Genomic DNA, 72089 nt, shown 5'->3' with positions numbered 1-72089 from the left:
ATCATTTCTCGAGCGTCTGTAATCTGTGTTGCAGGGATGATGTTTCATATCACGCCCGCCCTCGTCGCGTCTCTTATCATACCGGTCACGTGAATTCCATCTACGTTTTCGGTTACGCCGCTGATAGTAATTTTCAAAGTACTGATTGTTATTGTTTCTGTGTGTGTGATCATTATTGTCAAATTCAAGTTCTTGCAAAGGACCTTGAGAAACTTTCAAGGCATCCTTACAAAGTCCTGCCAAAATTATGTGGCGTAATCTGACAGGTAATTTAGCCAAACAACAAAAAAAAAAAAAATTCCAGTGAACTGTATGAATTAGTTAAATATCTGTTCATGCACATCATGTTTCCATGGTACTGCATAGGAGTTGAGAAATTGGATTGTTAATAATTCTGCATCGTTATACTGTTACGTTTCAGGCGATCTTGAGTTGCTTCAGACCAGTAAGAGGATAAGAAAGCCAGACAAAAATCACTGTACGTGTGGCATTCACGTGCTATCGATCTCATTCTTGTCGTAGGTTCTTCTTCGAGATCGCTGAAAATGAATTCAAGTTTGTGGCCAATTGACCATGTCGGTGACCAAGAATAGCCAGATTGTTGTAACCACTCCCTTGGGTGAATTTCAATGGTGACTACGAAAATTTTTGAATTTCCTAACTGTGAGAAATTGTTTACAATCAAAACCATGGTTTTTCTGAACTGAGTTTTCTCTCATACCATAACTCGTATTCCAGTCATTGTGTCCTGCAAACATATCGCGTTCACAAGAGAAGTGATGAGCATTTCCAAAATTAGTGCGTACATTGTGATTTCCAACGCAATATTTCTTGAACCTATTGGTATCGTTGTCGCGACAGATCTTTTCTTCGATACTAGCCAGCTGTTCCTGTATCTTTCTCACCTCACGTTTATTTTGCTGGTTGATCGCCGCCTGTCCTTCTTTAAAACATTACAGAGACTGAAATTCTTCGGTATCAAAGAGCGGAACCGGCTGAATATCGTCTGACCTTTCATCTGAATCATTGTTCGTTTGCATCAGTCTGTCGGATAACTGTTGGACTCGTTTTGCAACAGGCAACAACTGATTTTGCATCTTTGGATCTTCAGTGTCAGTCTGTAACTGCAATGATTGGAACTTTTGTGCTAATTCCCCTACTTGCAATTCTTGTTGCGACGTTTTTTGTCTCAACGATGTCGACAGACTATACATGGTCAAGTCTGGACTCAAGATTATTAATATCAGACTTGAGCTTCCCGCGTACTGAGTTTTCAACTGTTCTGACATTTCCTCGAATTTACGGTTTTAATTGTCATAAATGTCATCCGTAGATTCTTTTATCTCTCCACGAAGTTCGCAATTGGATTTTTTAGTCTCGTTATTAAATACTGTAATTTCATTATTTAATTTTATGATTCCATCAAGTTGAGATAGTATTAATTGTGTAACATAATTACCATAAGAGGGGAAGAGAAAATTACTTTTCTCTGTGGAGGTGTAAGTAATATCTGAACCTCTCATATCAAAATCGGATTGTGTCACAGTATTTTGATCTCCTGAATTGCTTGCAGTTCTTGCGATTCATCACGCATGACTGGCATATAATAGCCTATACTCTGATTATATCACCGTATTGCTCAAAAGTTCCCTGACTTCATCAACCTGAGAACAATTTTCTAAACTACATCTCAGATTTTCCTAAACTTCGTTTGGAGCTACTTTTGCAGTCTTTTCCATTCCAGCCTGCGCTCTAGTTTTCATTGTCGTTGTAGACACAAAAATGCAAAACAAATTTCCTAACACAAAACTGTTAACTTCACTGTTACAAAATACATAACCAAATTTAGAAACAGAAAACTGCTGAAATAAAAATTTTGAATTAATGTGGAGCAGCGCGCAAGCAACAATAATGCTGTGTAACGGCTACTGACCAACTACTATTACACAAAGTTTTGCAAATGCATTTGGAAGACGAAGCAGCTATAACTGCGAAATCATCCAACGAAACGAAACCCTATCATTGAGGTAGACAGGTGAAAGTTGTTAGTTTAAAGTGAAATAATTATTATTAGCCTGGTGAAAGAAGTGCAGAAATGTGTAACGCTCCATCTCTGACAATATTCTCGTTATCTGTGCCTTTCTCTAAATTTAAATATGAACATGAACAGTTGCAACCGCAAGAAATTTTTTTTTATGAGGTTACTTGTTTCGGTCTGTTTCAGACCATCTTCAGACCTACCAGTATGATGGTAGACGGTGGCAGTGAAGGGAGCAGGCGCTACGACTCCACGAAAGCTAACACCGTTTGCCATCAAGTTGATAGGTCTGAAAATGGTGTAACACAGACCGAAACCGGTAACCACTAAAAAATAATTGTTACGGTTGTGACTGTTCACGTTCAATTTTAACTAATAAAAAGACGCTGTTCTGAAAGAGAAATGTTCTCAAAATTAATTTTCTCTAAATATTGCAAGGCAATTTACTGAAACTTTACTATCGTTATCATAGAATCTGATATGTAGCCGTACAACTTGAGTTATGGAAACCCTTTTTGCGACATATCTACTATTCAAACATTTTCTGCAACCTCCTACTATCGGACTTGTCACTATTCTGATAAAAAAACAAAAACAGAAATTAATCATGAAAAAGTCAATTCTCCAGTATCTGACGGAATTTTAAAATACTCTAACTGTCCCCTAGCAATTAAACTGCAGTGCTCCTGTACGCAACAGACAACTTTATTCGTCTTTCCGCTGCAACTGCGTGACCAGCAACAACCTAAAATAAGTCAAAAGAAATTATGTGATCCATGCTCATATGTTTTTATATAGGAATTGAATGATTAGGAAAGGGTTTGGTCAACAAGCCTTAAGCGGCGTAAAAAATGAAAGGAACCAATAAAAACTTATTTACAACCTGCTCAAAATGAATCTTCGTACATTAACAAACTTTACTCAGACCTTTCTTTTTCTTGAACAGTTTCAAAACTTTAATTATTCCACAATGTATATAATCAGTAGTGACGTATCTGGTCACAACACAGACACGAATATTACTGTCAATGTAGGCGTGCACAAACCTGACAAAATCCCTACAGTGCGCAAACAATCAACAACTACGTGCAGAAAAAAAGATAAATTACCAAAATAATAATCTGTCAGACTCAGAGTTTGTGTATGCGTGCAATAGCTGAATCAGTAGCCAACTTTCCCAACAAATGTGTACGTCCAACTTCCAGACCTATCGCTCTTGGTGCTTTTTTACTGGCGTTGCGAAATTTTACATTTAGAAAGAAACTGTTTTGCTCTTGGAAAAGCTATACCGTGTTGATCATCGGTAACAAGTTAGAACCGTGTGTCGGACTGCGACTCGATCCAGTTAGCCAGCGTTACTCGATCAGAGCGCTCCCAACTGAGTCACTGAAACCTTAAACTTGCTGCTGTAATAGAGGGTAGCCAGTAGCAAGAGGGTTATTTATCCGAGTCCAAAATACAGATCGACGAAATATAACATTTAAAATAACATCTATGACTAAATTTAGTCCGTTGATATAAGTTCGGCTACCTGAAAGTCCTTCTCGCTTTCTGACAAACTGCTGCATACCAAGGGGAGTTCACTATCATCCATTTTAGTAAAGACACATATTTGGGTGTAGCCATATTACCTCTTTTCAGTTTGGCACTGCGTCACTCCCGTTCTCAGCCACAGATAAAAGCTTGTAACCACCCCTGTGGATTCCATGCGCGTCGCATAGTTCTCGCCATACTGTGCCACTCTGCTGTGCGACATGACGGGCTTCAGCTGAAAGCAAAGCTGGAACTGCCGTCACTGCTTTGTCTGCAGTAAACTCACCCAATGTATCAACCTGGACGGGTGGAGGGTAATTCGAAACAACAGGTGTCATTCTCTCTTGCCTTTTCTTTCCATTTCTGTTCTCAGAAGAACAGTAGGAGCACTAATGGTGGTGCCGTGGCCCTGAAAGGAAATGTCTTATTGACAGGCGTTTGTATTAAGCATCTCCTTACTTGCCAAAAATCAAGTTGAGCCATCATCAGCAGCTATGAACGTCTTTATTATTGCTACCAGTTTTGATTCTTAGTAATCAGCGCAAGATGTTTTTCAGTTTTAGTAACTGTATCGATAGCTCACCAATCCGAAAACTTTCGAGACTGGATTAATAAAAAAATACAGTCTCCTTCCTCTTGAATACAACGCACTGAACGTTCATACAACTACACTCCTGGAAATGGAAAAAAGAACACATTGACACCGGTGTGTCAGACCCACCATACTTGCTCCGGACACTGCGAGAGGGCTGTACAAGCAATGATCACACGCACGGCACAGCGCACACACCAGGAACCGCCGTGTTGGCCGTCGAATGGCGCTAGCTGCGCAGCATTTGTGCACCGCCGCCGTCAGTGTCAGCCAGTTTGCCGTGGCATACGGAGCTCCATCGCAGTCTTTAACACTGGTAGCATGCCGCGACAGCGTGGACGTGAACCGTATGTGCAGTTGACGGACTTTGAGCGAGGGCGTATAGTGGGCATGCGGGAGGCCGGGTGGACGTACCGCCGAATTGCTCAACACGTGGGGCGTGAGGTCTCCACAGTACATCGATGTTGTCGCCAGTGGTCGGCGGAAGGTGCACGTGCCCGTCGACCTGGGACCGGGCCGCAGCGACGCACGGATGCACGCCAAGACCGTAGGATCCTACGCAGTGCCGTAGGAGACCGCACCGCCACTTCCCAGCAAATTAGGGACACTGTTGCTCCTGGGGTATCGGCAAGGACCATTCGCAACCGTCTCCATGAAGCTGGGCTACGGTCCCGCACACCGTTAGGCCGTCTTCCGCTCACGCCCCAACATCGTGCAGCTCGCCTCCAGTGGTGTCGCGACAGGCGTGAATGGAGGGACGAATGGAGACGTGTCGTCTTCAGCGATGAGAGTCGCTTCTCCCTTGGTGCCAATGATGGTCGTATGCGTGTTTGGCGCCGTGCAGGTGAGCGCCACAATCAGGACTGCATACGACCGTGGCACACAGGGCCAACACCCGGCATCATGGTGTGGGGAGCGATCTCCTACACTGGCCGTACACCACTGGTGATCGTCGAGGGGACACTGAATAGTGCACGGTACATCCAAACCGTCATCGAACCCATCGTTCTACCATTCCTAGACCGGCAAGGGAACTTGCTGTTCCAACAGGACAATGCACGTCCGCATGTATCCCGTGCCACCCAACGTGCTCTAGAAGGTGTAAGTCAACTACCCTGGCCAGCAAGATCTCCGGATCTGTCCCCCATTGAGCATGTTTGGGACTGGATGAAGCGTCGTCTGACGCGGTCTGCACGTCCAGCACGAACGCTGGTCCAACTGAGGCGCCAGGTGGAAATGGCATGGCAAGCCGTTCCACAGGACTACATCCAGCATCTCTACGATCGTCTCCATGGGAGAATAGCAGCCTGCATTGCTGCGAAAGGTGGATATACACTGTACTAGTGCCGACATTGTGCATGCTCTGTTGCCTGTGTCTATGTGCCTGTGGTTCTGTCAGTGTGATCATGTGATGTATCTGACCCCAGGAATGTGTCAATAAAGTTTCCCCTTCCTGGGACAATGAATTCACGGTGTTCTTATTTCAATTTCCAGGAGTGTATTTTAAACTGTGAAAAAAGGCTTCCTTTCGAATGTTGTTCAACTCGCGCGTGACATTGGAATGAATGTCGACAATGTTGTCAACGCACTGACCCTTCGTATAAATTTCTAGTCTTTGTCGTTTGGTGATAGGTCCATATTGATACCACCAAGTGTCGTCCGTCACCCGTGATGATTTTCTCCAAATGAGAACTGTCCATATTTTGCATTTCAATCAAATCGCAAAAGGAGTCCACGCGCCGCTGTTTTTGTTCGGAAGTCAACGACCGCGCGACAAACTTTGCTCACACTTTTCTCAACGTAACAGCATTTGGAGGCTGATCTAGGGAAGTTGGTCCATTTTGATTTGTGACACAACGTTGACGCACAGCTGCCGCACGCCCACTACTTAGCCCTGTGTAGTCGTTTTTATTTTTCATCTGTACTGGTAATAACTTCTACAAGGCTAACTAAAAACTAAACGGTAAAACAAATTACACATACATTATAGCTGTGAACATGTGAATTTTTCTCTTTCATTTCATGTTTTTCATGACTTATGCTCTATATTTCTTTAAGATTTAATACTTTCCGAATCATTCACCCGGATGAACCCTTGGTCCTCGAACATGTGCTCTAGTTTTAAACAGTTTCCGTTCTACCACCTTTTACCTTCAAGTTACTGCAAACAACGTAATCCTTACTGTCACTCTTTTCATTGGAGTAAATGAAGTGTGGCTGGTTTGACAGTATCTCCTCACTATCGAAAGTAGCTGGTCTACCTCTCTTGTCACAGGCATAGTTTCAGTCTTCTGCAAGCACTTAGATGACAACGTGGCGTTTGTCTTCCCACGTCAGTGCCTTTACTTCGACATCTTTCCTGCAGTCACCAGTTTCAAGCTATTTCCATTTCTTCTAGACCAATTCAACTAATAGTCCTTTCCTGTTCTGTTGAATCGTATCAGTTTATGTTATAGCCTATGTCCGGCAGCTGCCTAGTGAGATCAAACCCAGTGTAGAATCTGTCCACATAGAGATGGTAACCACTGGCATTACCAGTAGCATTTGTTAGTTTGTCACACAAATGCGTAACTACCCTACTTGTAAATGGTGTTGCTGATCTCGGAAATGTCTGTATGACAGTCGCTGGTAAGTATGGTTCAAATCCCCCGACGTAAGCCGTTCGACCGTCAGTCAAATCATAAACCTCATGCTCGTTCGGATCGTAACACTTGAAAATGACACTCCCCTTGAACCACATCCTGCTCTCATCAGTGCTTGTGTGCCTCTCTGGAATGTAAAATTCGCTGAACTTGCCAAGGTACTGCATTATGCTTTTCATTGTAGATCGCTTTATGACAATTCCAGCTGGAGGTCGTCTTGCAATTGGTCTAGCATGGAAGGGTATGCGTTTGTCAAATATAGCGATTGCCGTCTGATGTCAGAAAACTTCAGTAGAATTTTCTTTCCAGTAGGCCTGCAGCTTGTATAAGGTCGAAGATCGATATATTTTATTTCAAGTACAAGTTTTTTGCTCCACTATTTATTTATTTACTCGTAGTGATACGAGTTACACGAGGAGCTCGTTTCGGCGATTTGCTATTATCAAATGTTTTGTAAACCCTCGTCGCCAGTTTTGTAAAGGCCTCGTCGCTACTTCTGCGGAGGCCGAGTTGCCACTGTTGTTACGGTAGGCCGAGTTTGTGAGTTCGTCTAATGGCTTCTGGTGCAGTACACCACTAAGACAATTTCTCGCTGCCACTATTACACAGCTATGTCTCAGGGTCAGGTAATGGAATAGGAGAACGAAGGTTCTACAACACTCCAAGAAATTAGTAACGCACAAATGAGTTAAAAAAGTTTACTTATCTTTGTGACTTGTCGAATAATGAAGTCTGCAACACTGCATGAATGTAACACAATAAGGCCCTCAATGGCTCAGTGCAAATAACCGTAGGAGAACTTCACAGTACGTAGCATATGCAATTTACAACAACTGTCTGTTCAGTAAACGATGTTCCCTGTCTGAGTCAGCCATGGACGATGATCTGTAACCAAGTGGGCGGGAGCTGCTTTTCTGTCTTCCGAGTAGGCTTCTGTCGGTTGTCGTCCGGTCACTGGCCGGATTGTAGTAGTCCGGCAACTGGCGGGTTGTCTCTGCTGGCAACTGGACGAGGCGAAGTCGATGTCTTCATCCTCAGCGTTGTCCCCGCTGGTGGAACTCGCGGAAGTGGCGAGTATCTGTGGTATCGGCACCAGCTGGCGCCTTTGCGCCTGTGGTGCTATTGCCCTGGCTGTGTCTTGTTCGGACGATACAGCAAAGTGTACCTGTGAAAATGGTACAACGGTTATAATATTCTTCCTTACCTGCGGCAGTAACTTCAGCTGTCTGAATTTCAATTTCTTCTTGGTCAGTTCAATTGGTAATCCTTTTCTGTTATGTTAAATCGTGCAAGATATGTAATTCTATTGACATTATCAAAGAAATAGGGTACATAATTGCGATAAACACAAAGCAAAGGAACGGTTATCATTTACGCAAAAACCACAATAATAGTACCTCTGAAAAATCAAACGTAGTCACTGACTTTCTGCGAAATTAAAATTCCATTGTAAACATATAGTATCGCTGGAGCCGTTGAGATGTCAGGAAAACTGACAAAAAATAACTTCACAAGATCAGGCAAACGAAAAGTCAACAGAAAAATGACGTTATCGTATCATTATAAAAAGACAGCCGACATTTAAGCTCTAAGATGTCATATGGACCATGTCATACTAGCTAAGACGTAAAAATAAGGTGCCACATGTAGGCATAGACTAATAGTGACATAAGGAACAATATTATACCGATTAAACCATCTTCATACATGTACTTGATAACGACAAATCACCGAAACGAGCTGCTCCTGTAACTTGTATCACTATGAGTAGATTACTAAATACTGCAGCAAAAAACTTGTACTTAAAATATGTCTTCGTACATCCATATTTAAACTGGATGAAGGTGGGACATAGCTGGTATAATTTTTATTAAAAATGAAATTCCTCCAGCTGTACTTAATATTTTTTATTTACTTCGCTACTATTTCGACGTTGCGTCAACGCCATCTTCAGGCCCGTGCACTTTGATGAAATCAGTTGTGTGTGGCTCAGTATAGAAGTATGCGGTGAGACCAACCCATGCTCTACGTGGACGGCGGGCAGTAACGAGTTGGTCGCACCGCGGACTTTTAGACTGAGCCACACACAACTGATTTCATCAAAGTGTACGGGCCTAAAGATGGCGTTAACGCACCGTCGAAACTAATAGCGAAGTAAATAAAAAATCTTAAGAACACCTGGAGGAATTCATTTTTAATAAAAATTAAAATATGTCGTACTTCAGTAGAAAATATACGGCGGTGAGCGTCCCGACATACGAGTTATAGCGAATGGAAATTTGGTCGGGCGACGCTCAACATGCAGATCTATTGCAATATTTACTCGGTCGAGGCTACCACGCCCCTCGAGCGGTAAGGGATAATATTGCCCGCTCACAACGGATTTTTCGAATGCACGAGTGTTGTTTACAATTATATAGCTCAAGGCGCCATCTTTGTTTGTGCACTGGCGTAGTTCGTACGAAAGGAACGAAATCAGTCTCGTAAGTTTCTGAACCGACGGTGTATAACACCAATAAGCCTAAATAATATGTCTATTTCCTGCCGTATGACTGATCCGGCTTGGTGACGCTGCTAGCACGTGACGAGATAGAGAAATTAATAATGGGAGTAGAAACGAATGAGGAATCATTTTAGCGGCCATACGGGCAGCGAATGGAGAAATCCACAGAAGGCAGATTTTTACAGTGGGTGCTATTTCTGCTACATCGAGCACATCGATTTGTTGACTGATCGTTTGGAATTACAGCATACAAATTTTGGATATTCCGTAGACATTGGGTAGTTGAGAATCAAATTAACTGAAGGTTGCTGCTTCCTGCACAATTACACTCGAGAAAGACACAGATACGAATTTCAAGAAATACTTTATACACTGAGGTGACAAAGGATAGCGATATGTACATATACAGATGGCGGTAGTATCGCGTACACAAGGCATACATAATAGGGCAGTGCATTGGCGAAGCTGTCATTTGTACTCAGATGATTCATGCGAAAAGGTTTCCAACGTGTTTATAGCTGCACAACGGGGATTAACAGATTTTGAATGCGGAATGGTAACTGGAGGTAGAAGCATGGGACATTACGTCTCGGAAATCATTAGTAAATTTAACATTCCGAGAGCCACAGTGTCAAGAGCGTGCCGGGAATACTAAATCTCAGGCGTCGCCTCTCACCGCGGGCAACGCAGTGGCCGAGGGCCTTCACTTACCGATTCAGAGCAGTGGCATTCGCATGGAACTGTCACTGCTAACACAGAAGCAACACCGAAATAATCGCAGAAACCAATATGGGACGTACGACGAACATATCTGTTACGATAGTGCGGTGAAATTTCGTATTAATGGGCTATGGAAGAAGAGGACGGACGCGAGTTTCTTTGCTAACAGCGCGACATCCCCTGCAGCGCCTCTCCTGGCCCCCTGACCAAATCGGTTGGGTCCAACACGAGTGGAAAACCTGGCCTAGCCACATGAGTCCCGATTTTAGTTAATAAGAGCTGACGTTGGGGTTCGAGTGTGACGCAGACTTTGTCAACAAGTCACTCTGCGAGCTGGTGGGTCTCCATAGTGTGGGGTGTGTTTTCGTGGAATGGACCGGGTCTTTTAGTCCATCTGAAGCGCTCATTAAGTGGAAATTGTTACATTCGGCTACCTGGAGACCATTTGCAGACAAACAACGATGGAATTTTTTATGGGTGACAATGCGCCATGTCACTGAGCCACAGTTGTTTGCGACTGGTTTGACGAATATTCTGGACGATTCTACCGAATGACTGGGCCAACCAGATCGTTCGCCATGAATCCCATCGAACATTTATCTTACAAGATCGACAGATCAATTCGTGCCCAAGATCCTGCACCGGTAACACTTTCGTAATTATAGACCGCTTGTAAGACGTGTATATTTCTATTGTCTATTGTCAAACCACAATTTATGAAAAATGTTTATATTTTATTAATAGGATTAAGCAGAACTGATTAATATTTGTCATGTTGGAAATATTTGTGGTAGCAGGGAATGTCTACACCAAAGTATTGTTGATATAACTTTAAAAAGGGCGGGAGAAACCGCGTACGGATACATTTTAAGAAAAGAGGGGGAAAGACCGCGCATTGATACATTTTGTAATGGTAGCAGGGATTGTCTGCACCAGAAAGCATTGTTGGCGGGAGAGACCGCACTTTAGCGTTCGTAGGAAGTCAGTAGTAAGCGAGATGTGAAGCGAGTTGGTAGCAGGTCTGAAGCCAGAGGTTGAGAGGAGCAGTGTGCCTGCCAGCCACCAGCTATGATTTATAAGAGATTATAAACGGATGTACGGAGACATCAGCTAACTATTATAGTAAGAGAAACTAATATTACTGAATTTTTTTCTTTTTTTTCGTGAAACTCAAGACTACTAAAGGTATGTTTGCGCAATGCTAGTTGTAAGATTATTGTAAAAAGTAAGTCCCATTTGAACGTTTGTAAAATCATTTCATTACGAGCAGTAAATATTTGAAGAAACGTTTTCGGAATATAATTAATTTTTGCCAGCAATGTTGCATTACTGATTATAATCCATCCCAAAAACCATCAACTTCAGTCAAATTAATTAAAGAATAACGTCAACTTTGCTATTAAAGAATAACGTCAGCTTTCGTAATAAATACAGCCACTTATTACGACAGCCCACCAGCAGTTAATAGAGTATAGTAAACCAGAGTAAGTATATTCATATCGCAGTTCGATGTAGCAGTCAGATGGCGATCCAGTAACAGTAAAAAAGGTAAGGAACAGTTTTGGGATATTGCAGATATCGACTGAGGGCCACGACGACACATTCTATGTTTCGTCGAAATAATCAGAAAATCACTTTTAATAAGCAGCAATTAAATTTGTGTGCGAAGACTGAGAAAGAGAATACATTTCAATTTTTGTTATTATTAAGCAAGAGATAGAAATCCTAAGGAAAGGTTTCATAGATTTTGTAGAAGGGAATGTTGCGTAACAAACAAAAAAAAGTTGAGTCCATGCCACGTCGACCATCTGTATCACGCCGGCAAAAGGAGTTCCGACACGGTATTAGGAGATATCCCATGACATCTGTCACCTCAGTGCATACCTGGAGTGAGTAACAGTACAGTAATAAGTAACAATGAGACGCATAGGTCTATCCTTAATTTAGTTGTAGAATACACTGCCGTCCGTGTGAGACATACTGTGGTGGCGTTAGCGGGAGTATCACGGAGCGATCTGGACAGGTGAAAGCACGGCCCGAACCGCATCTTCCGAGTGTAGCGATGAAACGAGAGAACAGGCGGCTTAATGAGGAGTTTGGAGTGCGCCGGTACTCGTCGCTTTCGATAGGACGTGCCTGAGCGCCGCGGCGGAGGGTTTTACAGGGCGCGTGACGTAGATGGCAGACAGCATGTGGCGCTAATCTGATAAAACACGGCTGGTGCGGGTGCGCCACGTGCTGACGGGACGCTGCCGGTGCTCAAACGATTTTACACGTGGCCACACCTGTTAAATCTCACGCACGCGGACCAACGATTCCCAGGTTCAAATCGAATCCTTTCCGAATGCACATTCACATCTGTACGAACACGTTACTGCAACTGAAGTGTTGCGTACGAAGGTTTTTGTACAAACTGCTTTGGAAATATTACGATCTTGAGTTCAGATTATATAGAAACCGACCCGCTTCTCAGTTTTGTGTGTCCCTGTGTTGATGTCCTGTTTTGCGTACTTCCGTTGTTCCCCGATTTATATAAACCACGGAAAAATCACAAAAATAGCCATACTTCATAACGTTACTTATTGAATGTTTCACTTTGCCAACCCAGTTACGACCCCCAAGAAAAATTGTATTCCATTCATTTATAGTCTCATACATTTTCAGAAAGTGACCATAGCCGGTAGTGGTTTTTTGAGTGTTGCCAAAACCTAATTGGTAATGGAGGAGCCCCTAGCCAGAGCAACATCGCTGAGCACGGTACAACTCACGTTGTCGTGGCCGGCCGGAGTGGCCGAGCGGTTCTAGGCGCTACAGTTTGGAACCGCGCAACCACTACGGTCACAGGTTCGAATCCTGCCTCGGGTATGGATTTGTGTGATGTCCTTAGGCTAGTTAGGTTTAAGTAGTTCTAAGTTCTAGGGGACTGATGACCTCAGCACTTAAGTCCCATAGTGCTCAGAGCCATTTGAACCATTTTTGAAAGTTGTAGTGTCGAGTTGCGTTAAAGATGTCGGTAAGAAAGCCCGCCCCAAGTGCAAGCCACGTGCTGTGTCCCGCTTTCTACTAAAAGAAGCAATAACACCTACCGATTTTTTTTCTCCAATGAAAACGGTTTGCGGTGAAGGTACCATGAACATAACTAGCGTGGTTAAGTGGTCTAGAGAGTTTAATGGAGGCAGAAAACAGTGTTCATGCGAACAGGGGAGTGGAACACCTTCCATTTTGGCTGATCAGTTGAAAAAAAAACGAGGAAACTCCCCGTGAAAACCGCCATGTGCAGTGGATGTGTCTGCGATGTTTCCACAACTCTTCAGAACTCTCTTATATGAGACACTCACAGAAAAGATGGGATGCTAGAATAAGACAGCTGACAAGGCAGAAAAATCGGGTCAATAGTGCCCACGACCCTCTTGAACGACTTGAATTGTAAGGTGACTGGAGATGAAACGTGGGGGATCATTAAACGCTTGAGACAAAAAAGACAGGGGCCACAGGTGGCATCACGACCAATTCCTCATCCGCCAAAAATTCAAAATAACCATTTTCGACAAAAAAAAAGGATCATGGTCTTAGTGTTTAGGGACCGAAAGTGCATAATTTTTGTCGAATTTCTGTCCCAGAGGAAGACTATCAATGCACAACGAAGAGTGAAACTAACAAAACTCAAAAGGAGCATGTAGAACAAAAGGAGAATGCTGACACGAGGAGTGTGCTCGCACAGCGTTAGCCACCAAGGCAGTGTTAATTTTGTTGGTTGGTATGTTTTGCACCACCGCCCATATCCCCTTGATTTAGCGCCTTCAGATGATCGCCTTGTCACAGCCCTGAAGGCGCCCATTAGAGTAATTAAATGTTCAGCAGTCAGAAGAAGGTTCTGAAGTGGGCAAAGGAGCTGGCGGGAAAGTTCTGCGGCACACCACCCTCAGCGCACCACACGCGTTAATGGGATGGTGATGGTGTGGAAAAATAGTCATCAAGTTTATCAACAACATCCTGTAATTTTTTTACATACACCTGACATTTTAACGTCAGTCTTAACATCAAAATTGAGGACTATGTACTAGATGAAATGGAGGAAATCTGTTACCTTGGAGCCAATATAAGGAACAACGGTCAAAGTAAGAATGGCATAAGAAGTAGAATAGCACACTCAGAAAGACCGTTCCTCACCAAAAGAATTGTGTTTCTTTAATTATTTGGTGGAGTACAGCATTCCCCGCTCAGTTTCCTCTTTAATATTTCTGACTGAAGGTAGCACTTCATTATCGGAGATAATCGTTGGACAGATAGAGACATATTCAGTAGTAGGTCTAAAGTTGTTTGAAGTTGTTGAGTTTTTCACCAGCTGCATTATTGTGATACCAATTACCCCAGTGTAGTGCTACTGTATTTATTTCCACGCTTCCATTTTTATTAAGGCGAGAATCGAAATGCCTGAGATCTGGTGTTAAAGAATGATGCTGAAAATCAAAATGACTGACAAGGTACGATACGGAATACGTGGAGGTTATCTGCAGAATCGACGAGGAAAGGATTATGTGGAAAACATTGACTACAAAATGGCTCTGAGCACTATGGGTCTTAACAGCTGTGGTCATCAGTCCCCTAGAACTTAGAACTACTTAAACCTAAGTAACCTAAGGACATCACACACACATCCATGCCATGCGCGCCTAGAACCGCTAGACCACCGCGGCCGGCATTGACTACAAGATGACAGCACATGTGGCAAGACATGAGGCCATAACTTTCACGATTCTACATGGCAAAAGCTACAGGGGAAGACAAAGATTGGAAGACACGGAAAAGGACTTGAGAACATTGGGCCCGAGTATCGCTATGAGATAAATGAGCTGGCACAGGAGAGGAAGTCATGCCTTACCTCGTAGAACTAGTCTTAAGACCGATGACGCAAATAAATGTTCCTCTTACTTCTCCCCTCCCCCCTCCCTAACGCATACCTCTCTTCCATTTGCCATCGTACGACCTAACGACCTACACCCATCCAACGACCTGTCGAACACTCAGTGCAATATCAGTAAGTCTTAATTACGTATCGCTTCATGTTGATTCTGTTTTTTTCTTATCTCTTTCTTTACTCGTTCTATCATACGAGAATACTGCTGTTGACACGTGCTATTTCTATGTGGATACGTGTATGTTTATCCGATGCTTGTAAGGCACTCCTGTGCGGTGGCTCTCGAGTCGCAGATAGTCGGACCGCCAGTATTTATTTGGCCCGAAATGAGAGGAGAGGCGGTGATGTAAGGTTGCTGAACACCAAGCTTCGCACAAACGTCCTGTACTATGTTCCAAACCTCTCCGCAGCGTCTCCCGTAGTGATACGGCAGTACGTGACACAAGTGATGGTAATGCGTCCATCGGATGAGAATGTTATAGTCTCGGCGGCTCTCTTGGTACTATCCGGCAAAAGTAGTTTATGCCCCAGCACCAACCCTCTCCCTGCTCTCCTCATCGAACAACAGTAACTTAGCCGCCCAAACCGTCCGTCGTGTCCGAGCGGTTCTAGGCGCTTCAGTTCAGAACCGCACTGCTGCCACGGTTGCAGGTTCGATTCCTGCCTTGGGCATGGATGTGTGTGATGTCCTTAGGTTAGTTAGGTTTAAGTAATTCTAAGTTCTAGGGAACTGATGACCTCAGATGTTAAGTCCCATAGTGCTCAGAGCCATTTGAACCATTAGCCGCCCACTATAGGCGTATCCATGACACTTACACTTACTCAGCAGATACGCTTGAGACATAATTCGCACACAGCGAGCCTCTGTGAGTGGAGAATACAGTCCTTTTCGATTGGGCAGATGAACCTATCTCTCGGGATCTACTAGCCGACAGTGCCTCTCGACCTTTCTTTATATATTCTTTCTATACGGTTACCAGCATAATTCATTGAACTCAAGCAAAACAATCTTTCTTCAAATATGGCGTAAGTGATCTATCTCGAGCTACCCTAAAACTTGTCAGAGATATCTAGTCGCTTACGGAATGTGAGCTATCATATTTTGCACGCGCTGCGCGACCGGTGGTTTCTTTCCGAATCGCCCTCGTAATCCCAGTATTGAAAGGAGAATAAACGGTTTGTTGGAAGAGCGCAGTATGACGACACACGCGGATATTCTAGGATGCAACGCGACATTTTTGGGTCACGCATGGCTGAAGAGAAATGACAAAGAGGGTCCAATACCAGCTTGCAAACATTTACTAGCAACGGGGCGTTTGTAAGGCACGATAGCTGATACATTTTTTAATCGTCTGGAAACAAGAAAATTTTGAGCGCTGTACTGAAAATAGAGAGGCTAAATCGTCATAACGCTACATGATGGTACTTTATTGCATAAAATGCTGACAGCGTATAAATTTTGGTTTTGCGTTTCAGATAACATAATATGCGGACGGAGACGTCTTACTATGCCTCCGTGCTGCCCAACCAATGTGTAATAATTATTACTAAATAATATGTGACTATCATAGGAAATTTACGAGTTTTCTTGACAACGACATCTTCCTTTAGTCAAAGAGAACTACTTCTGAGTGATATAGTTATTTCATGTAGTACCAGTCTTTATTTAGAAACAAAATAGATTGGTGTGCTACTTCTACAAAGTTCTCTTTGCTGTATTACTAATAGTATTTACCAATTCCTGATTTTAATCGAAATATTTTCATTTGGTCTTTCTGCTCTTATGGTCACCAAATTCGATATCAAGAGTTTTTTTTTCTTTTTTTCAATTCTGAATTCTCTACACAGTTAAAACTTTATAACAATTTGTCCACCAAAAAAGCACAACAGCACAAGTAATACATTCAAATTAACGTCAACCTGTAAATGCACATTTATTAAGAGAAAAATACGAGCTTTAGTGGGACGGTAATGTATCCTACGACAACAATATCTAGTAACCGTACATCCCAATGTCTCTGAAAAACCGCGAAACCATTTCGGAAGGGAGTAACTTGATCGTTATTAGAAGTTGCCTTTACCTTCTGATGATTCAATTCATGGACTGAGGCGAAAGACTAATATCATCGTGTGTTTGATGCAAGCGCAAATAATTTCAACGAGCAACTTGAGCAATTAATTCCTATCCTTTCTTCTGCAACAGTGTCCAATAGTGGCATCGCTGCTATTCGGATGTTGAGGTATTCGCCGATTACTCTAATCGGCTTCCTTGAACCCAACTACGCGTCTTCTCTCAAATGCTGACATATGCGTAACAAAAAAACGAAGCACCGGGAAAGGATTACCCCAACGCGACGGAAATCGGTGGATGTGATGTACATCTGGAGACAAACAAATGTTTACAATTTCTGAAAAATTGGATGATTTATTCAAGAAAAAGAGCTTCACAAATTGAGAAAGTCAGTAACGCTTTGTCCATCTCTGGCTCTTATGCCAGTAGTTATTCCGCTTAGGATTAGTCGATAGATTTGTTACATGTCCTCCTGAGGTGTATCGTGCGAAATTCTGTCCAATTGGCGCGTTAGATGCTCAAAATTCCTAGCTGGTTGGAGGGCCCTGCCTATGATATTCCAAATGCTCTCAATTGGAGAGAGATCCGGTGAAGTAGCTGGCCGAGGCAGAGATCGGCGAGAACGAAGACAAGCAGTAGAAACTGTTGTGTGCGGGTGAACATTATTTTGCTTAAATGTTAAGCCTAGGATGGCTTGTTTTGAAGGGCAACAAAACGGGGCGATATTCGTCGACGTACCGTTGTGCTGTAAGGGTGCTGCGGATGACAATCAAAGAGGTCCCGCTGCAAAAAGAAATGGCAACCCAGACCATCACTCCCGGTTGGCGGGCAGCATGGTGAGCGACAGTCATGTTGGTATCCCGCCACTGTCTGAGTCGTCTCCAAACACGTCTTCGCTGGTCATCGGGACTCAATTCGCAGAGGGTCTCATCGCTGAAGATTACTCCAGTCAATGAGATTCCAAGCCGAAAATGGCCGATACCACTGCAAACGGGCTTGTTGGTGTACAAAGGCCAATGTCATGCGGCGCAAAGGGCGCTATGAGCTCAGCCCCTTTTTGCGAGCCGCCTATTAATAGTCCTCGTGGTCACTGAGGCACCAATGGCACGTCGGATCGATGATACTGAGGAACCCAAGTGCGTGTCGGACACTCGTCTCTCTAGGTTGACCGCTTCCTTCGTGACGCTGTGTTTCGTCAATGGTCCACCCATACCTGGTAGCATCGTCGAATAGTGGCATCGCTGCTATTCAGATGTCGAGGAATTCGCCGATTTCTCTAATCGGCTACTTTGAGCCCAACTAAACGTCCTCTCTCAGACGCTGACACCTGCATGTATTCTTTACCTGCCAGTCTGCGAGTCACAAGGTAAGTAGGCTGTTTAGGTTTTTATGATGGTAACGCTACGTAGAACTCTGCATGAAAATCACTGACTGTGCTGTGTGCAGTCTGTGGCTGGTTGGCATTGTTGGAATATTCGCCAGTGTAGTGTTGGGCAGTTGGATGCGAACAGCGCATAGCGTTGGACAGTTGGAGGTGAGAGAGATGGCAGAGGTTTGAGAGCGGACGATCTGGACGTGTGTCCGTCAGAAAAAGGAAATTTGTAAGACTGGATGTCTAGAACAGATATATATATATATATATATATATATATATACATATATATATATATATAATGACTTTTGAATAATAATAAGGTAAATACATTGTTTGTTCTCCAACAAAATGTTTCATTTGCTAACTATGCCTATTAGTAGTTAGTGCCTTCAGTTGTTAGAATCTTTTATTTAGGTGGCAGTATTGGCGCTCGCTGTATTGCAGTAGTTCGAGTAACGAAGATTTTTGTGAGGTAAGTGATTCATGAAAGGTATAGGGATTATTGAAAGTCAGATTGCGTTGCGCTAAAAATATTGTGTGTCAGTTTAGTGTTCACCAGAATAAGTAAAGCGAGAAATGACTGAGGACGTTCAGTTTTTCTCAGCTGTTTGAAAATCAAATAACGTAGAGGTTTTCCAGCACTGTCATTAATAAATTTTTTCTAAGGGGATGCTTCATAACAGTTATTGTCCACCTGAGCGTGTACGCAGAATAAAATTCGTAAAAACCTTATGCCCTGGTGTCGACATGTCCCCTGTTGCTATCCTTCTCAGTTGCGTGGTGAAACTGCGATGTAGCGTCACGCATTCTTCCATCGGCCGCCAAAGTTAATAGTTGTGCATTTTCTGTCCGTTCCAGTATGACTTTCAGTTTGTGAACAATTTTCATAACTTCAATAAAATTTTCTCGGTTTACAATCAGCGTCATATCAAATAAAACACTCGAGATTTTGATAGCTGTCTGCGCCATCGTCATCAGGAATTGGAAGCACTCACTACATGACTTGCACAGTGATTTCAACTCCTGATGATGATGGTGGAGACAGCTATCGAAAGGTCGAGTGTTTTATTCGAAATGACACGGCTTGTAAATCGAGAAGGATTTATTGAAGTACACTATCGACAACTCCTTCGTGTTGCCTCTTTTTTCCTTTTTTTAGAGTGTACTCCCTTGTGCTGTGCCACATTTTAAAAAAAACATGCAGTATGCTTTTTATGCGTCCCGATGTGCGGTAGCTTCGAGAAAATGCAGTCACAGCCTTTCTATTGTCTCTTTAATAATCTATAAACTGTACAAACTCATGTACTGCAAAGACGGAACTGCGGATGTCAGGTCAAGCAAAAAGAGATGACTTCCGGTACGCTCCTCATTCGCACGGGCGTGCCGTTGGCCGTAATTCAAGCTGTCACTTTGTCAACCGCTTCCTGCGGCCCTGCCCGCATTGTCTGCTCGCAGTAATGAGACGCTTCTCGCAGAACCAAGCCCAGCGCTCTTCCATAGTACATTATCTTTCATCTTTATAAAAGAAAAACGAGGCATCTGTTTACAGCAGTCTTAACGAGGTATGAAACACGAACTTTCGCAGCATCTGGCCGTAATCTTAATAAGACAAGCGGTTGGTAAAAAGTTGATGGCTCTCGAAGTTCTTTTTCCGAGAGAGACAAATAAAACTGAGGCATAAATGAAGTTTTAAAATATTGCAACGCTCTGTCTACATCTCCAAGAACAGTACACCAAACTATAGAAACGCGTTTCACAAACCTGCAGAAAGAAAAAAGTAATCTGTCCTAACATTTCAGTACAACTGCTGCAAAGACACATTCCAACTTCCTCATTAAGATAAAAGTGAAAATATTATAATTTTGTATCATTCTAAAATCACCCATAAATACCGGGCATTGGAACCACGACACCATGATTCCGTTTTTTAAAGTATGACAAAAGACTTCTTTTATTCTCCACTTCCCGAAAATCTTCCAAAAATACGTCGTTCTAAGGACTACACTTTCAAAAGATCTAGTCCACTGCTGACTTATTTCATCATCTACGAGTAGAACATCTTAATAGTTTGCATATATAGCTGCTGATACTGAATGGGTTTCGTTCTCGCTGAGTTATATATCAGACATACCGGTAATCACCCTGGTATACTAACAGGTTTGAGTCGTCAGCCGCACAAGTAATCTTAGGCGACCGGTCTCCAGACGTGGGTGAATGGTTAAGCGCCGTACTTGATCATTTACGTTCATCCTCTGGGGTTTCATTAATTTCACATCGCCGTACAAACAGAATTGAATGGTTGCAAGTATCGCTCTCAAAACTGATTTATATAGTTTGTTCAGTTGTTTCCTTTTGATCATAAAACCAGTAACATTTATACAAAATCGTTTTTTTTGTATAAAAATGGTCCAAATGGCTCTGAGCACGATGGGACTTAACATCTGTGGTCATCAGTCCCCTAGAACTTAGAACTACTTAAACCTAACTAACCTATGGACATCACACACATCCATGCCCGAGGCAGGATTCGAACCTGCGACCGTAGCAGTCGGACAGAGCGCCTAGAACCGCTAGATCACCGCGGCCGGCTTTTTTTTATGTATTAATATTCAATAAGTATGGTGCGATCAGAGCCACACACAGAAAGAGAGGGAGAGATCTATGTCCATGATTACTCTTAATTAAGTTATGTGATTCATGTCAAATCAAGATACGTGCTTCACGCCATTTTTGTGGAGTTACGTTTCCGGTGGGCTCCAATTCTTCAGGGCGGAAGAACACGTGGTCCGCCTCCAAGTTTTGTGCTTAGCTTAGACCAAACGATGAGATGGACTTACGGCAATAAGCAGAATGATCATCACCGCCGTTACTGGGTATTAACATAAACATCTCGTGGCTTGGGAGACGTTGAAAGCTAACTGTCGTCTTCATTACTTAACAATTTAAATCAAAACCTGAACTATTTTCAAGAGCTGATCACAGCTGTTTTACAAGGAAGTGGAGTTCGGATTACTATTTATGTGGCAACAGTAGTTAATTTTACAAAGCGTAACGGGAAACAGCCTCTTGAGTATCATAAGGACACGGTTGTTCATAATAATGAATGCCAAGTTTTCAACAACAAAAAGTAAGCCAAGAAGAGTAGAAATTGCAATCTTTCAGTGTAATGGTGACGACCTATGTACATGTTTGTGAATTCTGGATAATTAATCTCTTACACTTCGGAAAATTAGTTAAGTACAATCACTGACATATGAACACAATTAGAGTTTTTATATGAGCACTTAGTGAGAGTAGATTTGTATCGAATTCTGGCTGTAATTACCTTCATTCTTATGCACGATTACCTAAAATTGCTGAAAGTTACGTGATAAATATATTTCATAAATGTAAGTGTACAAAGTGCGTTCCGCTGAAACTCAGTCCCGGTACTTCAAAGGAGGTATATGGTGTGGTATCCCTCTAACGCTGTCCACGAAGGTGCCCGTTTTTACCTGAAGGGTGTGCTTTTGAAGATACAAGAACTGGCAAGTTTCTCCCTTTAGAAATTTCTAGAACGTTCTAGAGTTTTCGACAAAATTCCAGAACATTCGAGGTATTCGAGAGCATTCCACAACATTCCAGAACCTTGGTATGTTCTGAAATTCGCGACTTGCTGGGGTAGGCAACACAACACCCGCCGTAGGTTCGAACGTCGGTTTCTTATCAGTGACAAAGGGAGAAATCGGAAAAGATTTGCAGTGATTGAATAAAAAAAATAGTGAAGTGTGAGTAGTCAAAGCGATATAGTGACTGAATCTAAACCGAAAATAAAGTGTGAAAAGTGTCTGAAGTGTACTTAGTGTATTCGTTAGTTTGATTTATGCCTTAGACAATACCCAAACCTAAAAGAAGAGAAGATTTTGCCAGTTCTGAAACAAAACGGCGAAAACAAAAACAACAGCAAAGAAACCGAAACAGACGAAGAGCGCGAAGCACGTTTAAGTTCCCAACGAACGACAGTGAATACCGAGATAAGTAGAGAAAGCGAAGAAAAAGAAAATGAACGGATTGAAGAATCAAGAATTGCGACACAATCTTATAGTAAAAAGCTGCGAACCCAAGCCAGCAATGAAAATATCACCCTACGAGAAGCGTGGAGAGGGCAAGTAAATAGTACAACCCAACAAATTAAGCATTCCACTTCGTCCCATCGAAAGAACATAACAAGCACAAATACGTAGTAATCGGAAAAATGGACAAAATTTGCGAATTTTGCAACTCGAAAAAACCCATTAGAGAAACACCAGGACTCTGTTGCCTGAATGGAAAAATTCCATTACTACCACTGGAAGCACTTCCACAGGAATTTGTACATTACATGACGGGAGAAACTCCAGAATCAAAACACTTTGTCCAAAATATAAAAGCGTACAACGCTTGCTTCCAAATGACTTCTTTCGGTATCACCTCGATCAACACTCACAATGATGAAATCGATTATGTCTTTTCCATCCAAGAACAAGTCTGTCACAACATGGGATCATTACTACAACTACCGAACGAAGAACATAAATTTCTACAAGTATGTTTCATCGAAAATGAAAAAAAAAACTGATCAACGAAGCACAAATATCAGTGGACTGAGACAAGAAGTAGTCGGAGATGGGGGGGATCTTACGTGAATACAATCAAATGATTCACATATTCGAAACAGCACTAGACCGAATGATTTCCGATGACTATAAAGTTATAATTCGAGCCTACAAAAGACCACTTGGAGAACACCAACGTCGATTTAATGCACCTCAGATAGATGAAGTTGCCATCGTATTTGTGGACAATGAAAACACAAGCCGTAACACAAGTGTACAACGAGAAGTGTTACAACACGCTACAGAGACACACTACATGATGCCCTCCAGTACCGATTATTATTTCTGCACCGAGAAGACGGATATAATTTTAATGTGAAACAAATCCAGATTCTCAGTAGGATCGGTGAGGAAAGCATTATATGGAAAACACTGACAGCAAGAATCGACTGAACGGTGGAACGTGTGTTAACACATTAGGGACTAATTTCCATGGTACTTGAAGGATCTGTAAAGGGTGAAGACTGTAGAGGAAAATAGAGACTGGAATACATCCAGCAAATAGCTCAGGACGTATAAGCTCCCGGTGTGCATGTAACGTAAATTTTGCAACTAGTTTGTATTGCCGTTCTTGACGTAATATAGTGATACATGGTCTTATAATGCCGGAACCATTCACAAATTAAAATATCTGTTTAGTCATCCAAAGGTACTCCATGTAATTTTGACTCTTCTATTTATTTATTTTGCTGCCTATTGATTCGTTATCTTCAATTGTTCCAAACATAACACTTAATCAAGTTATTATATGACATTATTTTTAATTTGTACCATTTATTTCCCCTTGAATCTACATCTGCATACACAGTCCGCAGGCTACTTCGAAGTGCATAGCAGGGGGTAGTTACCATTGTATCAGATGTCTGGAATTCTTCCTGTCCCAATCCAGTCCAACACAAAAGACAATGACTTTTTAACTATCGACGCAGAGCGAGCTGTAATTAGCCTTATCATAGAGCCCGTGAGGGAGCGGCATGTTGGAGAATTGCAGAACATCTCTGGATTCTTCACTTAGCACTGGTTCCACGCGAAACGCCTAATGTCTTAGAACATTTCCTATTTCAGGTTTTCCGGCGCTTCCGTGACATTCTCCTGTGAATCAAAAAACCTATAACCTGCCTCCCTTCTTTGTATACGTTCGGTATTCTCTTTTAGCCTTGTACTGATTACAGATTATCTTAGTGTAAAAGGTTTTCAGTTTTCTTTCAAACTTGCTCTACTGTCTTCTTCGATCACTTGTTTTTCGCATTTTAGACTAGAAATAAACCATTCAGCGTCATCACCAGAATGAAAAGGATTCAAGTATGTTGTTGTCATGTGTTTCTCTTCTTTTTCATAAATCCGGGCTCTAAAATCTTCCTCCACGGAATACTGAGGCAAGACATAAGCGCTGCTCAGTGCCAAGACAGTCATGTGAAAGATTACATATCCGCAGATGTCTGATTCATCCTCAGTTCGTCGTACGTTTGTTTCTCACAGTTAACATTGCTGGAACATCTAGGAATGTTCTGTATAGACGGTGATTCAGCTTCCCCTACCGATGTCGTCTTATGAAACTCTCAAGTCTACATCTGGACTTCAAAAACCAAGCGCACGATTTTCGTATTCCCTCACACGCTAAGCGCAAACTATTAGTGCTACAGAAAAAATGAACAGAACCTCTTTGTACGACATCTAATGTTACTAAGTTTTGTACTTGGATACGGTACCCCGCGGTTCCCCTAGACCACGGCGCCACTACCAGCAGCAAATAACTGTACAGATTTCACATAGTAAAAATACGAAAAGAAGTTATTTACAAAACTTCCAGGTTCAAAGGACGTCACGTACACAAAAAGTTACGTTGCAGTATTAACAGTCCTGAAAAGAGTCAATAAAAAAATATGTTTCTCCAGGTATCGTTCACTGGATTATACTTGAACGTAAACCAAACTAGTTTCTTAGTTGATTGTGTCAGAAATATTTGATGACTCCTTAACTAACAAATTCTACCACGATAAACGTGACTTCTTTCATGGTCCAAGATTGAAATATAATTTTAATTCCTTCTCTGTCAGATTTAAATATCACCGTGTTTGCAGGTACTTCAGTATTTCAATTTGTCGTTGATTCACTGATTACGACGATCTTAGCGTTATCGGCTGACATCCGTTTTCGTCTATCGTTCACACCTTACGTTGATGGAAAACTAACACTGTACAGGGAACTGCAGACTGCATAGGTGGATGTAGCTGTAGAGATTTTTTGGAACAATCGCTCTAGGCAGTCACTGATACCACCAGAAGTCATAAATACAAAAAAATGGTTCAAATGGCTCTGAACACAATGGGACTTAACTTCTGAGGTCATCAGTCCCCTAGAACTTAGAACTACTTAAACCTAACTAACCTAAGGACATCACAAACATTCATGCCAGAGACAGGATTTGAACCTGCGACCGTAGCGGTCGCGCGGTTCCAGACTGTAGCGCCTAGAACCGCTCGGCCACCACGGCCGGCTCAGAAATACATTCTGATAACAAATCAAATGTGTGAAGAAGATTAGTGTGCCTAGGCAAAGCTCCAGAAGCACTAGAAACTGTAATAATATTTCTCATTTAAATTAACCTTAGTTCACTTTCAGTTCACTTTCAAATATTTTCTTTAATGTTATAGGTTTGTAAGTGTTACGTATGGACAAAAGTATAAAATTTATTTATTTGGGGTCAAAACTGACATTATCTGTCAATAAAATTTGTTCTGATGTCAAACCTCGATGTTTCATTAATGAACTTATATCTTTAAAATTTTAGTTCAGTTTTGTAGATTATTACACAACATTTCTATCGCCCAAAGTACAACGAAATTCCAAAACCAGACCGTAAACAGATGTCCATTCTAACAGAATAGCAACTTTGGAGAGATAAAACACTGAACAGTAACACAAGAATACAGCCAGAGTTGTTATGCTAGATCTACAGATCAAAGGAGTTACACCGTGGACAGGACACTACACGTCTCTGCCGCTTCGCCACGCTACGCGATATCTTAATGAGTCTAGGAGACTGTCGGGTTCGTTAATGTGACCACTCTCCTCAGAGACGTCGCGTCGCGCTTTTTGCCACGCATGGTATAGCAGAACATAGGATGTTATGGGTTGACATAAGTGCAGACATTGTGATCACGGTACCTTAATACGTGCATCCTTCATTGTGTTAGTTGTTTTTCCTCAACCTCTAACTGTGTTCCCACAAGCAGGTCATGTGGTTTACTACCTGTTGTTTTCTGCATGGTTGTAACTGTGTCATTAAGTGGACTACAACTGCATCCACTTCAACACCTGACCTGCTGCCAAGGGAAAACAAGCATTAATGGACTGCTGTGGGCACATGTTCTCTTAGGTACTAACCAACCTAAACACACACTACTCCTAACAGCTACAATTGTTAGTGTGTAATTGAAGTAAATACTAATGTAATGTTGTTCAATACACTGTGCCCAGTCACCAATAAAACTATCTAAGCTTATAGTCCTAACAAGGAGGAGACTGGGGACCAGTGCAGCATGCGTCTAAACAAGCAGGAGGGTTGAAATTGTAGACTAATCAGAGATAAAATGCATAGAACTAAAGGCTATCTCTACCTTGCACGAAAGCCAGACTGCAGTTATAAGAATGGATGGACATGAATGGGAGTCAGTAATCAAGAAAGGACTGAGGCAGGGTTGCAGTCCATCACGTTTGTTATTCGATCAGTGCACTGAACAAGTAGTAGAGGACACCAAGCAGAAATTTGGAAGGGGAATTAAAGTTTAAAGAAAAGAAATTCAAAGTTTAAAGTTTGCCAATGACAATTTAATTCTGTCAAAGGCGTCTAAGGACTTGGAGAAGGAATGGATAGCGTCTTGAAAATAGGTTATAAGATGAATATCAACAAAATTAAAGCAAAATTAATGGAATCAAATCAGGCAATATGGATGGAGTTACATTGGAAAATGGAACACTAAAAGTAATAGATGAGTTTTGCTACTTGGATAGCGGAATTACTGGCGACAGCAAAAGAAAGACGATATAAAATATAGATTAGGAATAGCAATAAAAGCTTTCTGAGAAAGAGAAATTAATAACCAATGAATTTAAATTTAAGTGTTAGGAAGTCTGTGCTGGAGATATTTGGCTGGACTGCAGCCCTTTACAGAAGTGACATATCCCCGATAATAATCACAGAGGAAAATAGAAGCTTTAATGTGGTGCTTGGAATGAATATTGAGAGATTAGATTGTTAGATCAGGTCACCAATGAATCGAGTTCGTGAGAAATGATCTTTATTGCACAATGTTATGAAAAGAAGAGAAGAATTGGTAGCACATGTTCTAAGCCATCTGGGAATACTGAATTTGTTTGTAGAAGACAGTGTAATAGGGGAGGGACGTTTAAATAGTAGTGAGACACTAGGGCTTGGCAACAGATTCAAATAAATGGAAACTGCAACAGTTACTACGAAGATGTAGAGACCTGCAAAAGAATGACATCTTCCTTTCTTATAGACTCATCAACGATGGTTTGTTATGTTATTAATAACTTAGTACTTCCTCAGTTTCTGCTAGAAACATTTACATTCCGCTTAAAAGAGTTATTCGCAAACATTTCGAAGTATCTGATAACGAATACTAGTTCCAACATTTCTGAGAGGATATTCTGTCATGTAAGATGGAAAGATACCGTATTTGCACACAGAACACTGCGTTCTCATAAAGTGTCGGGAAAGGGTGATATGTAAGTCCGCCGACTTAGGTCTGGAACCCTTCAGTTAACAGAGAAAGGAGAACCATTATGTCGGCAGACTTTCAAATGACAGCTCCACCGCTCGCTTATTACTCACGTAAATGACGCTGTTACGCCAGTACGTTAGGCAGTCTTTTGACGAGTAAATGCCGTTTTCAGACATATGCTACAAAGACCATTAATGGTGACGGCCGCGATTGTGAAAGCGGGTAAAGAGACTAGTCCATTTCCGCTTCAAGGAGAAGACTGACAGACAAAACTACGGACAATTACGTCAGAGTGAAAAATGGCATATGATATAGTTCACTTAAACAGCGCACAAAGTTTTATGTTTACCATTTAATTGATGGACTTCCACCGCTGTGCTGTCAGTGTAGTGCTGTGCCTGCTGTAAAGCAGTAGCTCTTGGGAGTGCCTCACTCACTGAACTTAAACTGTTTTGAGGACACCACGGAGTACGATACCGTGCAGCCAAATATAGTCCACAAATACATCAGTGCCTTATATTCCACATTGTGCACACTATGGAACTGCAATTCCACAACATCAAGCTCCTGACGACAGCTGTTACACTATGGGAATCGTATCGTTACCTGGAGCAGATAGAAAAGGTGAGTAACGTTGTAAGTAACACCCCTTTTATTTCGCGGTCAGGTATAGATATCGAAACGAGGTTTTCGGCATACGATTTTACGCTAAGGGGCACAAGCTTTAATACGAAACAAAGAATCTTAGCTCTTTCATTTGTCGAGACACTGGAGCAATTATGAGAGTGATATCCTCTTTTAATAGCATCCGAAAACGTTTTAAAAGACGAGTACTGTGATATAATACTTCTTAATTCTGAGGATGAAACTCTCTACATATGAATCGGAGAAATATTCTAAATCTGATAAGCAGACCGACCGAGATCGGCCATTGCGTTGTAAGCACGCTCATACCAGGCTCTAACTAAACCACGATATTACTGTACTTGATTTTTGTCGGAAACATTCAGTAACGTTACGGCACGTAAGTACAGTGGTGACCAAGGAAAACACGTTGCACACTCAGCCATTTCAGGTCAGCTGTGCTTATACTGTCAACCTCATTATGCTCTGACCCACTGTGGGCCGACCGAAGCACTCACACTCCGAAGTGGAATAACTTTGTGGTCGGCTAATACTCGTACGTCGTTGTATTAAGCCTGTCGACTGTTTACTTGTCTGCACTGCAGGACTAGCAAGAACTGCATTATCTATCGAAAGGGCAATTCTGCTTCAACATTTCTTGCATGCAAACATGTACACCAATAAGATGAAGTTGGACGTCCTGCTTTTACACGGCAAAAGTCAAACAAATGTTGTCGAAATGGTAATGGAAACAGCCTGATGAAGTTGTAGCTGTTTCTACAAAGCCCAGAAACCCTACGAACATTTGAAATAGTTTTCTAAGCCGTATAGGGTGCACCAGAAGCTAATATATGCCGTACTTCCGTCTACTAAAACCACAGCTGACACTGTATCTACGTCGTATAAGAAACGAGGTTTCATCTTACAAGGGAAACTCCAAATCGCACCCCCCCCTCCCCCCCCCCTTTAGATTTAGTAGTAAGATGGATCAGTGGATAGCCGACAAAAACTAAACGCAGATCAAACATGAAACAGGAAAATGGTGTACTGAACTGTTGAAAAATAAAAGCAAAATGTAAACATCGAACGGTCCGAGGTCAACAAGTGCAATATTTAGCGTAATAATTCAGTTGTGGCGGCGTGGTTAAGCGGTTTCTGTGTTGGTCCTTCGAAACTTCCTCGAACCATTTATTTTTATTTATTTATTTACTTTTTTCACATTATGAACAGTCAATTCGATCATTGAAATGTTTATTTTTTTTTTTTAGCCTGGACAGTTGTCATACTATATATTGTTCAGATGTGTGTGAAATCTTATGGGACTTAGCTGCTAAGGTCATCAGTCCCTAAGCTTACACACTACTTAACCTAAATTAACCTAGGGACAAACACACCCACCCATGCCCGAGGGAGGACTCGAGCCTCCGCCGGGACCAGCCACATAGTCCATGACTGCAGCGCCTTAGACCGCTCGGCTTACTATATATTGGTTATAGACTATGAGTCATGTGGTAAGAAACCGTTACTGCTGCAAGTAAACGTAATGGGTAGTGAGAGCAGGCAAGATACCACGTAGACGTCTCACAGAAATGAAAACAAGAAATTAAGGGGTGTGAACTGTGTTACGACAAGGAAATTCAAGAGTCAAAACTTCCAAAACGGAACGCAACATCAAAAACGTTCAAAATTCGTTTCAACCGAGCACAGAGGAAACTGTGTGATTATGAAACTGTTACGTTCATTTGAAGCAGCTTATGTGACAAACTATTATGTTTTCGACGTTTCACTGGAAGTGATCACATTCACATTCACACGAACGCCTAAATCGGGCAAGGAGGCATATCTCACTCATTTACCATGCGTACAAATTAGATGCGTCCGTAAGAGATTCCTGTCATATGACACACGTACTGTCAGTAATGCAGTGCATAACACACCAGAAGTGTTTTCCTGTGGAGGATTCGGTTGATTGTCATCAAACGTCTGCGGTTCCCATTCGAAAGCCGCTTCCTTTCGGCTGCTAATTTAGAGTAGTCGTTCAGAGTTAACTGTCATTATAGGTTCGTTCCTTAGACCTCGCTGTTGCAAACGGACGTGGCATCATATATATATATATATATATATATATATATATATATATATATATATATATATATCGTATAGGATAAAGAGTCTTCTAAGGAAAAAATATAACTGTAACGTCTCCTTCTCTACAGACAATAGTTTAAAAAGAAATCTTGTACATTCTATAGAGATTGCCGGCGATTGGTTTTCCAATTCAGGTGTTTACAAACTAAACTGTAATAACTGTCCTTCATATTATATTGGTCAAACAGGCAGAGCTGTGAAAACAAGTTATAAAGAACACCTATTAGGCAAAAAAAGAGCGAATATACACAGCTCTACTTTTGCTGAACACCTCTTGATAGCCGGTCTAAACAGTTAGAAGACACTGTTATCCTACACAGAGAAATCAAAGGGCGTAGATTAGATCTGTCGGAAGAGTTACAAATTTTCAAACATCTAGAGCTCAAGGACGGTAATATACTGAACGACCAGTTGAACTTGCCTGTAGACAATTTTTCGAAGGCTTTAAACCTGTACTGTTTATGGTATAACATTAATGCTGGTGACCTTAGTGGTCTATTTCCTCAGGAAGCTACGATGTACCTTCAATGCTTTATGCTCACTACCCTTTATGTAATGTGGTTTTCTCACGATGTATGGTTGCCGCTACATCGGCTCTTATGTGATTTTGTCTGGCACTAAAACTTTGGTTCCCTGCGAATGTGTATTAACTGGATTGTGTACCAGGGTTCGTAATTCTGTCTTAAGAGCCATTATTGTCAATTTTAAAGTTCTGACTTATATACTGTTTGTGGGCTTCACTAATATAATAATGTAATTTTTATAATTCGGCTGTATATGCCACTGGGCGTAATTCTCTTCCTTTTTGATGTATAACTACATTAATTGTACCAATGCTCCCATACTGTTATAACGGGAGTGTTAAACGCCTTCCTTCTTTTTATTGATACTTTATCTTAGGACGTTATTAATACTGATAACTTACACGTTGTCTTTGTACGGCAATTGGCACATGGTTCGCGCCATGAGCACCACCTGCCCTGGTCTCAGAGTAACTACGCTCGCCGATTACACTCAGTCGGTTGTGAGCTCTGCAAGATCCATGTACTAATTTATATTTACGTGACAAATCCTAATTCTAGGGCTATATTTCATTTTTGACAAATGGATTTATGCTGACATTTGTAAAAACGGCGATGGTACATTAGTCCTTACTAATGTAAAATTGTAAGAACCAGTCGTCGTTCTCATATTTCTGTAATGCAAGAGCTCTCTAATTTGTGTTAAAATCTATTCTTGACTTATGTTTCATACTTTTCTAATATAAGCTTTGATGTTCATTGTCCTTAGGCCACCTTCTGAGGAAGACAAATTTATATTTCTCGAAACCTAGGTAAAGAATTCTTTATCCATTGCAACTGGTGGGCTGTTTATAATTTTATTATTTGATTTTTAGCATTTTACACCGATCGCTACTTTGCTCCAATTGCAGAATGTTTTAAAAACTTTTAGCACATACACACACACACACACACACACACACACACACACACACACACGCACATATATATACTTTTAGCACATACACACACACATATATATATATATAACACCGTATGCTTCATACATAGGCCACAATGGTATATAAACCCTTTACACATGCAGATATGTAGAGTATACTACAGCTTTCAGTCCACTATAGAAATAAGAACAGAAGAAATAATTCACTACTATGACATGAGAATCACAAAATCCACTAAAGCACGCAGCTTCAACATTTTCAGAAAAGAAACAGTTACAGCCAAGATAATACACAATAAATCAAACCACTTACATGCTCAAAAAAAAAAAAATAGTTGGCATCAGACACATGGCAAACAATCAATGCAGAACCACTACAAGCATAATAACTATTAGTCAGAGGTAAACATTATCATCAACATACCACAAAAGAATGGATACAACATCAAGATAACACACAAGGTACACAACAGCTTTAAAACAAGATACAAACAGAAGACAGCAAAAATAAGAACAGTCCAGCTAGATCTACTTACATCTATCAGTGCTCTGTCAAATTCTTCTCCCAGTATCAAATGACACATTTCTCCTTCAAGAAATTCCTCTGCTATTTCTATTATAGTGTCCCCAAATTTACTTTCCTTATACAGACCCACCATATATTACTTTCACATTTCAGCCATCCTTCTTTGCATAGTACTGGCTTGCCATCTGAGCTCTTGATATTCAGAAACCTGCTTTTCTTTTCTCCGAGGCCCTCTAATTTCCCTGTAGGTAGCATCTTCCTGTCCCCTAGGTACGCATGCTTCTACAACTTCGCATTTACTCTATATACATTACTGCTTGGCCATTTTGCACCTTTTGTCTACCTCATTTTTAAAACCTATGTATTTCCTTTCGCCTGCTCAGTAGGGGTATTTTCGTATCTTTTCTCTTCCTCAGTTAAATTTCTTATCTCCTGCGTTATCAAGGTTTTGTACCCTGTCTTCTAATCTACATGATCCTCTGCTGCCTGTACTATTTCAGCTCTGTTACCCATTCACCTTCTACTGTATTCCCTTAACCGGTTTCAGGTAACGTTGCATAATGGTCCCTCTGAAACCCTAATCAGTCTCTGGATTCTTCAATTTACCTATGTCTCATTCCCTGAAGTTTCAGTATTTTCTGCAGTTTGTTCAGTTTTAATCTGCTGTTCATAAACAACAGATTACGGTTAGAGTCCACATTTGCTCTTGGAAATGTCTTACAGTTTAAAATCTGGTGTCAAAATCTGTCTTACCATGAAATCAATCTGAAATCTTCCAAAACCCCCAGGTCTCACCACCCACATAAACATTTTTGCTATTCTTAAAGCGGTGATTAACTTATACTTTTCGCAAAATTTTACCAGGCAGCTTCCTCTTTCATTCCTTTCCCCCAGTGCACGTTCTGCTAATATTTTTCCCTTTCTTCCTTTTGCTGTTGCCAAATTCGAGTCATCCATCACAATTAATAATTCATTTTAGCTCATCACATATTTTTTCATCACCTGCGGAACTAGTTGGTATGTAAATTGGAAACTGGGGTAAAAAGAAACAGTAACAACCGTTAATGTCTACGAGTGTACGACGAGAGTGCAAGCACATAAACATAGTTATATCGAGGCATGTGCCGCGTTGGGATTACATGAACAAATCGCAAGGACACTCGTCAGTCTAAAATCCTTACCAGTTATGGTTAACAGAGGAAACGGAATACCCAAGAAAGAGGAAGTGTGTCTCACGCTTAGTAAGCGTAAGAGTGGCAGACGCTAAAAGAGAGATTGTTCCAGTTTTGGTTCACAGATCCTAAGGAATGTTTAGTAACATATAACCTCGTCCCTGCTCCGCAAACACACGCACACACACACACACACACACACACACACACACACACTTACTTTCCAAAATAACCACAGTGGTGCAATCAGATAAATTCGATCTTGTATAGCGGCTAGTCTTCTCTCTCTTTTCCTCGTATTTTCGTGAATGGAGCAGGAAATGGTGGGACCCGACGTCGCACATCAATAAAACTCCATCTCCAACCATTAACTGGATTACAGATTAAGTATATGTAAACATATTATTATTCCAAGTTTCACATTGTATTTATATTTTCTGGCAATCCAAGATTGTACATCATATTTAATATTCATTCTGTATTTGGCACTATCTATCAACATTTTTTTTTCCAATTTCGTCGTTTAATTGATTTCTAAGTTCCTTGTAGCCTTGGGGCGTGTGACATATCTCTTTTCTTCCTTCCTGATGTTTCCCATTCTATGATCCGTCGGGGAAATCTCTTCTCTGGCATCCTTTTTGTATGTCCAGTATGAGTTGGTTTTCTTCGAATCAGTACTCGAACTTGTGACATTCTTTTGTTCCCAATGACTTCATATCTGATCCTTTACCATCTGCATATCCTTGCACTCCATCACCACATGTAAATATAACATCAATCTCGTTTGTCAATAATCTTTTCATTCATTAGGATTTAATTACCCTTACCTCTCCCCCCCCCCCTCCCACCGAGCGAGGTGCGCAGTGGTTAGACACTGGACTCGCATTCGGGAGGACGACGGTTCAATCCCGCGTCCGGCCAACCTGATTTAGGTTTTCCGTGATTTCCATAAATCGCTCCAGGCATGTGCCGGGATGGTTCCTTTCAAAGGGCACGGCCGACTTCCTTCCCCGTCCTTCCCTAATCCGATGAGACCGATGACCTGGCTGTTTGGTCTCCTTCCCCAAAACCAACCAACCAACCATCTTCCCCCCCCCCCCCCCCTCCCCCTCCCCTTGAACCATAGACCTTGCCGTTGGTGGGGAGGCTTGCTTGCCTCAACGATACAGATAGCCGCACCGTAGGTGCAACCACAATGGAGGGGTATCTATCTGTTGAGAGGCCAGACAAACGTGTCGTTCCTGAAGAGGGGCAGCAGCCTTTTCAGTAGTTGCAGGGGCAAAAGTATGGATGCTTGACTGATCTGGCCGTGTACCACTAACCAAAACGGTGTCGCTTTGCTCGTACTGCGAACGGCTGAAAACAAGGGGAAACTAAAGCCGTAATTTTTCTCGAGGGCATGCAGCTTTACTGGGTATGGTTAAATGATGATGGCGTCCTCTTGGTTAAAATATTCCGGAGGTAAAATAGTCCCCCATTCGGAGCTCCGGGCGGGGACTACTCAGGAGGACGACGTTATCAGGAGAAAGAAAACTGGCGTTCTACGGATCGGAACGTGGAATGTATGATCCCTTAATCGGGCAGGTAGGTTAGAAAATTTAAAAAGGGAAATGGATAGGTTAAAGTTGGATATAGTGGGAATTAGTGAAGTTTGGTGGCAGGAGGAACAAGACTTTTGGTCAGATGAATACAGGGTTATAAATACAAAATCAAATAGGGGTAATGCAGGAGTAGGCTTAATAATAAACAAAAAAATAGGAACGCGGGTAAGCTACTACAAACAGCATAGTGAACGCATTATTGTAGCCAAAATAGATACGAAGCCCATGCCTACCACAGTAGTACAAGTTTATATGCCAACTAGCTCCGCAGATGGCGAAGAGATTGATGAAATGTATGATGAGATAAAAGAAATCATTCATATAGTGAAGGGAGACGAAAATTTAATAGTCGTGCGTGACTGGAATTCGGTAGTAGGAAAAGGAAGAGAAGGAAACATAGTACGCGAATATGGAATGGGGGTAAGAAATGAAAGAGGAAACCACCTGGTAGAATCTTGCACAGAGCATAACTTAATCATAGATAACACTTGGTTGAAGAATCATGAAAGAAGGTTGTATACATGGAAGAGGCCTGGAGATACTAGAAGGTTTCAGATAGATTACATAATAGTAAGACAGAGATTTAGGAATCAGGTTTTAAATTGTAAGACATAGATTTAGGAATCAGGTTTTAAATTGTAAGACATTTCCAGGGGCAGATGTGGACTCTGACCACAATCTATTGTTCATGAACTGCAGATTAAAACTGAAGAAACAGCAAAAAGGTAGGAATTTAAGGAGATGGGACCTGGATAAACTGAAAGAACCAGAGGTGGCAGAGAGATTCAGGGAGAACATTAGGGAACAATTGACAGGAACGGGGGAAAGAAATACAGTAGAAGAAGAATGGGTAGCTTTGAGGGATGAAATAGTGAAGGCAGCAGAGGATCAAGTAGGTAAAAAGACGAGGGCTAATAGAAATCCTTGGGTAACAGAAGAGATACTGAATTTAGTTGATGAAAGGAGAAAATATAAAAATGCAATAAATGAAGCACACAAAAAGGAATACAAACGTCTCAAAAATGTGATCGACAGGAAGTGCAAAATGGCTAAGCAGGGATGGCTAGAGGACAAATGTAAGGATGTAGAGGGTTATCTCACTAGGGGTAAGATAAATACTGCCTACAGGAAAAGAGACCTTTGGAGAAAACAGAACCACTTGTATCAATATCAAGATCTCAGATGGAAACCCAGTTCTAAGCAAAGAAATGAAAGCAGAAAGGTGGAAGGAATATCTAGAGCGTCCATACAAGGGCGATGTACTTGAGGACAATATTATGGAAGTGGAAGAGAACGTAGATGAAGATGAAATGGGAGATATGATACTGCGTGAAGAGTTTGACAGAGAACTGAAAGACCTAACTCGAAACAAAGCTCTGGGAGTAGACAACACTCCATTAGAACTACTGACAGCGTTGGGAGAGCCAGCGCTGACAAAAATCTACCATCTGGTGAGCAAGATGTATGAGACAGGCGAAATACCCTCAGACTTAAAGAAGAATATAATAATTCCAATCCCAAAAAAAAAAAGCAGGCGGTGACAGATGTGGAAATTACCTAATTATTACTTTAATAAGTCACGGATGCAAAATACTAACACAAATTCTTTACATACGAATCCTACGACTTATCTTAGAACATAGATTATGGAAAGGCAAACCAACGTTTCTAGCATTTGAAGACTTAGAGAAAGCTTTTTACACTGTTGACTGGGATACGCTCTTTTCAATTCTGAAGGTGGCAGTGGTAAAATTCAGGGAGCGAAAGGCTATTTACAATTTGTACAGAAAGCAGATGACAGTTATAAGAGTCGAGGGGCATGAAAGGGAAGCAGTGATTGGTAAGGGAGTGAGACAGAGATGTAGCCTATCCCCGATGTTATTCAATCTGTATATTAAGCAAGCAGTAAAGGAAACAAAAGAAAAATTTGGAGTAGGAATTAAAATTAATGGAGAAGAAATAAAAACTTTGAGGTTCGCCGATGACGTGGTCATTCTGTCAGAGACAGCAAAGGGCTTGGAGGAGCGGTTGAATGGAATGGACAGTGTCTTGAAAGGAGGATATAAGATGAACATCAACAAAAGGAAAACGAGGATAATGGAATGTAGTCGAGTTAACTCGGGTGATGCTGAGAGAATTAGAGTAGGAAATGAGACACTTAAAGTAGTAAATGTGTTTTGCTATTTGGGGAGCAAAATAGCTGATGATGGTCGAAGTAGAGAGGATATAAAATGTAGACTGGCAATGGCAAGGAAAGCGTTTCTGAAGAAGAGAAATTTGTTAACATCGAGTGTAGATTTAAATGTCAGAAAGTCGTTTCTGAAAGTATTAGTATGGAGTGTAGCCATGTACGGGAGTGAGACGTGGATGATAAATAGTTTGGACAAGAAGAGAATAGAAGCTTTCGAAATGCGGTGATACAGAAGAATGGTGAAGATCAGACGGGTAGCTCACATAACTAATGAGGAGGTATTGAACAGAATTGGGGAGAAGAGAAATTTGCGGCAGAACTTAACTAGAAGAAGGGATGGGTTAGTATGACATCTTCTGGGGCATCAAGGGATCAACAATTTAGTATTAGAGGGCAGCGTGGAGGGTAAAAATTGTAGAGGGAGACCAAGAGATGAATGCACTAAGCAGATTCAGAAGGGTGTAGGTTGCACAGGGGTACAGACAGACAGTCATGCGTAATACTGTTGAAGACGTTTTCTGAAAACTTTCTTGAGCAGCTAGCTCCGCAGCCCACAGGCAATGGAAATATCTTAGACCTTTAGGCTACAAATAGGCCGGACATTATAGATCATTCCAGAATGAGATTTTTCACTCTGCAGCGGAGTGTGCGCTGATATGAAACTTCCTGGCAAATTAAAACTGTGTGCCCGACCGAGACTCGAACTCGGGACCTTTGCCTTTCGCGGGCAAGTGGTCTACCATCTGAGCTACCGAAGCACGACTCACGCCCGGTCCTCACAGCTTTACTTCTGCTAGTATCTCGTCTCTTGCCTTCCAAACTTTACAGAAGCTCTCCTGCGAACCTTGCAGAACTAGCACTCCTGAACGAAAGGATTCTGCGGAGACACGGCTTAGCCACAGCCTGGGGGATGTTTCCAGAATTCTGGCGTGAGTCGTGCTTCGGTAGCTCAGATGGTAGAGCACTTGCCCGCGAAAGGCAAAGGTCCCGAGTTCGAGTCTCGGTCGGGCACACAGTTTTAATCTGGCAGGAAGTTTCATTATAGATCATTTCTATATAGAAAGGAGAATTAGCGATCATGATGTCATAATAGCAACTATGATTACGAAAGTTACTAAATCAGTCGAGAAGCCTAGGAAAGTGTTTCTTCTAAGTAGACCAGATAAGCAGTTGTTAATATCTCAATGAACTGACATCACTTAGTTCCAGGAAGATGAATGTAAAGGAATTATGGGCAAAGTTTAAGCAGATTGTAAATCGTGATATGGAGAATTATGTTCCTAGTAAGTGGATAAAGGATGGAAAAGACCCACCATCGTTTAATAACGAAATTCGGAAGATGTAGAGGATGCACAAGCTGTTGCACTCTAGGTTCAGAAGGGGACGCACAAACGACAACAAGCGAAGTTTCGTAGAGATTCGTGCGTCTGTGAAAATATCTAAGTGGAAAGCCTACAACAACTACCATCGTCACACCATAGCAAAAGACGAGGCAGAAAACCGGAGAAAGTTCTGGTCCTATGTAAAATCGCTAAGCAGGTCTAAGGTTTCCATTCAGTCTCTTGTTGATCAGTCTGGTGAGGCAGTTAAAGATAGCAAAACGAAATCCGAAATTTTAAATTTCACGTTCAAGAAATCGTTCACGCAGGAGAATCGTACAAGCATACCGTCATTTGACCATCGGATAGACTCTCTTATGAACGACAAAGTAATAAGCATCCATGATGTAGAGAAACAGGTGAAAGATTAGAAAACAGATAAATCACGAGGTCCGAATGGAATCCGAATTCGGTTTTACGAAGAGTACTCTATGAACTTGTCCCCGCACTTAGCCTGCGTATATTGTGAACCTCTCGCCCAGCACAAAGTCCCAAGCGACTGGAAGTAAGCGCAGGTGGCTCCAGTGTATAAGAAGGGAAAAGAATGCACCCTCAAAATTACAAACCAATATCCCCAAACTCGATTTGCTGCAGAATCCTTGAACGTATTCTCACTTCGAATTTAATAAACTTCCTCGAGGCTGTGAAGCTTATGTCCACGAATCAGCATGGTTTTAGTAAGCATCGCTCCTGAGAGACTCATCTTGCCCTTTTCTCACATGATATACAGCGAACTATGGATGAAGAACGACTGGCAGATTCCACATTTTTAGATTTCCGGAAGGCATTGCAGGATGCAATAAGTTCACAGACCTATCTATAGCTCGAAGATTCCGTAAGTAATAGAGCCTAGCGTGCTGTCTTCAGCGATGAGTGTTCATCAGAGACAAGAGTATCGTCAGGAGTGCCCCAGGAAAGTGTGTTCTCTATATACATAAATGATTTGGAGGACAGAGTGGGCAGTATTCAGAGGTTGTTTGCTGATCATGCAGTGGTGAACGGTAATGTGTCAAAGTTGAGTGACTGTAGGAAAATACGACTTAGAAAAGATTTTCATTTGGTTAGATCAAAGGCAGCTAGCTCTAAATGTGGAAAAATGTACGTTAAGGCGGATAAATTGAAAAAACAAATCTGTAATGTTCAGATACCGTATTACTAGTATCCTGGTTCATAGAATGAAGTCGTTTAAATATCTGGGCGTAATGTTGCGAAGCGATATAAAATTCAACGAGCATGAGAGAATTGTGGCGGGGAGTCAAATGGTTGACTTCAGTTTATTAGAAGAATTTTAGGAAAGAGTGTTTCACGTGTAAAGGAGGCACAGGTGCGACCTATTCTTGAGTACTGCTTGAGAGTTTGGGATTTGCACCATATAGGACATAGAAGCAATTCAGAGGCGAACTGCTAGATTTGTTAACGGTAGGTTCGAACAGTACGTAATTGTCATGGAGATGTTTCGGGAACTCAAGTGCGAATCCCTGGACGGAAGGCATTGTTCTTTTCGAGAACCACTATTGAGAAAATGTAGCGAACCAGCATTAGAAGCTGAGTGCCAAACGATTCTGCTGCTGCCAAACCTATATGGCTCGTAAGGACAATGAAGATACGAGAAATTATGGCTAATAGGGAAGCATATAGATAGTCGTTTTTCCCTCGCTCTATTTGCGAGTGGAACAGGAAAGGAACTGACTAGTAAAACTTCCTGGCAGAGTAAAACTGAGTGCCGGACCGAGACCCAAACTCGGAACCTTTTCCTTTCGCGGGCAAGTGCTCTACCATCTGAGCTACCCAAGCACGACTCACGCCCCGTCCTCACAGCTTTATTTCCGCCAGTACCTCGTCTCCTATCTTCCAAGCTTTACAGAAGCTCTCCTGCGAACCTTGCAGAACTAGCACTCCTGAAAGAAAGAATATTGCGGAGACATGACTAGTAGTCGTAGAAGGTACCCTCCGCCTCGCACCAGACGGTGCCTTTCGGAGCATCTGTGTAGATGTAGATCATACTTTACAAGGTTTTTCAAAAGGTCGTACAGTTATTCTGTACCACATTTCAACCGTTCAGTTAGGTTTCTTCTAATTCCTGTAGCTCTTCCATTTTCTAAAGTTTTCACAGAATCTTTTACTATTTCTGTGGCCAGGGAAATACCTTCTTTAATTCCTGTTACTTTGTTTCATTATTAATTGTATCCAAAATTTCTCCGCTATTTTCTGTCAACAATTCTTTTTTCCCAATATTGAATATTAATATACGTAATTACTTATTTTCCCTTTGAATGTTTCCTCAAAATTTTCAGTAAGCCTATCCTCCATGATTCTGTTTCTTTTTTTCTTTTTTTTCCTGACAATATGATTAACTCTTTTCTTGCAAGTCTCTTCTCAAATCCTATTTTTCGCTTTCAGTTGTAATGATACTGTCGCTCTCTTTCTTGTTGTCAAATACAGCGTTCTCTTTACGTCTCTTTCCACGACAGTCTGAAAGCGCCTATGAAGCAGTTTGACCTTGCTACGACTTTGTCTTCCGTAGCGTCTAAACTCAGACTCGCGAATCCAGACAACAATAATAACACACTGAACACCATGTTAAACTAAAACGCATTTTTCGTCAATTTTGACCATGTATTTACCTGACAGATTTACTTTCTACCAAACTTCTTCTGAAGCGTTTAATAGAAATGCAACTGGATCGTTGAATGTATTCGTAAAAACTAAGTGTTCGTTGCCTTGAATTACATTTTGATAATTTATGATTTCCACTAAACGTAGTGGCTGCTCTCACCATTGTAATAGGAACCGTTAATAAATTCACTTTAATCAATTCTTCATGAAATTCAACTCATCTGTGTGATATTTATGGTCGCCATGTTCTGAAGGAAAGGAATTTGAAAACTGTATCTGTCCATTCAACTTCGAACTGTTATTTCATTTATGTTTTAAACACACTAAAACTTGATATGTAGTACCAGAATGGAACTTATAAGATAGTTATCGAATTTCTTTCGCTACTTTAAGTCTTTTTAAAAAACATCTAAATATTTTTCACTTGAATAAAGTTAATATGCTCTTGAAACATTAAGGAACTGACTGTATGAATATAAAATTTACTCAAGTACTGCAGCGAAGCAGCCCATCAAATTGTGCAATATTCTGTCTCACTGAATTGGTTGTAACGTTTGAATTACTTTTGCTGCTGTTACATTCATCGTTGATACATTATAATGTAGGATTTAAGAAAAATAAAATGAGTACTTGAACATTAAGCAGTCACAAGCTTTAAGAACAAATGTCTCTAAAATGAACAAAAAACACATGTTAAGTCTGGCTCTACTTTTTCAAGAATAACAAATAAACAGTTTGTAGCTTGCCTTGTTATGAGCAGTGCAATTGTGGATACATGCCAAAAGCACTTCTGCTAGTTCTTCACGTCTCTGGTTAAATTGATATGACAAAGTTATAATGGCTGCCCTTATTACACCTGCTTGAAGCAAAATGATGCAATCGTTGGAAGGCCATAATTTAGTCTGGTAAATCCTGAAACCATACTAATGTCATTCTGTGATTAGTATGGAAATAAAACGGGGCATCCAGTTAGCTAATAAATGCTGTTATTGGCTAGTGCCACAATTTATGTCCAGAAGTCTATCCAGAAGAACGAAGTGTCAGCTGTAAAAGCTTTATTACTTTCAGTATTAACGTATGGCTCAGAAACCTGGACACTGACACAACAATCTGAAGAGCTTATACGATGTTTTGACCGAAAGGTGTTACACAAAATCTATGAGCCGACTAATGAAGACGGAGCGTGGCGCAGAAGATATAGTTTCGAACTTTACATATTATAGAAAGATCGTGAAAGCATAAAGTTCATTAAAATGGGACTCCTGAAATGGGTCGACCATGGTTGTCGCATGGAAGATGAGAACCCAAATAAAATAGTACTGCTGCAAAACCTAGCAGGACGAAGTAGTGGAGGAAGATCAAGACCTCGATACTTGACGACATACGAAAAGATTTAAAAATTATTGGTGTCAGAGGATGTTGAAGCAAGACGATGTTTGGGGACGAATGGAATGGTGTCCTAAAGCATGTCAAAGCCTATCAAGGGCTGTAGAGCCAGGAAGAAGAAGAAGTCTTGCAACCAAGGCTAATAAACACCAGAGATGACACCTTAAAGTAGAACCATTAACAAACGTAGTCTTCCAGTAACATGTGCCTATGTAAGCACAAAACAATAACGTGTTGCAGATCGCACCAAAACGGGACCTCTCAGTGGCAATGTCGTCTCACTACTTCCAACTTTTCAGTATGTCTACGGCAAACTTTTTCCCTCATAAAACGTGTTCCGCTAAACGGAAGGGGACAAGGCCACCCATTACCCTTATCAATAAAACAACCGAATCTGCCTGCTTCACCTCTTCCCTTGTAGGGAATATCCGGCGTTCCCCAATTTATGAAATACATACGAAACTATAAATATTTTTTATGTTTCGTGATTTTACTACCAGAATAAGCCTCGTATACTGGTTTCCATAAGTAGCATACTGACTGATCGGTCTACCCTCGAAAACCCTATAACCTGGTGCGTTTCAACTACGAAACGCATCTGGCACTGTAGATATCTGTTCGAACATGTGCCACAGCAGACGTGTTGGCCGGCCTTGTCTGCTTGTGATTGATTAATACTATTAATCTGTGCCACTCAGTGGCTTTGTGGCCTCGCTTGCGGTTGACACACAGCGGCTCGGAGTTTGATTCCAGATGGGGTCATTAATTTTCGCCGCTACGAAGCGACAGCATGTGTCGAGAAACTTAGACCATTTACTAGACGAAGCATACAGCGTTGTTTCCTCGAGAGTTATCAGGAAGAATATGTTTTTAAAACAGTATTTCAGTGATGGAAGGCTACAATTTCCATTCATTAAATGGGACTTCAGAAATACAGCGTAACCGCGTAACTGTCACAGAAGCAAGTAAGCTGAAGTATATTTCAAAACAAAACGGAGGTAATTGAATATGCACACGTTTTGTGAGGTATAAATGAGATTATTACAATTTTCACTCGATCAACGAGAGGTGGAAGTCGTTCGCTATAGCAAAGGGTTGGAGATTCCATGCGAGTATCCGAATCGAGTACTCCATATTTATATGTTGTGTCACAATCATAAGTTCTGTACCTGATGTGGTATTTAATAACGAAAGACACATTTGGAGCATCTCGTTTGTGTTTCTGAGAGGACTATCTAGTGCTTTGCACGAAGAACAGTTACGTCAAAGGTTCCTTCCACCGGACAACGCGCAGTGTGATTTAAAGCTCTTATGACAGTGGCAGCAAATGGATTAACGGTCGCACCCTTCGAAACGTAGTCAATAATCGATATAATAGTTATAAGTAAACCTATTTTCAGTAAGGGAATAATAGAACCGCAGACTGAAAGGATTTACTGAGATATACGATACGCTATTTGTAAGAGAGAAGCTGCCACTTCATCGGAAATCAGTTTTTAGTCACCTCAAGTGACCATGCGCGTCTGGAGCCTAATAAAATAACATACTCCCTAGACTGGCATGTAAGGACATTACAAAGTCAGGCCACTTAATACACTGCAAGATCTCCTCTGGCTGCTGTTACAAAGTTTAATCTTTGCGATGTATTCCACTATGCATTGTCACAGCACTTCCTGAAGCGAGATGAATAATTGTCGTTGAGTGTGCGAGCTGAAACAGTCACCGGCAAAAGATGTTCGATACGGTTAAGATCAGTTTTGTGGAGATAGGTCCAGCAAATACAACAGTCCTTGTGTAATTAAACAGTTCATACTTCTAGAAGTAAAAGCACTTTGATAATTAACTTGGTCTACAAAAAAACTGCTCCACTAACATTACGTTCTATATTTCCGAGTTTTGGTGCAAGGCACCACGTTAAATTGCAGTTTCACAGCTGACTTTCAAGCACCGGACTTAATTCAGCTAAAGTGCATCATCGTGACAGTAGGGAGACCACTTTCAACATCGTCGTAATGTAATTCACAACTTCCTGGCCTAATTTTGCAAATCACAAACCAAAAAACATAGATTATTTTCCCAAAACGAAGAACACTAAATTTCTCTCCTAAAAAGATTAAATTGAATTTAGCTAATTTGTTTGTAAGACAACAGCATATCTGTATGGCGACGCACGCCCCATAAAATTCTCTCACGCAAATCGAATGTAAAAAGGAGCTGAAATTTTTACGACACATGCGTACCCATAATCGTGTCAGTACACCAATAAACGATCTCAAATACATAACACAACTCGGTGGAGCAACGAATCGTGACGGTGCCTCTTTCATCTATATAGACAGACACTTACGCTTTTCAGGAAAAAACTGCTTCATTGGTACACAGCGTTCAGTTAATAAAGCAGTTATAAAGTAAATCAGTCCAGTTAAGCCAACTTAGACAAAATCATTAACCATGCTGCAATTTAGCTACGTGATACATTTAAGGCTACTGCTGGTGGGAAACAGAAAACGAATTACTCAACTGAGCACATGACGCCTTGCATTTAAACAGCATACTCCAGTCCAGTCATGTGAAAGGATAGCGAGGAAATCACGTTTCTCAAACAGTTAGCTTACTATTGACGTATCACAATTCATCTTATTTTGTAGTCGTTCGGCTGGAATTCAGTTATCTTCGATGCTACGTATCCCTTTTCCGAACGTACAGGTAGATGTGCATTGCCTGCAGAACGTATGTGATACGATGTCTTAACCTCACAGTCGGGGCGGCTGGATCATAACTTAAAATCTAAGCCTCGATGCGACGTCAGCCATTTGCGGTCGCGTCGAAGTCAAAGCAGCTGTCCATGGTTACACCGCTACTGCCCTGCCGGCTTCAGGTGTTCGACAGCACTATAATGACGGTTACAATAATATTTTAGTTTCCTTTCATTTAAAAAACATATTTGTTTTATAAAATGAAAAGTTAAAGCTGGAGGCAAATTAATACGACCGGAACTAGCACAAATGTTTACAAGATGTCTACAGAGGAAGACAGTTTTCCAAAATTGTAAAACAGCTGTGATTTTTCTACTCCACAAGAAAGGAAACCAGACACAAAAATACAGATGGGAAAAAAATTGCAGCACTAAAATACACTCCTGGAAATTGAAATAAGAACACCGTGAATTCATTGTCCCAGGAAGGGGAAACTTTATTGACACATTCCTGGGGTCAGATACATCACATGATCACACTGACAGAACCACAGGCACATAGACACAGGCAACAGAGCCTGCACAATGTCGGCACTAGTACAGTGTATATCCACCTTTCGCAGCAATGCAGGCTGCTATTCTCCCATGGAGACGATCGTAGAGATGCTGGATGTAGTCCTGTGGAACGGCTTGCCATGCCATTTCCACCTGGCGCCTCAGTTGGACCAGCGTTCGTGCTGGACGTGCAGACCGCGTGAGACGACGCTTCATCCAGTCCCAAACAAGCTCACTGGGGGACAGATCCGGAGATCTTGCTGGCCAGGGTAGTTGACTTACACCTTCTAGAGCACGTTGGGTGGCACGGGATACATGCGGACGTGCATTGTCCTGTTGGAACAGCAAGTTCCCTTGCCGGTCTAGGAATGGTAGAACGATGGGTTCGATGACGGTTTGGATGTACCGTGCACTATTCAGTGTCCCCTCGACGATCACCAGTGGTGTACGGCCAGTGTAGGAGATCGCTCCCCACACCATGATGCCGGGTGTTGGCCCTGTGTGCCTCGGTCGTATGCAGTCCTGACTGTGGCGCTCACCTGCACGGCGCCAAACACGCATACGACCATCATTGGCACCAAGGCAGAAGCGACTCTCATCGCTGAAGACGACACGTCTCCATTCGTCCCTCCATTCACGCCTGTCGCGACACCACTGGAGGCGGGCTGCACGATGTTGGGGCGTGAGCGGAAGACGGCCTAACGGTGTGCGGGACCGTAGCCCAGCTTCATGGAGACGGTTGCGAATGGTCCTCGCCGATACCCCAGGAGCAACAGTGTCCCTAATTTGCTGGGAAGTGGCGGTGCGGTCCCCTACGGCACTGCGTAGGATCCTACGGTCATGGCGTGCATCTGTGCGTCGCTGCGGTCCGGTCCCAGGTCGACGGGCACGTGCACCTTCCGCCGACCACTGGCGACAACATCGATGTACTGTGGAGACCGCACGCCCCACGTGTTGAGCAATTCGGCGGTACGTCCACCCGGCCTCCCGCATGCCCACTATACGCCCTCGCTCAAAGTCCGTCAACTGCACATATGGTTCACGTCCACGCTGTCGCGGCATGCTACCAGTGTTAAAGACTGCGATGGAGCTCCGTATGCCACGGCAAACTGGCTGACACTGACGGCGGCGGTGCACAAATGCTGCGCAGCTAGCGCCATTCGACGGCCAACACCGCGGTTCCTGGTGTGTCCGCTGTGCCGTGCGTGTGATCATTGCTTGTACAGCCCTCTCGCAGTGTCCGGAGCAAGTATGGTGGGTCTGACACACCGGTGTCAATGTGTTCTTTTTTCCATTTCCAGAAGTGTATAATTAATACAGGGTAATGAAATTTAGTAAATACGTTTGTCTACGTAAGATATTTAAGTGATTAACATTGCAAAGTAACAGGTTAATGTAAGCGCGAGGTAATCCATTAAAAATGTGAAATTCTGGTACATTAATAACCAGTGTAACCGCCACAATGCTTAATGCAAGAATACGAAAGTGCATGCATTGTGTCAGTTTATGGGATCGAGTTCCACGCATGTTGCACTTGATAATTAATTTGGAGTTGCGGATGTCCTACTTGCCAGAACTTGTGTTGTTGCCCTTGGTCAGTCAGTACGGGGACGGTTAATGCTCTATGTGGATGACAATGGAGCTGTCATCCGACCATGTCCTACATGTTCTCGATTGGAGACAGATTTTGTGATCGAAAGTAGTAGTATAGTGGGGTTACGAGCGTAATTTTGGTATCAAATAGATATACAAATTAATTGAATTGATCAACTAATAACACCGCCCACCCCCGCCCACGACCGGCGCCCGACCCCGGATGACGTCACGTGTTTTTCTCAGCCTGCATGTGTGCCCCAGCCCCTCCCCCACTCCTCCCCTCTCACCAAACTTACCTATTGCCTGAAATTTTAAATTTTAGTGGGAATTTCGAATAATGGTGGGAATTTCGAATTTTGGCGGGAATGTCTTTGTCCCAGTGCATCCCCTAACACATGGAAACTGTCCAGATGCGGGAGAGGCAGGCTAGGTTAGTGTACTTTATTTATTTTGGCCAGAAAACTGACGCAAAGATCGAGCCTAATTATGTGGGCCTAATTATACAACTACATGCGTAGCGCTACACAAGGGCGGCACAAAAGCTCAATACAACTCAAAAATTGGCGACCTCATACAACAGGTGTTATCCCGCTGGGAAAAAATTTCGCAATAACACTCGAAACTAGCGCCAGACACACTCAAACTCTACTCTACACCTACAAGCTGGCGGGAGAAAGGCAGGGGTGCAAGGTGCTATCTTTATTCTTTTAGACAGGAACAATATTCAACAAATGAGAAGCTGGTGTCGGATAGAGAAGAGTTTAAAAAGTACATTACCTGTAACCATACAGTATCTATCGTTTTACCGAGCGAGGTGGCGCAGTGATTAGCACACTGGACTCGCATTCGGGAGGACGACGGTTCAATCCCGTCTCCGGCCATCCTGATTTAGGTTTTCCGTGATTTCCCTAAATCGTTTCAGGCGAATGCCGAGATGGTTCCTTTGAAAGGGCACGGCCGATTTCCTTCCCAATCCTTCCCTAACCCGAGCTTGCGCTCCGTCTCTAATGACCTCGTTGTCGACGGGACGTTAAACACTAACCACCACCACCATCTGTCGTTTTTGGACGTCAGAGCTCGCTACAGACGCCTGCTCAAAAACCACCTACACCCCAGGTAACCGATTCCATAACGCGATATCACAACTGATTTCCACAAAAATTTGAAATTCCCACCAAAATTTACAATCCCGTCAAAATTCGTAATTCCCGCCAATATTCAAAATTTCTGCCAATAGGGTAGGTTCTGTGGAGGGGGAGGACGGGACTGGAGCACACGTGCAGGCTGAGAAAAACACATGTGATCTGGGTGTGGGGGTGGGCGTGGTCGGGTGTGAAGGTGGGCATGTGTGGGCAGGAGTGATTAATTGATCAATTTAATTACTTTGCAGATCAATACGGTATGAAAATTATGCTCGCAACCCCACTAGCCATGTGTGAATTATTGACCATCACTTCTGAAACACCCTGTACATTTCATACATTGAAACTTGAAGTGTTACACCATGAGTACCCTGACCGAGCTGTAGCAAACTGATATACCAGTATTCAGTATAATGTATCCACTAAAATTTCATCTTTATATGAGCCCATTTTCAGTATAGGTGAAACCCATTCCTACACACGAAGATTGGCGTAAGTGTGAGGTGGCTACTGGGCGCGTGTAACGTTGTTGCAACTTTTCAGGTGGATATCGCGACTCAGCGTGGTCAGAAGACGTGGACATGCAGGTTATGGCTATCTTTCGGGTTTCTGGAAAGGTCGAACCTTTGGTATGAGGAACATGAAAGCATCATACGTACAGAGCGCACAATGAGTCCGCTGCAGTGGCCACTGACTGCAGAACGAGTGGTGACGAGATGTGCTCGGGACAAGAGTGTGACAACAAAAGCAGGCACGGGACTTTTCAGATGGACTATACAGTGAGAAGGTCGTAGAATCGCCAGGATGGGGCGTGTCTAACTGTCAGGAACATATTACTAGAAATTACCTTTCGTGATACGTCGTTTACCGCTAGCACCACTCCACAGGCAACGGACGCTTTCTTATTGTAGAGCCAAAGTAAATTGGGATCCTGATGGTATTCTGTGGTGTTCAGCGATGAGCCTCCCTTCTGTTTGTGGCAATGTGTCCTTATACGACCTGCTGAAATGTCACAGGAAACAGCGATTCTCGACACTCAGTCCTCTCCAACATCTGAAATTGTGGTCCGCGGCGCTGCTGGATTTGACAACGGGTCTGATTTGGTAATTAAAGGGAAGATGTATGCTGTCATAGTCTCCATGGACTACAAAATAACATACTTCAGCAGGATAATGCAATACCCCTTTCAGATATTCACTCCACAAACGCGCTAGAGAATGGGTACTTCCTTTACTGGCTTACCTTGTCCCCTGATTTGTCACACATAAGAGAATATCTGGTAAGTGACGGTAAGATGTACACTTCGTACGAGTTTCCAACCACCATTCTTCAGGAACTGACACAGCGTGTGTCTCATTCCTCAAGATGACTTTTAGAGGCTGTTTGCTTATACGCCACAACGAATACAAAGTGTATACGTGCCCGTGGAGGTCATACTTCACACTGTGATCAACTATGGACATCGGTTGCGATTGGACTGAACGTTTAATCATTTACTAACCGTTACGTTATGCACCATCGTGCTCATAAGTATCCTAAAGACCTGATGTGCGTTCCGCCTACAACCCACCTAACGCACTTTTCTTGCAAGTCCTCTAATCGCTTTTCACCACAGTCACCACTAGAGAACTCTGCTCTGTATGGTAATCAATACAGATGTAAATTAATATCATGATATTACTGTTATCTGGTAACGTTATTAGAGATGGAAAATCTTTAATGCTTGTAAACTCAAATTTATTACAATAAGAGACATTTCAAAATTTTTATCACTCTCATTACTATCTCTTACAACTAACATCCGTAACCATATCAAATAAATCATTCAGTAGGCTAAACCTTAGATAGAAAAAGATTTTTGTGAAAATCAGGTTTTCCAAGACTATCAGCAGGACTCCAAAAGTTTCGTGATATATCGATGTAGTCTAGCTCTCTAAAAGCTTGGTTTTGAACTAATCAGTTAGAAAAACCACGATTAACAGCGTCAAGCGCTCAGTGGAAACCTCACCGTAAACAGCGTATCGGTAGTAATTTCACTGCAGTCGTAATGACACGTGTGTCTGTTTCCAGTTCGAAAGTCACCTGTTGCTCTGTTTCTAGCACAAAGTGACATTAAATATCCAAGGTATTAATAAGCACTAGTAGTGCATATTTAAGTCTTTAAATAGCATGTTGAACTGTTTTATTCAGGATGCGTCTGAAATGCGGCAGCTGTAACTCTGAAAAGTTAGAGTTTCATACCTGACCGAGACTTGAACAAAGCACCAATCGTCAATCCTGAGTGGACCTAAAGAGACACAAAATATTTAATTTTCAGTCAGTATCAGTTACCAAGTCCCTACTCGAAATTACACGACGAAAATTTTTATAGTGAACCGAACCCTGGAGTCCTAAAAATATTGTCCCTATTAAACAATTACGAAAAATCTTAAATATGGTTTCATACTCAAATAACACAGCGTGCGCGTGTTTAAACGTGAAATGACGTGATGCAAGATTTTGTGTTGTACGGGAACTAGCACCCAGCTCGTAGTCGGATAGGTAACTACACAAAACCAACATTGAATTTTTTCACCACTAGAAGTATCATTGAAACTGAAATGACTAGAGGAAAAAGTTTTATGTTACAGGAATTTGAACCCGGCATCCACGACTTTAAATATTGGTTCATTTCACCAATAATGAGATCTTCGTATGTTCGAACGTTATAAAAGTTCAGTGCTGACCAGGTTCGTGCGAAATTTATGTTCCATGAGCAACACGCCCTCGCCCAGTGCGTCAGTAAGATCTTACGCACTTTTGATCTCGATATGGCCTCTGTCTAGAGCAGTGCTGTGTCCATCCCAAAAAGCATTTTGGGACTGCTACAAAAGTATATAAACCTGGCAGTGAGAGTACGCTAAAGCAGAACTAATTTAATAAATTATTCAATGCCACAATAAATAAATGGCTCAAAGTACACATATTGATGACGTGCCACAAAGTGCGATCTCAAGGTTATGGCAACGATTCCAGCAAATAGGAAACGTGACCAGGCGCTACAGTACGGAACGTCCACAGTGTACAACAACACAAGAATATGGGATATGATCACCATGCACACGTACAAGGCCGCACAATGGATTGGCATACTCTGTTCAGGTAGTCGAGCAGGGAGGGGGTGAGCCTACCATTCTTGCACCAATGCCTGTCGGAGCTCCTGAAGTGTCGTAGGGGTTTGAAGACGTGCAGCGATACGTCGACCGAGAGTATCCCAGACGTGCTCGATGGGGTTTATGTCGAGGAACATGCGCAGGAATCAGTGGCGTTCTGTAGCACATGTGTTTCGTGACGGTTTTCTCAAGTTATCACCAATACTATAAACTTACAGATCTGTGTCGTGTGCGTTCCCCATGTGCCTATGCTATTAGCGCCAGTTTTGTGTAGTGCCACGTTGTGTGTCACCACATTCTGTAATTATCCTTAACTTATGAGCATGAGTGTATGTAAATATCTTTTACTTTTTGCGGATAAGTAACATCATTTATTTATTGTGGCATTGCATAATTTATTAAATTAGTTCTGCTTTAGCGCACTCCCACAAAACAATAGATGCAGAAAATGCTGGAAACTGCAAGGGGTGGTCGCTAGTGTGCATACCTTCAGGTGACTAAAATAGCTCAGTAGGTGGAGTATCAACCAAGAAACACAATGTATTCCTAGATACACTGTCCTCGGGGTACAACACTCTTCCCTAATATATCTTAGCCGACATAGCCGTTTTTGAGAAGGTGAAATTATCACTGATTGTAAAAACTCTTAAAGGAGTGTGTTCTGAGTTTTTAAGGGATTACAATTTTTTTCGGTATGTCAGTTTGTAATTGCACCGTTGACCTATTGTAGTGATTATTTCCCATATTCAGTGCGTATTTACGGAATTTCATTGATTATTGATCGATTTTTTTACGTATAAATGGATGGATATTTTGGTTGTTTTTTATTCACATCAGCCCACGATCTATTTGTTACACTGCTTTCAAGACGTACAACTAGTTTACTTTTGTTACCAGCTAATATACAACGATACAACATTCCACAGATCACCTGCGTAGGCACTCGGGAGTTTGTCGAGCTAGTAAAAGCAAAGCGACTAAACCAGAGATTGTCTGCCAGAAAAACGAGCAAGGGAAGAGCGCGCACTGCTCGCCTCCAACTAACGCCGGTGCTTTCAGCAGGTGGTGCTCCATCACGCTTTTTGTTAATGCCACGTAAAAGAAATACCTGACACTGTATTTCCGGAAACAGCAAACGGGAGGAGAAAAGACCAACAGGACGAGCTACTGAACGGCCGCGTAAAAAACCCGCTGACGCGTGGCCCACAACCCGCAGTTCCGCCCAGCAGTCGTCGTGGCGGGAAGCCCGCCGTTCCTCGCGGCCCAACCCCGCGCTTTGCGCTGTTTATCGTCTCGTCCTCCTTCACTGGAACACTCGCCCAGAGGCTCCCGATATCCCATGAACCGATTATAATTTGCCTCGATGCATCCATGCAGCTATACTTTTAACCAACACTGTACATAAACACACGTCTGGACATTGAAATAGCAGTACCGTGAAGGAGGCATACAGGAAATGTCGTACTATAACGAAGTAGGGTTGCGCGAATTTCGTAGTACCAACTCCCTCGTTGCCTCAGCACCTCCGTTTTCGTCCCAAACTTTTTTATATTAAAATTTAACTAAAGCCCTTTTGCAACACAACTGGTAACTCTAGAAGTTTCGGGATTGCAGCGATTTTTTGCCACGATGTTTCTGCTGACCACCATTCAGCCATCTTCAGTTGAGTGTTTTGCACCGGAGATCGGTAGTTCACATCGCTACCTTTATACGAAAAATTTCTACGGCATGCGGGCGGGTACGTAATGGTGAGAATACATGCGCACTCTTTGTCGAAATGTGCACTTGCGGTTTAAAACTGAAATGTGAAGATTAATATATTCAACTGTCGGAAGACGTGTCATTAGTCATAAAATGCTTTATATCTGAAAAAATTAAAGAAATCGCCGGTTCTCAGGCCTTATCCAGTTGAAAGCCACCATCACGGTTAATAAGATCTTCCCCCAACGTATTTCCAACGATTCCTTAATAACTGAATTCCAGAAGGATCTCGTCGAGGCCATGAGTTCCGTGGCGGGCTAATCCATGGAATTTCCTGTACATTTACAGTGCTCAGCTACGGCTGACTTACTGGGCTGTGAAACGACATTGTGGCGATCATGCCCAACGATACATCACACACTGTGCTCGTCATCTGACTACTGTAGATTCTCCCATGCTGGCGAGGTATTCTGTAGATTCCAGGCATCCGCAATCCCAGACCGTTCTTTGCCTAATCGAGAAGAGCACAAGTCTTTGTAGGTGAGCGGAATATTACTTTGACATAATTATTCCTTAATATTCTGCCTAATTTCGACGAAATACTGCCGGCTTACGGATGAAATGCACTGCTCCTTACAATATCTATTATCTTTGAACATAGATTGTAGGTGTTCCAGCTCCTTTCAAGGTTATCTCCATGAGACACGATATGTGCCCAATGCACCAACGCCGAAGAACGCCCGTAGTTTGTGAAGGTTGGTGACAGCTATACGCCTGCAATTATACATCTGTATGTGTGGGCTTACGGTAAACGGAATGCCCCAATGATCCATACTCTTTCCGACTGACCAAGACGTCCAAAATGGCAGACAGCTGCCCTTCCCCACTTCCATCGTAAATTTTATACTTTTGGCTAGAATTCAGATGCTGCAAAAGCGTGACAGCTCTTCTTCACGTTGGGGGCAAACTACAAAAGCATCGTCCACATATCGTCAGAAGAATTTTGGTTTAAGTTGTGCCGAATCAAGTGCCATCTCCTCAAAGTCTTCCATAAAAAAGTTTGTTACCAGAGGGGAGAGAGGACTGCCCCTGGAAACACCGTCCAATTTGCTCAAAATATTAACTGTTGAATAAAGAGTAAGTCGAGCAAAAATAAAATGTGGTATAATAATAGTAGCAGGGTGACCTAAGTTTTACTACCTAGAATAGAAAGAAGTAAGTCCTTCCTGCTGCTTTTCGTCTCTATGTCAGAGCAGTGCATCAACTTTTCTAACCACACCTCATCGACTAAAGGAATATAACTCAAAAGTTACGATGTACTTCCGTGCCGTGAGGCAGTTTCTACCTGCTTAATGCCTACAGCGATGCAATGTGATATACAGGGAAGAAGTACATTTCCATCTATTTACTACGAGGTTTAACGTATATTTGCGCCAGTATAAATAATAGGCAAGTGTTCTACACTCTTTATCATTACTGAAGAGTCAAACACAAATACGTCACACAAATAGCTTGCATCGTTGACGATGCATCCCTGAAGACATTCGCGGAACCTACTTAATACGTTCTCAATCACTTCCTGAGGAGCGTCGATTTTCAGGTCAGTCGCCGTGAAAAATGTTTTTGAGATGGTTCTGCAGAAGAAAAATCAGGGGTGAAAGATCAGGTGAGCTCAGTGGCCATGGAATATCGCCGAATCGCCAATATAATCGAGGTGGAAAGTGGCACCTCAGTGCAGTCATTAAATATCGGGTCATATGTACTATATTCAATTAGTTAGTTAGTTACGTGTGCCATTCATTCATCAATGGCACGGAAGAACCGTTATGATGTCGAACGTGTCAAATGCACACGAAATGCGCAAAGGAAACAAGTTTTTTTTCTTTTTTGTTTACACTATAGTGTTATACCTGAATATTTCTATTATGTATCCCATTCCCTTAAACGGCATAAAATGCATTTATTATATCTCCAGATTTATTTACTCATATTCAAGAATTCATCTTGATATAGAAGGAGCTGTCAAGGAGGTATGATTTCATCTTGTTTTTGAAACTATTACTGCTGTCTGTCAGACATTTTATTTCATCGGGTAATTTATCAAAAAGTTTTATAGCTGCATATTTTACCCCCTTCTGTGCCAAAGATAAGTTAAGTAAAGGATAGTGTAGGTCTTTCTTTATTCTGGTATTGTAATCATGAATGTCGCTGTTGATTGTAAACTGGTCCATGTTGTTGAGAAAAAATTTCATTACTGAATAAATGTACTGTGAAGCAGTTGTAAGAGTTCCTAACCTTTTAAACAGATGACTACAAGATGTCTGACTATGAACCCCACACATTATTCTAACTACTTTCTTTTGAGCAGTGAATACCTTTTGCCCAAGTGTTGAGTTGCCTCAGAATATTATTCCGTACCACATGTTTATTGTAGAAATTATACTTTTTGCAGCAGAAAATTGGATGTACTGTGTTTTTTCGAAGTTCAGAGCAAGCCCATTCACAGAAAACCAATTTACAACTTTTCCAAAGACGTTATTTGTATCATTTTCTATCGGACTTTCTGTTACTGGATTAATAATTATGCTTGTATCATCAGCAAAGAGTATCAGTTCAGCATCTTGTTTCACATAAGAAGGGAGGTCATTCAAATATATCAAGAACAGGAGGGGATCTATGATCGAACCTTGTAGAACACCTAATGTAATTTCACCCCAGTTAGATGAAGTGGCAAACTCCTTTGAATAAAGAGACTTTTTGCTTCCTGTTCTGTAGATATGACTTAAACCACTCATATGCCATTCCATTTATACCATAGAATTGTAATTTCTCTAACATAATGTCATGGTTCACACAATCAAATGCTTTGGATAAGTCACAGAATATTCCTACTGGTGACATTTTACTATTTAAAGACTCTATTACGTGGACAGTGAAATTGTATATTGTTGTCTCAGTGGAACAGCATTTCTGAAATCCGAACTGTGATTTACTAAGTACACCATTAGTGTTGAGATGGATAACCTCTCTTGATTACATTACTTTCTCAAAGATTTTTGAAAATGCTGTAAGCAAGGATACTGGCCGGTAATTATTGACATCTGTGGTTTCCCCCTTTTTGTAAAGAAACCTGGCAATGGCATATTTTAACCTGTCTGGAAAAATACCCTGAGTCAGTGATGCATTACATATGCGACTCAAAACATCAGCTGTAATTGCTCCACATTGTTTTAATAACTTGTTAGAGATGTCATCTACTCCAACAGAACATTTATTTTTCAAAGATTTAATAATTTTCCTTATTTCACAAGAGGTTGTTAGATGAAACTTAATCTGACTAAAATTTTTCAAAACTGGCTCTTCCATGTACTGCCTGGCTTTTTCTTTTGAACTATTCTCACCAATTTTTTCTCCTACACTTAAGAAGTGTACATTGGCTACCTGTGTACTGTTAGTTTAGATGGTCTCATTCTCTTTAACAGTAATACTACCTACCCCAATGGTTACGTTTCCTGTCTCCCATCTAACATTCCATATTGATTTGATTTTATTGCTGAAGTTGTTAATTTCTTCTCTAACATACATATTTCTTGATTTACTAACAACGTTTCTCAGTATGTTAGTATAATTTTTTAGTGTAAATCGTCTTCTGGACTAGTTCTTGCTGTTTTTCTTTCAGAAGACACTTTAACACCTGTAGCAAAGTTCCTATTTTAATGAAGCCATATCACATTTGGACGACAATTTCCGTAACGTGCAATGAAGAAATTGTTGATCATGGCCGCCCGACGGTCGAAAGCGACACACACTGGCTGGCTGTTGCTGTCCTCAAAAAATACGGACCATCGATTCCAACTGAGTGTCCAACACCACATCACAAGTCAACGTTTGGGCTGCCCTGGATGAATGAACTGTGGGTTCCTTTCCGAGTAATACTGGAGGTTATGTTTATTGACATACCCGTTCAAATTAAAGTTTGGCACATCAATTATCACAAGATTTGTCAAAAATGGGCCATCCTGGTCAATTATGTCTAGTACTACTATGCAGAAATTCCGACTACTCACTTTATCATCCGGTCACAAAGAATCAAACATTAACTCCTGTTTCACTATCCTCTTAAAAGATGTGGGCGGAATTTTTAATGGTCTGGAATGGTGGTGGACAGATTGCTATACGCTTCGTAGCAGATCAGCGCGTTCACCTTGGATATTTTCTGGTGTTACAACTGTCACTTTAGGTCTCTTATGCTTCACCCTGGTTGCAGGTCCCATCTCATGCCAATGTTTTATCCATCTGGATATTGTAATTTTGTCTGGAACATGAAAATGATGACCAATTCCACTGAGCAATGCACGTTCCACGGCCGCAGTTCTCTGCAAACCACGGGTATCTTCCACTTTCTGGGTATGCTCTTACACTGGCCAACGTATGATACTGAAGTGAATGAATGATTGGCATACTATTGTGGGTCCGGTTAGAAGCGGTAGATACGCGAGAACAACTACACCTTAGCAAGGTGGACAGTTGAAAATCTGCTATTTCCCATGGGTTACCCTCTAGCAGTTCCACAGCAACACTTGTTTCTTTATTTTATTTTATTACACTACATTCCATTTCCCAGTGTCCAGTTTCGGGCTCGCAGCCCTATTCTCAAGCTCTACTGTATAAAAACAATATGTAAAGAGTGGGTCTCATCATAAAAATAAAAATTTTGGAAATTGCGTTACAACCTCATTACACTGCCATTAATTTGTGTGGTATACAACAGAATACCAATACGTAAAACGCATAAAACGTAGTTTGCATTACAAACAGCTGCAGATTCGGCGAAAAATGTCGAATCATGGCAAGAAATGTGTACTTGAACATAAATGCACATGCCATTCTCCAGACTCCAAGTTGCACTGTTGTACGAAGGTTGAATGAAAAGTAATGCCTCCAACTTCGTTAATTGGGTTTGGATGGGAATATTTTAATAAATCAAACGCAGAACTAATGCTTAGAATACAATCTTTAACTACCAATATTCACTTTTCCCCATACTCACCAGCCAATTGGATAAATTTCTGGCAACGATGAACAAATTTTCTGAAGACGTCAAGAAGTAATCGACACTCTGTTTCCGCAACCACAGTCTCACAGTTCTCTCAACGTCTTCATCAGAAGCGTAATGATGTCCCCGCAGATTGTCTTTCATTATCAAGAACAGATGGAAGTCAGACGGTGCTAAATCTGGACTGTATGGAGGATGTCGTACGGTGGTGAGACGTTCTGCTGAGGTGGAACGTAAAGTATGTGGTCTGGCATTGTCATGCTGCAGGATAACACTTCTCTTTTCATTTCGGACCCTTGTTAGCCGCAGTTTCAGAATTAGCAACGTTGTGATGTAACGCTCTGAATTTATTGTTGCTCCACGATCAAGGAAATCTACATGGATAACACCATCTACGCCCCAGAACACTGTGGTCATGATTTTTCCAGCTGGGGGCTGCATCTTGAATTTCTTTTTCTGGAGCGAGTCTTTGTGTCGATATTCCATAGACTGACGTTTCGTCTCTGGGTCGTAATGGTGTCCCCACTTTTGTATCCCGCCTGGAAGGCGGCGCGTGGGTAGGACCAGGAGCAGGAAAAATACGTCGGTACTGCACGTAGGTAAAAGTGTTTTACTGGAGCCTGAATAAATACAGAGGCATACATAACTTTGTTCAGATGAGCACAGACTCAAGCTAAAGCGAAGTATCCCGGACATCTGCTCCTGATCAAGTGGGCGAATCTGCAGAGGAGCTCATAGATCTCAACAGCGCCTGCTAGAGGGCGCTGTCGTCGGTGTCTCGTAATAGTGCCAACTTAAGTTACGCCGTGGCATCGTAGCTGTCGAAACAACACCCACGTTTCTACTCCTGTCACAACTGAATGGAGAAAGGCGTCACCTTCATTCTCGCAACGCGAGAGGAGTTCCTGGCAAATTTCAAGTCTGTGCGCTTTCATTTCAGGAGTCAGCGTCCGGGATACCCATCGTGCACAGATCTTCCGATAGCCAAGCAAAGCAATAATGTGACCCACACGTTCTTGCGAAATGACGATTGTGCTTGCAGTTTCTCTCTGAGGGATACGACGATTGTCCTGAGTTAATCTGTCAACATTTTTCTTGTGAAGCTCGGTGCTTGCCGTCATACGACGTCCAACTCTTTGTTTGTCACGCAGGTCAGATGTTCCCGCCTCAACATCTTTGAACTTACTCGTCCAACGACGCACAGCACTCACATCAACGCAATCACCACAAACTGCTTTCATTCTCTGATGAACCTCCTTTGAGGTGACACCTTCTGCTGTCGAGAATACAACCTTGCACGTTGCTTAAATCGCATTGACCGACTCTCTGCGCAGGGTTCCATACATTACAGTGTAACAACACAACCGTTCAATCTTAAGTCTTCCTGCCAACTGAAGCTGTAGAGAAGAGGCAACGGAACAAGCCAGTACCTGCCGCATACCAATGCTGCAAACTGTTGAAGAGTTACGAAGGTGGGGGCATTACTTTTCAGTCAACCCTCGTATCTGACCACTAACAACAACTGTGCTATATCCTCAATACGTGGTAAGTGCCAGTTGTAGTCAGAAACGTGTTCTGTGTAGTTATGAGTGCGCTACGTCGAGCTGAATAACTTCGAACGTGGGCAAATTGTTGGCGCTCGTGTGACGGTGCTTTCGTGAGCAAGGGAGCCGAAGTGTCTGGCGTTTCAAGAGACATGGCATCAAAAGTTTATACTGCACACATGGAAAGTGGAAAACTGTCGACCGTGAAGTCACAACGCTGACGAAAGTGTGTGTTGAGTCATCGTCAGGGAAGGCCACTGAAAACGACTAACGAAAAATTAGAGGAAGACAGATACGAAACTCACTTCAGAAATGAATGTCTCACTCGCGAAAACTGTCAGCACCAAAACAACACGAAGAGACCTCCATATGCAGGGAACTGCAAGACGAGCTGGCATTCTAAAATCATTCATCAGTGATGCAAATGACCCCAACTGAAAAACGTTGGGTCGAACCATCAAACCTGGACTTTGGACCATTGGAAGAACGACATTTGGTCGGATGATTCACACTGTTTCCATCTTCTGGCCGAGTTTACGTGCCAAGAGTGAAACATGGTGAGGGTTCGATAATGATTTGGACAACCATACCGTGGTATTCCACGAGCCCCATGATTAGTTTGTGAGGTCGCATTACTACCGAAGATTCTGAGACCATTTTTGCTGATGATGTCCATTCCGTGATACCTACAATGCTTGCCCTCACTCGTGATGCTGTGTCCGACGATGACTGGGCTCCTGTTCACATAGCTCACTTCGTCCAGAACTGGTTTTGTGAGCACGAAGATGAATTTTCGCATTTCATCAGTCATCAGATTTCAATATACACCACTGGCCATTAAATTTGCTACACCACGAAGATGACGCGCTTCAGACGCGAAATTTAACCGACAGGAAAAAGATGCTGTGATATGCAAATGATTAGCTTTTCAGAGCATTCACACAAGGTTGGCGCCGGTGGCGACACCTACAACTTGCTGACGTGAGGGAAGTTTCCAACCGATTTCTCATACACAAACAGCAGTTGACCGGGGTTGCCTGGTGAAACGTTGTTCTGATGCCTCGTGTAAGGAGGAGAAATGCGTACCATCACGTTTCCGACTTTGATAAAGGTCGGATTGTAGCCCATCGCGATTGCGGTTTATCGTATCGCGACATTGCTGCTCGCGTTGGTCGAGATCCAATGACTGTTAGCAGAATGTGGAATCGGTGGGTTCAGGAGGATAATACGGAACGCCGTGCTGGATCCCAACGGCCTCGTATCACTAGCAGTCGAGATGACAGGCATCTTATTTGCATGGCTGTAACGGCTCGTGCAGCCACGTCTCGATCCCTAAGTCAACAGATGGCGACGTCTGCAAGACAACGACCATCTGCACGAACAGTTCGATGACGTTTGCAGCAGCATGGACTATCAGCTCGGAGACCATGGCTGCGGTTACCCTTGACGCTGCATCACAGACAGGAGCGCCTGCGATGGTGTACTCATCGACGAACGTAGGTGCACGAATGGCAAAACGTCATTTTTTCGGATGAATCCAGGTTCTGTTTACAGCATCATGATGGTCGCATCCGTGTTTGGCGACATCGCGGTGAATGCACATTGGAAGCGTGTATCCGTCATCGCCATACTGGCGTATCACCCGGCGTGATGGTATGGGGTGCCATTGGTTACACGTCTCAGTCCCCTCTTGTTCGCATTGACGGCACTTTGAACAGTGGACGTTACATTTCAGATGTGTTACGACCCGTGGCTCTACCCCTCGATCCCTGCGAAACCCTACATTTCAGCAGGATAATTTACGGCCGCATGTTGCAGGTCCCGTACGGGCCGTTCTGGATACAGAAAATGTTCGACTGCTGTCCCGGCCAGCACATTCTCCAGGTCTCTCACGAACTGAAAACGTCTGGTCAATGGTGGCCAAGCAACTGCCTCGTCACAATACGCCAGTCACTACTCTTGATGAACTGTGGTATCGTGTTGAAGCTGCATCGGCAGCTGTACCTGTACACGCCATCCAAGCTCTGTTTGACTCAGTGCCCAGGCGTATCAAGGTCGTTATTACGGCCAGAGGTGGTTATTCCGGATACTGATTTCTCAGGATCTATGCACCCAAATTGCGTGAAAATGTAATCACATGTCAGTTGTAGTACAATATATTTTTCCAATGAATACCCGTTTATCACGTGCGTTTCTTCTTGGTGTAGCAATTTTAATGACCAGTAGTGTAATTGAGACTTTGAGGATTACTTTGGAGAGAAAGGTGTGTGATCGCCAGGAAGAATGGTATAAGATTCCCCTGAAAACCATGCAGAGCCTGTATTTACCCATAGCACGACGACTGGAAGCTGTTTTCAATGCCAACGGTTTTCCTACGCCGTATTATGCGTAGTAATGTATTGTGTTTTTTGTGTTACCATATCTTTTTTTCACCTTCTTTACGTTATCTACGAGCAAATAGCTCTACTTCGTCGCAGAAAGAAAAGAAGTATGATGCACCTGCAAACTGAATTCTCCCTTGAAAGTAGTGGAGAAGAGACTGAACGCCGTCTTTAATTTGCTCACTAAAATATGACCCTGGAACGATTAATGTAAGTGAACAGATATTGAGTTAGCACTGATTTTAAGCAAAATATGCATACTTGCTTATGAAAACCTAAGTTGCGGAAATTCTTTAGAGTTAACCTATTGATGAGGGACGCTGCAGGTGTAGGGGGAACAGTGAGAAAAGAAGACCGATTACAACGCTTGTTGTCAGTCTGTGCTCGTTACTCATTGGTGCATTCTACGTCAACGCAGTTGCTTGTTTCTGTGTCAGTTAATGCAGTCGCTTACGCCGCAGTCGTGTCAAGCCAGTGGCCAGCTCCGGGCTGAAGCGTAGTTACGTCAGGGTGCTGTCAGTAGCACGGCTCACGGCTCCTGTGTTCGCTTGGGTTGGCGCAGATCGCGACCGACAGATGCACAAAGGGGTATTGGTGTGTACTCCCCATTGTGCTTGCCTTACGTAAGACAGCACTGTATTCAGATTAAAGATGCTCCAAAGTAATATCAACATTCTCTTAAAATTACATATCATTTTGCTGTTTCTATAAAGTGTTTGAAACAACTTACTGCAGTTACGAAAGCTTTTTCTTTGTAACAGTTGCCTGTCGACTCAGTTTGTTGCATTTCAGAGAAAATTTACCGCAATTTCTGAAAAAGTTAACTTTTTCCCGGAAATATTAGCTTGCAACACACAAACTTTCACCTCTTAGTCAGTTCTCAATGACGTTAACGATAAAAGTTTACACATCTTCTCTCAAAGCTGCCTTAATAATGAGATACGATATCTGGTTTTTCTGAGCATGGAATGTAAGGCTCCGCAGAAGATCAAAGTGATGTTTGGATCCACTAGCCATTACCACCAGTTTACGTGCTATAAGGAGGCTTTTCCATCAAAGAAGACAGCAAACACTGGTTATCAAAATGCCGTTCCTTAGCATTCCGAAATGTAAAACATTCATCCCCAGTTCTTGACCTGGGCAGTTTATTCACCCAGAAGCATCCATAACTTGGCATCGTCTGAAAACTGAAATACTGTAACACTATCGCGGTGTAAAACCAATTACCAAGGTACCGTCATAAAAAAATCGTTACGTAACGGGAAGCTCCTATTCCATTTCCGAATTCCATCACATACAGCATAAAGTACCGAACTTATGACCCTGCCTCAAGTAGTATGCACGGTAACCTTTAAAAGACAACTACTGTCATGTAATAATTTTAAAAAATGGCTCTGAGCACTATGTGACTTAACTTCTGAGGTCATCAGTCCCCTAGAACGTAGAACTACCTAAACCTAACGAACCTAAGGACAACGCAAACATCCATGCCCGAGGCAGGATTCGAACCTGCGACCGTAGCGGTCGCGCAGTTCCAGACTGTAGCGCCTAGAACCGCTCGGCCATCCGAGCCGGCTGTAATAATTTTAATTTACCTTTGGAAATATCAGCAAATAATGTGTCAGTGATTATAACTGCATTTGTACGTAATCAGAGTTGCATACCTGCACGAGTTCCTGCCCGAGAGAGCCCAAATTTCGGTATTTTGACACTTTATAGCTTCCCACACTCGTTTCACAAAATAGATGGTGGTTTCCATACCTGTCATTTGCATTTTCTATAATTTTGCATTTTTTCGTATTTTGAGCCGAGTTATTTTGATATTTCCCTTGTTACAGCAGTTGCAAAAACGTTCCTATCGGTTTCGCAACGCAGAACACTGGTCTGAGTTCTAGAGGCGACAGTTCAAAGTACTGACAACCTCTTCACTATGAATATCAGCGTCTGAGAAACAGTATTTACACTTCCCTTTTATTAACCCTCCACACTGACAGCTATTTTTTTCCTTCCTTGAATATACGAGTCAGTTAATTGGTATATTAATTATGGTTCAGTCTATTAGGTAACCCCATAGCTAAAATTCATACCACTTAAGTAGTACTATTATCCCGGCACCTCGCTGTGCGAATTGTAATTCTTAAATTTTTCCTTTTTTCATTTATTGTGCATTCGACAGTTATCTTCGCTTCACGGGTTCGAGTCTTAGCAACGAGTTGGAACGCTTTGTGAATTATTGACTTAGTAATTCATAGCTTCAAGTGTCGAGTAGCGACAGTTCAGCGCATACTGAGTTTCTTTTTTATGTCAAGCTTCAGCATTCATGTTGGCTACTATGCATATCATCATGCACGTTGAAATGTCGAGTCTCTACCGTGGTAGTTATGCGCTTTCAAACTTGCACATAATTTTCGATTCAAATTTCATTTCATCTCATCTCTTTGCGACCTACACACATGTATTTGAGACGTTCCGGTGTTTTTATTTACCTACGACATCCGCAATAAGCAATATTACCATCGACATAGGAAGTCATGACATAGCATAAAATACAAGTAAATAAAGGAAAGTCCAAAAACTTCAAAATGTATTCAAATCTGCCGCCGCTGAAAATCAAAACTAAGAAGGAGGACACTATCCAAGTAGTCAAAAGTAATGATAAGTTGTGTAAACAACAGAAAATACAGAAAATATTATTTCGAAAAATGTCCCTATTGGGTCTTGAAAATTTAGCAGGTGCAACCTTCTCCACGAGTGGAGTTGTTTCAGCATAGTGCATGTGACTTACTACAATTTCATGCGCACTGCCTTTGCGAAAAATTGAGGGTGAGGAAGGGGCGACGTAGGTACACTTCTAATGTCTTTAAGTGCTGTTATTAATTCTCTCGTTCATACTATACTTCCGTAGTTTTTATCAGTTTCTATAGAGGAATTCTGGGATGGTTACTTTCAAAATACCATGTCTGCAATGCCTTATCACTAGACCAACCAACCATTTCCACCACGCTTATGATTTGCTATCATTAATGTGCAGCCTTCACGACAGAGAAGTACTGTGTATGGTACTGCATTTCTAAGAGTACTGGTTTTAAGATCATTTTAACCAGAACCGCTACGTTTTCTGCAGATAGTGTTGCACACTCTAAGACAGAAGAAAAGACACATCACTAAGGAATTAGCCCAATGTGGTGGAAATTGATAGATTTGCTTGTACAGACAATTATTACAATTTCAAAATATTTGATGGCATATTCAAGGGAAAAAGTTTCAAGAATTGAGCAAGACAACAAGGCTTTCGTCCATCTCTGGTCCTTATGCCAGCAGTTATTCAGCTTGGCATTGATTGATAGAGTTTGTTGGATATCCTCCTGAGTAATGTAGTACCACACACTGTCTAATCGGTGCGTTAGATCTTAAAAATTCAGAGCTGGTTGTAGGCCTGCCCATAATGCTCCAAACATTCTCAATTGGGGAGAGATCCAGCCACCTTGCTGATTAAGGCTGGATTTCTCAAGCATGAAGACAATCAGTAGAAACTCTCGCCGTGTACGGACGGGCATTATCTTGCTGAAATGTATGCCCGGGTTGGCACTGGCATTAAGGGCAACGAAACGAGGGGGTAGAATATCGTCAACGCACCGCTACGATGTACAGGCGCCGCAGATGACAACCAAAGGTGTCCTAATATGAAATTGAATGGCGCACCAGCACTTCTGGTTGTCGGGTCGTATGGCGGAGGTTCAAATGGCTCTGAGCACTAAGGGACGTAACATCTATGGTCATCAGTCCCCTAGAACTTAGAACTACTTAAACCTAACTAACCTAAGGACATCACACAACACCCAGTCATCACGAGGCAGAGAAATATGGCGGAGGTCAGTTAGGTTGGTACCCCTCCGCTGTCCGGAGTGTCTCCAGACATCTTCGCTGGTCATCGGAGCTCATTGCGAAGCGGGACTCTTCACTGAAATCAATTTTACTCCAGTGAAAGAGATTCCAGGCTCAAGACGCGACTTTAGCCTTCGAGAGCCATTTCAGAGATTCCGTGACAGGCCTATATGTGTCTCTGAGAGGTTGGTCTCTTTCCAAATGCCCTAAATTCAGCAGTCACAGTTTCTCTTGGATAGCCTTATTTATGTTTTGTCGAGGTATTGTCACATATTAAACAGACTTTGGAATGGTATACAACTTATGTACATTCCCATCTGCCACCTATGCAGTTACATCAAGCTGTGTAGTTAACTTGCTTTTCTTCTTTCCACTTGCATCAACCCTTGCATTTCATTCATTGATTAACCTCAGAGTAGTTTGAGAACAAGTATTTAATTCCTTGATACTCTATTTGAGTGCTTCTAACAGTATGGTGTTCAGTACTGTCGTTGAGCATCTGACCTCATGAACTTGTCCATATCGTAAAGTTCAGTGAAGTAACTACTCTGTTGTTTCACTAAATATAGGTACTCTCACACATGCCACTACCTTTTAAAAACATCTTGAAAGTTCCGGCAGTATCGACCTCCATTCAACCGTTTCATGTTACCGGTAACTACGAAGCTATATTGTGAATGATCTCTTCAATCTCTACTTAAAATTGTAGATTCGTCGGATGTCATGTCAGTTCCTACATGTGCCTGGTAGATGTGTTTTAATTTCAAATTATCCTACCTAAAGGCCGTACTAAGGTTTGCATTATCTCTTATCGGTTGCTTTGTGATCCTTGAATACATCAAGCTTACGTAAAAGATATCAAAGACCTCTATGCCAGCCAAAACAGAAATATTTTTGCATTTCATCCTGATTTTCCACCATGATATCACTGAATATGAACGCCGTATTAGACTTTACTCCTTCAGGCGCTGGGACCTCATCACTTTGGGTGAAAGTCTTATTTGTAATACCATCAACACCCGAAAATATTTCCTTAAATAGCTGGTGCTTGGTCTCAAACATTGTTTTTGAAAATATATACACATTCTCTGAGTGAGCATCATCTTGATGTGGAGATTCGTTTTCCCACAAGGTGATGGACCAACAATAATAGATCTGATACTACTGGGCGGTAGTACCCCATTCTCGTTATTCAGTTTTCCCGAAGTATTCTTAGACCAATCAGTTACAACGAAGTCCTTGTGAAGAGGATGCTTCATCCATCCACTCATGTCGAAGACTATATTACTGGACTAGCATGCAAGAGGTTTCATGGGATAAGAGAAGAACACAGATGTCTTACACGTACTTCATTTATTTCTATAGATAGCTGGGTACATACTGTATACATAGTCAAAGAAGAATGCAATTCTATGCCTAAATCAAGTGTTGTAAAGTCATTCATTGTTCCGTGAACTAGCGTGCATTGAAATACTGAAATACATCTTCTTGAAAGGGGATTCGGAGATTGTTGCGAAAGTTCTTGTGAAGTGGTCCACAATGTTCCACAGGAGCTATAAACATAAGACTGCCAGCTCAGTCTCTGGCAAAGTTCGTGCTGTATGGCAAAACTCTTGTACATTAAATTCTTGAAGGTGTCTTCCTACATGTAAGTCGATTCCGTTTCGTTTAAAATCACTATTGTTCGCTGGAAGCCACCTGCACTGATCTTGCAATCGAATAGTACCACTGCGGTGTTGTTTGAGTATTTCAATCAAACATGACTGCATCGCTATTGAGTTGTCACACAGCTTATGCCCTTCTGTAGCGGTCTTAGTACCGTAATGACGTCGGTTTTCAAAATCACTTCTGAGTTGAATTCACGATCACAGAACATTCCTTGGCTAACACTTTCCCTCCTCTTGCATATAGAGTCGGAGATGCACTGAAAACGGATACGTACGCCTGCTGAGATGTTCATCATTTGTAAGTAGGAAAATAAAACGAGTTAAACCGTAGATCCCCAGTCTACTAACCCTACACATATACACAAAAACACTGATAATTCTTACATGTTGTTGACTATTCACGTAGAGTCAGACGTTTCATTTTGGTGATGTTACCTCACCGATCGCACATTGCAAACAAATACTTTTCTACTCGACCGTGTATATATTTATTTCGCAATGCAACGTTGGTAGCTTCATGAAAAAAGTATATAATCTATATATTTCAGCTGTATGTGATGGAGGAACCTAGTGCTAAAATCTTTACTGGGATGGAAGATTGTGATTGTGTCGAATGGACATTTTACCACAAGCCTGTGTGGAATCTACGACTAAATCACTTGTACTATACGAACCATATCACTTAAATCACTTTTTAGGTGTATGATGAGCTAACAGAAACATTATCAAAGAGCGATTATCATTTGCATGCTTCTTTAATTCCTAATTCGGTTCTACCAGCTTCGTACCAATGTATTCTCTGATAAGCACATCTGAACGCTCGGAACGAATTGTCTTGCTCTGGTGCCACCAGAATTTGTCAGCTATGTGGAATACTTGTTTGGGTTCCTAGGAAGTGAAATTTTTGTGGTTCTGCTACAAATAAAACTGAAATTACTGTGGAATGAACAACAGGGAAGGGAAAAACATGTTAGCTATATAGACTGCCGGAAAAAAATTAGTGCACGTAGAAAGATGATGTCGATTTTGATACGATGACGATATATGCTGTCTGGGGGACAGGAGATGTACTGACAATAGCTTCTACGTTGTCCGCCAACAGACGGTGTAGTGGTGTAGCTACGAGGCGTGTTTTTTAAGTAAGTACCATTTTGAAATTAAAAAAAGACGTGCTAAGATGTCTCAATAATTTTATTTTTACATGAAAGCCTGTACCTTAATCTACTTTTCTACATAATTTCCGTCAATACTGAGGCACTTGTCATAACGTTGTACCAGTTTTTGAATACCCTCCTCATAGAAGTCTGCCCCCTGACTTATTAACCACTGCATCACCACTGTTTTGACTTCGTCATCGTCTTGAAGACGCTGACCGTCCAGGTGTTTCTTCAAGTGCAGGAAAAGATGGTAGTCACTGGGCGCAAGATAGGGGCTGTACGAAGGATGATCTAGAGTTTCCCATCGAAAAGATATGATGAGATCTTTGGTCTGATTCGCCACATGCGGACGGGCATTGTCTTGCAGCAAAACGATGCCCTTGCTCAACTTGCCACGTCTTTTGTTCTGAACTGAACGGCGCAGACTGTGCAATGTCTTACAGTAGGCTGCTGCATTGGTTGTCTCATTACGAGGCAGAAATTCCACGAGCAATATTCCTTTTCCGTCCCAAGAAACTGTGCACATGATTTTCCGGGCAGAAATTGTTTGCTTAAACTTCACCTTTCTGGGTGAATCTGAATGCTGCCATTCCAAGGACTGTTGCTTTGATTCTGGTGTGAGGTAGGCCACCCTTGTTTCATCACCCATAACAATTTGGCTTAAGAAATCATCACCATCGTTGTAGTACTGCTCAAGGAAAGTCAATGGAGCCGACCGCGGTGGCCACGCGGTTTTAGGCGCTGCAGTCCGGAACCGCGCGACTGCTACGGTCGCAGGTTCGAATCCTGCCTCGGGCATGGTTGTGTGTGATGTCCTTAGGTTAGTTAGGTTTAAGTAGTTCTGAGTTCTAGGGGACTGATGACCTCAGATGTTAAGTCCCATAGTGCTCAGAGCCATTTGAACCATTTGAACCAAAGTCAATGCACTGTCTAAACGTTTGGTTTTCTGCACATCCGTCAACATTTCCGGTACCCAACGTCCGCACAATTTTCGGTAATTCAAGTGCTCGGTCACAATACCATACAAAACACTATGAGAAACATTAGGAAAGTCATCCCGCAAGGAGGAAATCGTAAAGCGTCTGTTTTCTCTCTCCTTATTGTCCACTTTCTCCACCAAACATTCATTAACGACCGAAGGACGGCCACTCCGTTGTTCATCATGCACATTTGTGCTGCCATCTTTAAATGCTCTCATCCACTTTCTTGTCATTCCATCACTTATAATGTTTTCTCCGTAAACTGCACAGATCTCACGATGAACATCGATCGCTTTTAGGCCTTTAACACTAAGAAATCTTATAACAGCCCGTACTTGACAGTCGGCGGGACTCACGATTACCACAGGCATCTTAAACACTCAGTACACAACGTAAACAAGGAAGAATCAGACTGTAATGGCGTCAGTGCCTAGACAACAGATGTAGATATCCAGTGCGCATGCGCAGAACGCCGACCGTAGTGCTGCGGCTGCAGTGTGGCAAAACGGTACATACTTAAAAAAACACGCCTCGTATCAGAGCGCCATCTGTATCTCGCACTCGTGCTTCCTGCAGCCAACGGTGCGAGGTTGAAAGGTATCAAATTGCGGTCTTCGGAGTTGCGAGATGTTCCTTTCGGAGAATTCTTCATCAAGTTGGACGAGCTGCATCGTTTGTGCAACAGTGCAGTTATGAGTGGTTAGGTGAACATTCTCGCACCTGTTGACGAGGTTCCGAATGTCCACGGAGCACAGACTCTCGCCTGACCATTGTAAGGGTAGCTGTGACAGATCGTAGAGCTACCATCGCACGGATGAGAGGGCTCTGAGATCAGACGTGTCAACACGAACTGTTGCCAACCGGTTATGAGCATTGAGACTGTGGGCACGCACACCTCTAGATGGTCTTCCACTCACGACACAGCATCGAGACATGCACGACTCGTCTGGTGCCGTCAGAGGATGACTTGGAAGATAGAATGGCACAGCACGGTCTTCAGCAGTGAAAGCAGATTCTGCCTGAGTACAAGTGATAGTTGGCTGCATGTACGACTTAGGCCTGGTGAATACTGTTCGCCCAAGACACGCTGTCCCCAACTTAGACCTTGTGGTCAGGAGAGCGGAAAGATACAACTCCTTTCGTGTCACTGGAGTGGCTATCAATTAGCACTCAGTGGGTGCAGAATGTTGTTAGAACTACTGGTGTTTCGCTGTTCTTGCAACAGGAAGATGATGTGTTGTTCCAACAGAATAGTACTCGTCCACACATTGCCCACGAAACTCAATGTGCACTACATGGGATAGGACGGGACGAGAAGTGACTCACACGACTAACTAATCAACTACTGTTACAACACAGTGTGACTAGGTCAAGCAGCAGGTGAGGTATAACATATCCCAGGGCGGTATTTAGCTCCTCTACCGTCCTTGGTCTCGGGATAGCGTCTTTGATTCGTAAACAAAATGTCTTCGGTCCCGGGTTCGAATCCCACCGCTGTTTAAATTTTGATTAATAATCGGCATTGGCGGCCGAAGACTTCCGGCATAAGAAGTCAGCCTCATTCTTCCAACGGCCTCGTCAAAGAGGGCAGAGGAGCGGACAGAGGTTCAGGGCACTCTCTTGTCCAGGGGATGGGAAACTGCCCCTAAAGGCGGAAGAATCAGCAATGGTCGGCGGCATGAGGATGCAGAAGGCAATGG

The sequence above is a fragment of the Schistocerca americana genome, chromosome 1 (genome assembly GCF_021461395.2).
Source record: "Schistocerca americana isolate TAMUIC-IGC-003095 chromosome 1, iqSchAmer2.1, whole genome shotgun sequence".
Classification (NCBI taxonomy): Eukaryota; Metazoa; Arthropoda; class Insecta; order Orthoptera; family Acrididae; genus Schistocerca; species Schistocerca americana.
The sequence above is the reverse complement of the archived record's forward strand: the minus strand, read 5'-3'. Positions refer to the sequence as shown.